Consider the following 62,358-nt stretch of genomic DNA (forward strand, 5'->3'; position numbering starts at 1 on the left):
TTGGGGACATTCAACAGCTACACTAAGGAGTCTAATGCTGCAATTTTAACTGTATTTCTACATTTTTCTGTCCTTCCCAAAGAAACCATTAGGTGCATACATTTTTATGATACTATCTGCTTGACCCATTTGCCATGGCTCTATAATAACCTTAACATCTTTCAGTTGTACTGTATTGATTCACTAATTTTCTCTCTTGCTTAAAAGATGTATTAATGGGTGTTAAAAAAGGGGGCTGGGTAAGGTTAGTAAAAAAAAAAACCAACAAAACACCTAGTTAACAATAGAAATCTATCCACTTATAACATTTAAGAAAGGCTAACAACTAGCACATATGTGCAGCTGTGTATAAAGCTAAATATATATATATATATATATATATATATATATATATATATATATATATATATATAAAATTCATTAGAAAAATGCTTTACCTGCTTCCATGAAGTTTATAGAGAGAAACACGTACATTTCACAGAAGATACACAGGGTAGAGCACTTTTCACACCGGTGCAACAGAATGATGGTGTCTGAAAATAGGAATGTTATGCCTGCCTGACCACAAAGGTTACATAAAGAAATACATGTATATATAATATTTGCCACTGTTTTTGCTACCCAACATGCAACATGGAATAGTGTAAATGCAGTATAATGTGAAAATAAGGGAAATATTGGATTTGTCAGGCTCTGCACTAGGACCCCGCGGCTTCCCCGCCCCCGACCCTCCCCTTCCCCAGCTGCAGTCGCTGCCCCCACCTCTCTCCATCCCTCTTCTCCACATCCCTCCCTCAGTCCGCTGCTTCGTTTCTCCATCCCCCGGCACACAGCAAACCTGCAGCCGGCATGGCCTCCGTTAGCTTCAAACCCCACCGCCTGGAGCTGCTGGCTGTCTATCAGGATGTCATCCAGGAACAGAGCCCTACAGACTGGTGAGTGGGAGCAGGCACTGGCATTAGTGCATGAGGGCTCATTGTGGGGCATATGACATGGTGTGGTGGGTCTATGTTTCAGCATGCACGTGTATGGGCACTGCATTGTGGTGCAGAATTAGGCTGCATAAAGCTTTTCCCCAATGATGGCTAAAGGAAGATGCTGGGGTGAGGGCATTGTTATGCACAACAGATTGTTTATTGCATTGCGTAGTAGTGTAAACTCCATATCAGGACTAATAGCACTTGGTAGTGTAAATGGGGTGCATAAGATAAGATGGTGCAGTACACCAGGTAATGTGGATGATCAGGGCTGAGGTAGGAGGTGCCAGAAGCAGAACAGTGCAGGGATTGGGGTGCTGAGTGACTGTATGGGCATATAGGGTACTGTATGAAGCAGGAAAACACGAACGGTGCAGGGGTGTGTTATAATGGGGGGAGGGTTTGTACAGAATCTATAACGTGATTGATGTCAGTGCTGGTATACTGTTAGTGATGCTTGGCACATAATGGCAGGGGTGGGGCACAGCGGTCGGGCACAACTAAATGCTACTTGGATGAATATAACACGTTTAGGATGCACATTAGATTTTTTTTTTTTTTTTAATGTTTTACTGGAAAAGCATAGAGACCGGTATTATGTTCATGTTATGTTCTATGTTAGTCATTAGAGAGGTTGGCAAATGGGTACTAAGGAATAAGGTCTCAGATACATGGCTGAAGGACATAGACTAATGGGGACACTGCAGCTGCTGCTGTATGGCTTTTACTGATTGCTTTGGAAAATGTACTGTTACTGCAGGTTGTCTGGTTCCAGATTTTTTTTTTTTTTAATGTCATTGTAACTAGCAACCAGAATTCTTGTATGTGCAGCTATACTAGCAGGAGGGTGCTGCATTGGCAGGCAGATAGGAGCATGCAGAATGCTCAACCTGGTTAGGATGCTGAGCTGTGCAGAGGGGCTGAGTGGGGGCTGCTTTATTAGATCTGCCTCTTTGTGTCTGGTAACAGCAGAAAGGGAATTGGAGGACATTACTGGTGAACAGGGAGGGTGGGTCACAGGATAGGAGGGAGCCCAGTTCTCTGGATTTTTTTTTTTCTGTCCCGTGTGTTATCTGAGATGACTTAGGGGGGTTCGTGTGGGAGGAGACCTTGGGGAGACATTGAGAACTTACATTTGGGTGGGTCTGTAAAGAATCTAGGAGAGGGGGGGGGGGGGGGGTAGTCTGTTATGGTGAGATCAGACAAGTGATTACAGCATGTGAAAAAAATGGTTGAGATCAGCTCTCAGGATTGCTTTAACTTCATATGGGATCAGAACACTTATGGGGTTAATTTACCTTTTTTGGAGGTAGTTCTCTCTTTCTTGGGAATAGGCAAGCTAGACATTGAATATATTAGCTCTCTGCAAGAAATATGTGGGTGTTAGCTGAGGGGATGATGCAGCTCCAGTTACTAAAGCACTCGGCCAGCTCTGTCCACTGAATTGTGTTCTTGGCTCACAATCCCCAATCTTACTGTGTATATTACCTCATCCTTTTTTTTCTCTCTCTCTTCCACCAAACCTTTTTCTTCACTTTTCCTTTGTTCTCCCATTTCTTTTCTTCTATACAGTCATTTTCTTTGCTCTTTACTATGCTCCTCCCACTGCTATCTCTTTTTTTTTACCCATTATCAACCATTATATTGTATATCTTTATAGTCTTAATGCCCAGACTATATCTCATGTTTTAGAGATGTGCTAGTTTTCATTGTGAATAACTTTTGTAGTCTCCTCTGGTGAAATGTTTGTATGTGTATATATAGAGATTGGGTTTTCATTTGATAGCTAATCCTAACGTTTAGACCATTTTTCCTCTTGAGCTAGGGACTCCCAAGTATGTGCACTTTATACAGGCTCTGAATGTTTAGGGCCAGTAACAAAAGTACATAATTTACATTTTTTAAAAAAGTTTAACTTATTAATATAACATATGTTTGCACACAACTCTTTTGTGGTGGGAATAAGAGAAACATTTGGGGCTTGCCTCCTTATTTATGGATTTGGGCAATATATGTTCATTACACCAATTCAAAATGTATGTCCATGGTGGGTGCTGTAGAATGAGTTGAAGTGAGATGGCCTTTTTTAACTAATTTTTTATTAAATTAAAGCAAATATTTTGTTGAAATGTGTGCAGTCTAATCATGTGACAAGACTAAAAATGTTGTGTGAAGCAATCGCTCATTCTACTAATCTAATCATTAAAAAATCTGATCATTTTTCATGTATGCCAAACTAAAAAAATAATCTGTGTCTATGGCTAGCTTAAATCTTCCTTGCTGGCATGTCAGCCAGCAGTAGATCACTATCACAAGTGATCTTATGTTGTTGCAGTGCAGGAGAGACACAGATCATGTCCCAGTTCCAATGACGTTGCCAGGATTCCCTTGCAAGTCCAAAAGTTGTGCTTCCACCATGGGGAAGACAGCAGTCACACTGAATGCTATGTTTTGCCAATTACATTTTGATTCTCTTACCATGAAAGTTACTGGGACCAGAGGCTCCCAGTGACCACCTGGTTTTGGTCTGTTGGGGAGCAGAAAAAAGTGACCTCTCGGCAGGTTTACCTGTTGCACTAGTGCCCAGTACAACATAATATAGACCTATTTCCTCTCTTTACATGCACACTGTACCGATCATATCTTCCTCGTATTTGTAAAATTGAATTCTATGGGTTGACAAAACTGGTGGCTGATTCTACCTACTGTAGGTGCACCAGGTATGTGTAGAATTAGTATACTACATTACCATGTTTATTTTGTTTGCTTCTTTTCTGTGCTCATGGTCCTTGTCATATTCATTTGCTTCTCACTCAGCTGCTCAATGTTTTATTGCCTTTGTCTTGTATCTCATGTCAACCTGTCATAGCATCCCTGCTCCACTGCACTGTTTCCACGCTATTCCTCATTTCCCTTTCCTAACTCCTACACTCATTCTCTTTTCCTTATCTCCCACTCTCTCCACGTGTTTAAAATTACTTGCCTGAACTACATTATTACCCTTATGTAAAAGTGAAATGATAATCCTTATTAAATAGGGTACATATGGTATGTACGGTGATTTATTTTTCTGTATAAATTATTTGTCTGTCTGCAGTTATTTATGTACTTGCCTTTAAAAACAAGTCTTTGTTCAAAAAAAAAAGAAAGGTCACCATTTTTCTTCCCCCAACCCCACATTTTTACTCAACACTTGTATTTCAATTTAAAGCCTGAGGAACCCAAATTAAAAGGACAAGGAAAGGGGACATAGTTTTTGTTTTTTTTTGTGGCTCAGCAAACTTCAAGCCACATCTGTGTGTGCCCTGTTGTTTTTTTGTTTTTTTTATGCTGAAATTATGGGAGCCAAGACAATATAACTTTTTTTGTAAGTCCTCCCATATCTTGTGTAAAACTCCCATTGTGCACCTGTTCTCCTGCCCCTGCCTTGTGTACCGCACTTCTACTCACCTCTCTCGTGCGCCTCACTTCTTCTCTCCCGTCTGAACCCTGCTTCTCTCTCCTTGTACCTCATGTTGGCATTTTCTTTCATTGACTGCCAACATCTCTAGTTCAGATCCTCTTTAGATTTTGATTATATACAGTTCCTAAATGCTCTTTTCCATCTCATAGTGTACATTACTTTTAATTTCTGCAAATAAACCATAATTTTAGTCATCTTTTAGCTACAAATTTTCCCTTTCCTCTTGCTTTACTACTGATATGAGACCTGCATCCAATGGATGCTGAGATTTGCTCAGAGCTTGGCTGCACTGTACAGAGAAAGGGATACATCTGTGTCTTGTACCTCGGCATTGTCTTGATATCTGATAATTGACAGGAGCAGCTGGCATCTGACCAGGAGTACTCTTGGCTACAGTATAATGTAGCTCTGTTTTGGGATGGCCCACAAACTCAATTATTCTCTCCTATAGGCCGAATGAAAAGTTTAAAACTACAGTCAATGCTTATGTCCTTATACATGTTGTTTAAAGCAGATTTATTTCATCCAGAGTCTCTGAGCAAATGTAAAATATTAGTACTGATGTATTTATTGGGTTAATTTCATTGACATTTGCCTGTAGATCTCACTTTAGCAGAAATAATGTTCTTCGGCTAAAACAAGGATGCCCTATGTATTAAAGATTTCTCACTGAAAAATGTTACCTTTTTAGAATGCTGAATCAATTAATGTGCTGTCATTTCTAAATTGTTCAGATGCTGTGATGATATTTACAGGCTTTGTCAAACTTAGGAAAACCCTATTCCCCGTGAGTTACGCATCTCCCAGAGATATTCTGGAAATCGGCAATTAACAGGTGTAGAACTGGGCCTTTGACTGCCCTAGGTATTCGAGCAGCCGGGGAATGAGCTGTGCATTGAATGTAGTTACTCTTTAGTATTACATTCAGCATGCATCTCCTTAACAGAGGAGTTACAGTGCTCTGTAGTGCCGAATGGTCTCTGCTCCTTCTAGCGGTATTGAGTAATATAGGGTAGTTGCACTTATCTGTTATGTTTTAAGCAATTCTGATCATATCTAAACCTGATGATTTATACCATTGTAAGTATGTAGTTGTGGCTTGCATCCTTTGGTGGTCAACCAAGTAGATATTTTGGTGTCTCACTTATGCCCCTGGGGTCTTCAAAAGGGTTGTTCATAACATATATTTTATTTATCTAAATTTTTTTTTAAAGAAAATCGTTGGATGAGCAAAATTAGGTTGTGTAACCTGCAGATGATTGAGGATGTCCACAGGGATGCAATAGATTTAATAATAATCATCGTCGCCATTTATTTATATAGCGCCACAAATTCCGCAGTGCTTTACAGAGAACTCATTCACATCAGTCCCTGCCCCATTGGAGCTTAGTCTAAATTCCCTAACATATACACACACACAGACAGAGAGAGAGAGAGACTATGGTCAATTTTGATAGCAGCCAATGAACCTATTCGTATGTTATTGGAGTGTGGGAGGAAACCTGAGCACCCGGAAGAAACCCACGCAAACATGGGGAGAACATACAAACTCCTCACAGATATTACTAAGACCACCAACAAAAATGGTGCCCAGAGACAACAAATGCCCAGTAGTAATGTTCAGTAATATGCCAGCGGCAGAAGTGCTCAAGCATGTGCCAAGAGTATGTGCCAAGCCCCACCGCATCTGCCACTGCTACAGTCTCCTTAATTAAATTGCCCGTAGGAGTGTAGCCCCAGCAATGTTTACTGTTGCACCTCACTTGCCATGATGTGACGGCTGTGATTCAGGCATCTGATTAGTCCACACCAGTGGCATATGTAACATTACAAATTACTTAAAACACTTGTCTCCACTTGGGCACTGCTACTACCAGCTCTTATGCCACAACCCCATTCTCCCACCAGGAAATCGGGGTCTCTGTTTTCGGTCACCTTGTCTTTCTTTCAGTTGGTGGATGGAGGGAAACCAGAAATAAACTGAAAAGAAAAATGTCTGACCAGAGGGGCAGCATTGGAGGGCAACTGTTGGACATAAGTGTGCTAGACAATGATATCTCCTATGCAGTGCATTAAAGCCTAGAAGTCCTCTTTCCCATTTTATTGGGTGTGGGCAATCTCTCTACTTATTACAAAAACATGGATAATCTTATAAAATGGCTAATTCTGCATAGTTGGCTCCTTAATGAGACCGGATAGCAGTGCTGCATAGAATTGTGTTGTGATTTGTGCCACCTGAGTGAGTGAAAGAGATGTTCAACTATGAGGCCATTGTACTGACATTTTTAGTCTGCAGGTAAAGTCCTATCATCATCATTTATTTATATAGCGCCACTAATTCCGCAGCGCTGTTCAGAGAACTCGCTCACATCAGTCCCTGTCCCATTGGAGCTTACAGTCTAAATTCCCTAATATAAACACACACTCACACAGACAGACAGAGACTAGGGTCAATTTCTGATAGCGGCCAATTAACCCACCAGTATGTTTTTGGAGTGTGGGAGGAAACCGGAGCACCCGGAGGAAACCCACACAAACACAGGGAGAACATACAAACTCCACACAGATAAGGCCATGGTCGGGAATTAAACTCTTGACCCCAGTGCTGTGAGGCAGAAGTGCTAACCACTAGGCCACTGTGCTGCCTATATTTTCTTGTTGGATAAAAGGGACACTCCTTTGCCTGAGAGATGCCTTTTTCAGTGTCCGTGTTTGACAAAGGCAGGAAAGTAGCATTTTCAATATTGTTCTATTCGTTTGATACAGTATTTCACTTTGGATTGGCTGTGCTAAACAGAAATATTATCTGAAAATATTAATTTGCACATGACTACACAAACCATTAAGGTAAAATATTCCCTACTCCTGGCTAAGGAAATGTGCCCTCTTTGGCATATTGAACTTGAAAACCAAAGGTGCCCAGTAGACTATTATTTGTTACATTACTTGAAATGACAAATGATCACAATATACTACATAGAGAGTTGAGTGTGAAATTTTGCATACTTTAGTCAATGTACTATCTAGATTAAATTGAATTTTTCTCTTGGAACACATTTCATGCTCTGTACAGAATGGTGGATCCATCAGTCATTAGATTTTCATTAAATTGTCCCTTCAGGACTAAACATTAGCTGAGGTGCCTCCTTTGCTTTTCAATGCATCCAAACAGCTGTTAAGTCATTGATTGCAGTCTGTGGGTTGTCTTTTACTGGAGGAAGAAGAGGATGTGCATTTCCTTTTACATTGTAGTTATCTTGTTACACCATCTGTTAAGTAACCCAGTCTGGTCCCCAATAATTATTAGAAGAAAGGAAGGGACTTCCATAGGATTTTGCTCTTCTGCCATGGTTTCACCATGAATATGGCAATGCATTGTATCAGTCTATGCCAATGGGTACATATGGAAAACCACAAATTGTTACAAAAGGCTGTATTTGTAAAAAAAATAAAGTAACTTTCGTTAGACAACTAGGTGTCACAAATTATGGGATACAAATTATGGAAGAGAGGTGATCCCCTGTTGTAAGATCCAATTTGGATACAGACTGAACGATTACATGGTGCCATGTTTTAGGCTCTGTACCTCACACCTACCTTCATTGTACAGATGGTCACTATTGAGACTTGAAGCATTAGAAGATTGAGGATGATGATCTATTGTGCTTCATAGGTTGGAAGGAGAATTGGCTTTTCAGCAAACATTACTCAAAAGTGCATCTTGATTAAACAAAACTTTAAAATGCCACCCGTTTATTTCTTCAGTAAAAATTGGAAAACTTTCAGATTTTTGGTACCCATCTGTACACATCACCTTGTTGGTGTCTAGTATGTCTCCTTATGTCCGCTAGTCATGTAACATATGTCTGGCTGTGGCTGACTGTCATATGTTGGCGTTACTAAGAAAATACTTTCTCCAGCAGGGTTTCTTGTTGAAATGTTGTCTAGTAGATCAAGGGTGGCAATGTGTATGTTTTATGATAGGATTAATAAATGCATATTTTGTTTGATATTTCTAGAGGTGATTTACTTTCACACACCAGCCAGTTTGTCTATGATGAGGTGATCTAGTCGATCCCGCTCCTTAGTTTTAAGAAATGGCTAACTACAGATTTGTCGTGGGATACCATTAAACTTGTATACACTTGTCAGATCTAGTAGTTCTGTTTCAGTCTCCATATGTAGAGCTATACATGTGTTTCACATGGGGATGATTTAAAAAAACAAAACGTACACTATGGAGTTTATCTGGGAAGCTGAGACCTGTGTTCTCGTCTGCTTACTGCCAATTTCATGAAGAGCTTGGGGCAACTGAAAAGGCTTTGGTTTGTGGGGCACCATTTAAATAACAGTGTGTCAAAGTAAACCGTATTAGACCCCAGCTTTTGCTTTGATAAATAACTTTAATTATCTTTTAATGCATTGATTTTAAGAGGCAACACACAGTATTGCTAAAGTTTATATCATGTTTGAAATGCCATGCTTGGTTCAATACTATTGAATTTTGCATTTATGTGGAGACATCATGTCTGAAATTATTGGACTTGCCAGAGTTTCCAAATGCCACTTAAATTTTAATTTTAGTGATTCTGGTAAAGGCCACCTGTATCTTGCTTCAAGTAACCCTTTATGTTGAATTGAATAATATGGTGATTTCTGCACAGAAGATGAATGGTAATTGTCCCACTATATGTGTTATTGGCCCTCCTACTATAATTAACATATTGGACTTTGGACATCTGCTGTCCTTCTGCCAGACATCTGACCCTACACATCAGGAAAAAAGTGACCTCTGTACATTTAATCAGGTTGATTTGCATAAGTGCATGTCTTTAAATTACACTTTTTTTTTATTTATTTTTGGTGAAATAATTAGGTGGTTTGTTTACTTTTTATCCTTTTCTTTCTGCTATAATATCCATTGATCTAGAGTCTCATTTTCTTCTACTGTTTCAAGCCACTCTAAAGTATGAGGTATAAGCCCCTGATCAGCTACTGACCTCTTACTCTTCCCGTTGCTCCAATAGGCAAACCAGAGATACATAACCGCAATAGCAGCCAGTGATAACTATTGCTATGCTTCCAACCCCCCATGATCACAGCCATTCAGAAATAACAGATGCTTGGTGACTTCCAATTGACTGCCAAAATTAATTGAAAGAAAACCAGTGCAACAGATGACTGAGCTGGTGGCTTGTAGTTAGCCATGCTCACTGCATGATTTTAGACCGGGATACTATATCCCACAATGTCCCAACCATAACTCACACAATAATATATACTTCACCAAGCAGTGGAGATAAAATAGACACAGCCTTTTATGTAGAATCACAGATTTTACCTATTTAAGGGAAGAGGAGTATCGGGGCAACTCATTGCCTGCCAGGCCACGTCTAATCCTTAAATAGTACCCACCCAACAGGGCACAGATGATTCCTATCCTGGTGACAAACCATACCAGGGTATAATAACCTAACTGTGCCAGAGGATACCTCCAAAACTACCACCTAGCCAATTTGGGGATTTCTGCTCCCCCCCCCCCCCCCCTTTCAAGTAACATGAATATATATAGATAGATATCTCCCCATCCAGTCCCATCTCAAACAGGGGCAACAATATAAGCCCCTTAATCACAATAAAGGCTGTGAAAACAAAAATCTCCAGTTGTTATAACCAAATATAAAAGAATTATAAGTAAAGTATAATCTTTTTATCATTTTTTTTTTTTTTAAATACGTTTTATTAATAACCTTATCTTGAACAGTATTACAAAATATAAAACTCTTGAAGGGTACATTAGTGAGATGATAAATGCACATACAAATTTGACAGTATGAATGACCCTTTCTCACATAGCTTTTGCAAAACAAATTCAGCTTCATATGCACATGGTACCATGGAGATGTTATTTTGTTTTAAATTATACAAGAAAGGGGGTAAGGAGGTGGTATAGGGCAAAATGGGGGGGGGGGGGGGGGGAGAACAGCAGGTTGGGAGGGGAAGGGGGGAGGGATTCACTCTTATGTCTTTAGCAGAAGGTAATAGTTCAATCTGGTATGTCCAATAACGGATCGGGTTTGACTAAAATTGGAGCAGAGGTTGGTTGTAATATGAAGCCCAGGGAGACCAGACTTTGTTGAAGGACACGGAGGAGCCCCTGAGCACGCTGGTGATGTGTTCCATCTGATGGGTGTGCCAGATCCGACCACAGACCATCTGGAGCATTGGAGGAATGGGGTTCTTCCAGTGGGTAGCTATTTGACAGGTAGCTGCACTGATTATATGCCGAAGAAGCTTATGGGTATGTGTTGGAAGGTCTGGAAGAGGTAGAGGCAGTAATACGTGCTTAGGATCGGAAGGCACAGGGGTATCGAGAACAGCTGTTGCTAATGCGAGAACTTCTGTCTAGAACGGGCGCAGTTTGGGACAGTCCCACCATGTGTGTATGAAGGTGCCAGTGTGGCCACAGTCTCTCCAACATGCTGGACTTGTTTGAGGGTATATGATATGAAGCTTAGAGGGGACAAAGTATCATCTAAGCTTTATTCATATTTTTAATAAATCATTCTTTTCTATTTAAATTTTTTTTTTCAAAGAATCAATGCTTACAGAATGTGATCCATAACATTACAATGTACATATGATCCTACACTTTGTTACCCTTCTGAGATTCACAAATTTGAGGGAGGTGGGATGTTATGTGCTCCCTGACTCCCAGGAGAGTAAGCCGCCATCCCTGATCCTGCCTGCAATTCAATATAGAGCAGGACCATCATGATACACTTTGCGTCAACGTGGGTCCTAATGTCGTGATGTGATTTGTGCATGGTGAAGTAAATTCGTTATTGAGATGCAGGGCCGTGGTGATGTGAAACACCCCACTTGCTTTCTTTTTGGACCTCCCCTCAATGTTGCCTAGATAGGAAGTCCAAAAAGTGGGTTATATCTAAGTGCCAGCCCTTGTTGGGCATGCGCTGCTCACCTTCTTGCCTCTTAGGTCATACTTGACCTCACTCTTGCGGTACCTGTCTACTCTTACTGATTTACCTTTGCGATGCACCATTACATTAAAAAAGCGGAACCTGTGAGCTACCTGCTGACCGATCCAGGGCTTTATACTGGCTTGGTTCGCCACTGATTCCTGTGCTCCTTATGCAAGCATGTGTTTTGTCAGAACTTTAGTTATTTAAATTTGTAAAAATCCTCTATATACAGTATATTTTTTATGAATTTTGAGCAAAGTCCAGTTAGTACAAAACTAAGGTAAGCCATCCCTTTCTGAGATTCTTGAGCACCATGGTGCTAGACCTGATACATTATGTTTGTTTTACAAATCCCTGGGTTTGTCATAATTACAGTGGATGCACATGGCATTACTGAAGGATTTATCCCATTCCACCCTCATACTTTTACATTACTGATCATGCTTGACATGAATACTTAAAGTGCTTCCATCACAAAGTGAAGGTAGCCATTTTGTGTACCGAACCACTTTTTATGAGACTTCAGTCTGTAATATCATTCGGAGCTAGTGATATTATAGAACTGTGAGGCACTGTGTCTCAGTGATGTTATTAATTTATAGTGCCGGATTCAGCACATGAAACAATTGCCTTCACTGAGTGTAGGTGACATGTAAACGTTAAAGAAGTCCTATTGACGACGGCTAATCCCAATTTCATCTAGCAGTTGTTTTGGTGGTGAGTACTAGTGTTTAGTTTTAGTATCGTCAGAGCTGCAATGATATAATGGGAAAATATATGTGTATGCCCTCAGCTGTGACTCTTTATATACAGCGTGTTTCCATTCACTTGCTATAACAAGGCTATGCTAACAAGACCATTGTGTTGTAATATCAGTGCTGTCAGCTCTTAAAAATTTCATCTTTGTTTATTTAAAAAAAATATTTTGCTTGCATAAATGAATGGAATCTGATTTCCAAGTAAGTCATGGTATGCAATTCATAGACTGATGCTGCTATAAATATCATCCTCAAGGTTGACAGGAGACAAAAAGGAGAGGTGAAATGTTCAGAGTCTGTAATCTGTGTAGGTAATTTGCTGCATAACCAAGGGCCAGTAAACTGGGAAAAATATTTTTTATAAGGATATGACACTGTGTAGTCTGATTTCTGTCACTGCTTGAATATGTTTTAAAGACACACGCAGCAAGGAGCTACAACACACCTATTAAGAGAGAAAAAAATATAGATGGATTTTGGTGTGACTGGTAAATGTGTGTCAAGGGGCAGTCTGTAGTCCTGTCGGGAATTGTTTTGATAACCATGGAGATTTATTTGAGATAAGGACAGTTAAAAAATTGTGGGATAAATGGGGATGTAGTTAAAGGCCATTGGGCTCCAGTGCGAAACCTTTTCTAGGGCTACCCTATGCACCCTCTCCACTGTGCAGTGTATAATGCAGCCTAAGCCTGAGACAGATCCCTTCTGTCCACTGAAACCCTCCTCCCTGGTTCACTCTTACCTACTGACAGCAGTACGATGCCGCCTCTTCTGTTCTTAAAACGTGGTCCATGCATAGCTACGAAGATGTCATTGACAAAGACACTCTATGATCAGCAAAGCTGCAATATGCCTGAACAGGCCCAGAAACACATGGTGGTTATTGTCTGATGAGGAGCACTATACTACTACCAAGGCACAGTTTTAAATAACTCACAATTTCTTCTAAGCATATGTTGACTTTAACAGTATTTGAGCTTCACAATTCTGCCTCTGTTCATATTGCATAAACTTTTGTTTTTGATTCTGTATTTAATATTTTATATAATTGAAAAGAAATGGCCTCTTCAGAACAGTCCAGCATCTTGTCTTGGACCATTCCTGGGTGCTTTCTGAAGTGTGTTTGGTGCACATGTTCAAGGCACCCAGTGCCAGATGCAACATCCCTGAACCTCCTCCATGTTTGACTGTAGAGAATGGTCGTCATTTCTTTGAAGGCTTCATTTTGCTTTCTGTAAATGTAAGGCTGATTTGCCTTATCAAAAAGCTCTAATTTCTAATATGGATCTATATCCATATATATTAACTTCAGCCTTCTCCAGCATTTGAACAATCTTTAATCAACTTTTCTCTTGCAGCCACGTCCACGGTAGTTGGCTACAGTGCAATGTGCCTTAAACTCCTAATTACATTACATACAGTGGAAATAGGAACATCAAGGTCTCTGGAGATTGATTTGTAGCCTTGAAATGGTCTATACTTGGCGATAATCTATCTGACCTTTTCTTTAGACAATGGCTTTCTTTCTTTTCTCCATGCTCAGTGCAGTACACACAGTGACACAAAACATGATATATTGAGTCCTTTTCAAAATCCAAGCTCGTTTAATGAGTGATTTTTATATATCGGTCATCTGGTACTCGCCACAGGTGAATTCAGCTCCTAAGTGAAAGATAATCACTTGCTTGAAATCTAATCATTTTGAACTAGTTGTTTTGTCTAGCCCATTTAAGGATTTTCTATGATTTTTATTATAGATATATAATAGTTTTATTCATTGCAAGCCCCAAAATTAGGGCGTCTAGCACCACCTTCTGTGATGGTGTAGACCATACATAAAAGGGTCTCTGATCCAGGCTCCCCTTGTTTTCATGTTTCCCAAGCGTAATTGTAAAGTCCTACTACTATACTGGTGGGGCTAAAAGGATTGTAGGACTCCTGTGGTTAATGTGGCAAGCATTGCACCACCTAGTTTAGGTTGAATCTGTCTTCTTTACAAGCAATTTTATACACAGGCTGCATAGGGTACTACAAACACTACTAGGCTCACATAACCCCAAAAGATGTGTAGCTCCTGCTCGCTGAATACTATTTTCTACTGCTCAATGATGCCATAAGCTGTCCTGTTCTTGGCATTTTATACTTGTCTTTCTGATGTCACAGGTTGTGATGACCAGAAAATTGTTAGAGATCTGAGCCATTATGTATATTGTTTGCGGTTGATTAACTTTACAATGGAGTCCAGAATGTCCTATTTATGCCGGTGATTATAAACTCGTCTATCTACTAAGTAACATAGATTTTTTTTTTTTTGGGAGATTTAAAAAGTTGGAGACAATTTTTTTTTTTTTTTTTACGGATGGGTGCTGCTTTTTCATGGCTATAACTATAAGGGTGGCACTGAAGCTAGTAATGTATATAAATTGTTTATTTACCGCTAACACAGGTATGGCAAATACTGTCCATTCTCTAAATAAGTCTGAATACAAATGATGGTGTTTTTTTGTATTTAACTGGAAATGTGTAATAGAACTATTCTAGGTTTGTAGCAGGCAATGACGATAGATTCAACAGTAAAGTTCTTTGTGACCTGTAATATTGTTGGATTGCAGTGTACTCACACTAGCTGATGTTCTTTTGTCTGTGCAGGAGTACATCTGCTACTAAGGTAACTGATTGATTTAACTAAGAGGATTTTGAAGATTAAGTTTTGTTTTTTTCATATCTCAATTTAATTTCCAGCCCAGTAGCGGATTGTATTGACCGTCCATTTTATGGTGTTTTGGGGTTAAGTCATGCTATCGTCAATACGTTTCTTACCAAGGTGCCTATTAATTTAGGGGAATGTCACCACCCAAAACTTGTATTTAGGGTTTATAAAACAAGGTAGAGATTTGATTTTGTTGTTGAAATTCTAACCTGATGTGAAACCCACACTGATCACTCAAACCGTGGAAACAATTACATTGATGAGATTTGTTTGGTAAGGCTGCTAAAGTGTATATTAAGCTTCTTACAGTCAAAATTTCACTGTACTGGACATGGACTCTTATGCCGTAAGACACCCCACCCTCCCCCTCACCAAAGGCCTGATTCTTGGGCATAATATTAGTTGACTAGTCTATTGAATTTTAAATACTCATTTTCAATTTGTCGAACACCTTAGGCACAGTTAATGTTTGGCTCAGAATGGTGGGTAGATATTTAAACATTCTTCTCGACCAAAATTTTACTCTTCAGAAATGTTGGTGAGACTCTAAAAATGGGTGTCCTCATCTACCATGCAATGAGCTTGGAATATATGAATTCCTTGACACTACTGGGGTGGTTTATAGCAATTGCTGGTCTATCAACTTACATTATTATCATTGTATGTCCATGCTAGGTGCTACAATATCTTTAAATTTCATTAAATAACCTAAGAAGGAAATTTTTTTTCATGTGCGTCATGGCTGCACCAGATTAAATCAGATATGGTTGAAACTTCTCCACACCACTTTCTAAGCTGGTAAACATTGTTTCCTAATATCTGTTAATAAATAACGTTTAGGTTGTTTTAGCTGTGGAAAGTACAGGCAATGCTGTAGGGCCTAATATCTAACTTTGAGCAAAGAGGAGCAGGGAACACATAGTGGTTATTTTGTTTAACCCCTTGTCGCATAGGTTATATTTTCATGGGTTTCAGAAACAATAGAATGCATTTATATACTTCAACTGTAATATTTATTAGCCATTTCGAATGATGCAATTGGTAAAATAAAGTGAGGATTTTAATTCCCCCCCCCCTTTTAAACAAAACCTGATATAGTACGATGTATCCTGTGCTCTTGTGATACATTTCTACACAGTTTGAAACGAAGTAGCTGAATATTTCATTTATATGAACATTTAAAAGTTGTTTTCCCCTATTGTTTGCAACAAACCTTTCCGTTTAGCAATGCTTATGCATTTTTTCCCATCCTCTTGGGTATTATATAACAGAAGAAGGAATAAATAATTGCTTTTGAGAAGCTAATATTGGGACACCAGTTGTATATGTTGGCGGATCAGCTGCTTTGTATTAAAGTAATCGCAGTGATATAACCTTTTTTTTTCTGAATAAAGCTACTGCTTGACGACTCCTCTGGTTGGAAGACAGAGGAGTCGTCAAGGCCCCTGGTAATGCTGGTGACCCTTTAATATCCTGAATAATATATGTAATAGGAAGGTGTATTTTAGTTTTTTGGTTATTTGAGGTTAGTGTGTGTATATTTGTATGTGTATATTGGAAGTGTGGCCTTCAGACTAAACGAAGTTAAAATCACGTGGGTGAGTGATTAGGTGTTTAGCCTATGGGCTTCTGCTATTTGTAACCAATGGGACAGAGGAGGGGAGTGGTTTAATTTTATATAGGTGAAGGTTCTCCTCCATTTGCCCCTCTCTGTTTCAGGATTTCCTCCCGCCCACCCGTCAGTTATTGGTTGTTCATTATGATATTGGTGGGAGAGCAGTGCAATCGGTAAGTTTGCATATGGTGCTTGGGTCATCTTGCCATAGGTCACTACTCCCCCTCTTGGATTGTGTTGTCATCACGTGTGTTGGGTCCAGTGAATGGGACTCTGTACCAGTATGTTGGATATTTTACTAGTGGATATAAGGGGGGTGTAGTCTTGCCGTTGGACAGATATTTCGCACCGGCCAATAGATAAGGCATGATCCTGGGTTGGTGGTACAATGGTCTGACCTTTCCACCGTTATTGGTTTTGTGTTTGCTGACTGCCCTGCTCTCGTCCGCCTTTCAGCCCCTTTAGTTTAAATATTAGCCATTCAATAAATATATTTTATTCCAACGTTAATCTGGTGTCCGTGTCTTTATTGGTTTATTAAGGTATTATGGTAAACACTAAGAACTTCCATACTGTGCATTTTAATATGTGTATATGATCAATTTTGTGGCAGGGTGTTTACAAACACTTGATTTGCTTACAACCAACCATTGATATGTCTCATGATTTATTAGTCATACCTTGGGGTCACAAAGAGACTAAATCTGAGATGCTAGTCCCCATCCTTGTGAAGTAGCTCACATGTTGAGCATTTGCCAATCGCCTCTTTTCTGTCTCTTTGGATGCGATAATTGCATGTGTTTGGTAATAGGAGGGGGCAGTATGGGCCTTTGTACTGCTTCATTGCAGAGAGCATTGAATGTGTGCCGATTGCTCTATAACCTTTGACAATCTGGCTGAGAATAACCCTGATATACAGAGCAGCTTGTTTTACTTTATATTTGTATTTTAGCCATTAGAGCTTGTTAGCCAGTACATAAAAGATATAGTGAGAGAGGAGTAAGCCTCCCACCTTTCCTTTGGCAAGGTTTGATGCTGACGGTTTGTCCAATTTACAGCGTTTGTGCCAAGCACTCTGACAATAGGATTGCTGGCAATGCAACATTTCTCTGTAGTGACAGTGCCAGTGTGGGTTGTCACAGCCAGGATTAAATGCAAGGTAAATGAAATGATGGCAGCATTTTTTTTTTTCAATATAAGGCAACATTATGTCCTGCCCCCATAAATAATTATTTTCTATATAAATACTTTCCTATAAAGCACTCAAACAGATTCTTTGTGACAAATATAACCTGACTACTTTGCTACTGTATACGTCATAAATGCCTATAACAAAACAACTGTGCCAGCAGGATTTAATGTTCAATATTCTTTTTCTTTGGATACTAAAGCTTCTACTGTTGGCTGTTTTATGCAGTGCAGGTTTATTGTACTATAAAATAACACACCTTTTTTGTTTGTTATATCGATCCAATGAAGTAAAAGACTGCATACCTTCCAAGTGTTGCACCAAAATCCTCCTGTTCCTCTTTCCTTTTCCAAATTGTCCCTTTTGGTGCTGACACATGGACCTGTGGGGGTAAACCACATACTGGACGCCAAGAAAGGTCTGCTTCCTAAATTTATAATACTTTTAGTGTGTTTTATCCTCTTAGTAAATATGTTTTTGTCCTAATTTGTTTTGTTTTGCTCTGCCCTATTTTAGACAATAAGTTATTAGACACCTGAGACAGCAACTGAAATAGTGCTCATCTCTTCAGATATCTCTACACATTTTTATTGGTGTAATATAAAATATATTTTATAATATACATGTGATATCACTAATTATTAACCCAACAATTCTATGGAGGAAAAAAAGGTGTGGGTTTGTTTGGGGGTGTTGTTAAAAAAAAAACCAAAACCAAACCACCTGTGGCGAGCTATAAGAAAAGCTTTAGAATTACTAGTTTTTCTGTTTCTTCACTCTACCAATAATAATCTATGACTCTGGACTAACATGGTAACCATAGTCACTTTTCACATTTTCACATGATGTTGGTGAGCAGACAGGCTTTGCTCAAAACTCAGATGGGCACTCCAGACTGTCTGGTAGTCATTTTTAAAAGGTGATATTGAATTGTACGAGGATAGCTAAAAAATTACATCAGATACATGCTTAAAAGATACTTAACTTGCTATTTAAAGAGAAAAAAAAAAATCTACTGCTGTTTTAATTTGCTATTTAGCGCATACTTGCCAACTTTAAAAACTAATGGCAAGTGCAGGAGGGACTTAACACTGCAAATTGCATTTATTTTGGCCACACCCCATAGTGAAATGTCGCAATCACATCATTGCACTTAGGTGCAATGCTTAAATACTGCTCTTCAAGGCAAATTGTGCAACAGAGGCCCCATTCCTGTCCACCTAACTAGGAATTGTGTGTGATCCATGAGAAAGGCCTGCTCTCTCGGCGGTCTGGGAGAACTGTTTGAAATTGTGAGCCCCTCGGATATTCCCGGAGGGTAGGCAAGTAAGATTTAAAGCACAAAAAAAAACAACTATGCGAGATTGCTGCTTGCAAACAAAGGGGAGCGACTCACTTATACCATGCAAATAAGAATTTCTAAAATCTGTACCCATTGCTGCCTACCAAAATCTGTTGCTGAGACGACTACTACTACCACCTCACTTGCCTCGTTAATTAAAACCCTGTCTGTATGGACTGGATGAATCGGAGGCAGCCCATGGTTTTGTGGGACCTTATATGGAAAATTAAAGGGGGACCCTACACTGCACTGTTCTCCCCCTAGTGATCTTCCCCTCTCGGTGCTGTGGAGACCACTCGCAAAGCCACCAATGACTGCGGACAACTACCTACAGATTCCTTAGCAGGAATTACTGTGAGTCTGTGCACAGACCCTGCACATGGTGGTCCTAGATGACTGCCTCTGGGACAAATAGCCCCAAACTGCTACTGATTCTCAAAATAGCACTCGCATAATGTGATGTTTGATTTTTATGTAATTATCTGAAATCACATAGCTAGTAGTAGCTGCCAGTTCCCAGCTGTGTTTGTTTCCTGTTGTGAGGTATCTCTTTATTTCCCATAAAGCATTGCTTCCACACTGTGTACTACTAGACTTGGGTATACTGTAAAGTGATGACTTCCTCCTTTCCTGTCGGTGACAGGATTGTAATGAGGTGAATACTTCCCTCATTGATTGTGTGAATTAGGGCAAACTAAAATTCCCAGACAACATGGAAAAGACATGGCAGGGAAGTGGGTATGTTAGTGAGTAATAAAAGTGAAGGCCTTTAAAATTACAAGTTACAAGTAGGGGGTAAATAAGGTCTGACTAGGTTACATTTAGACTACAGATATGTTCTCACAGCTTACACTTTGTTCTTTAATCTAAAAATCTTTTGCCATATTTATTTTTCCCTATTTTAAATCTATTGACTTGCAAAATACTTTAACATATCCCATTATTCTATAAATCTTGTTTCTTTCCTTATGGTAAAACGAGATGTATTTGTTTTTAGCTGCATCACTGATCTGCTTCATTGAATTTGCGGAAATGGCAAAACCAATTTGGCTGTATCATCATATGGAGAAAATTAAAAAATTAAATGCATATTACATAGTTACCATTTTTTTTTTTTATTTTTTTTTTAAGGAATCCATTTTTTAAATGCAAAACTTTATTGTTAAGTACCCTAAACATGATGTGATGGGTATTGTTGTGTTTCTGGGTCCGCTGAGACAGTATCGCGTGTGACATGTTTACATGCAATCGCTCCAAATCAATGTGTCCATGGAAATGATTTCCAAATGCTGCCAATGATTATAATATTAGGCCAGTTGGCCACTAAAAATGTGTTTTTACAACATTTGTAACACTTTGTAACACCAGTAAAAGCCTATTAATGTGGGTGGAGATGGAATAAATTGGTTCCAATGACCCCACTTCCACTTGTGCCTGTGATCAGGCACAATGCTTTTGGATAGTGTCTGCGTTTTATCGCTTACGTTTAAAGAATGCCCCCCCCCCCTTTTCTGTGGCAATGGTTACACACTGCATGCATTTGTCATGTGATACTGCTGCTTTTTTAACGCCAGTGGGTAACAAACCTAAAGGCTAATGAGGGAATATTACATTTCAAAGGTGGTTTACAGGTGATCATCTGCATCAGAACGTATTTTTAGGAAGGGTGGTCTTTTGTTACCAGCTGTTCCGCAATGGCTCCGATTTTGGAGGATGTCATGTGTTCTTATAGTATAACATCTTCTCTCATTCTCTGCTTTTAAGAGAAGTTCTTTGTCCTTTGTGGGATGGAAGGTCAGATTTCCTTCTTTCCCCTTCAGGATATGACCTCATTAGTCTATCACTCATTTCATGGTTTCTGTCTGCTCCCCCCTTCCTGGGCATTGCTTATATCCCAATCATACACAAATTGTCATATCTGCTTCCCCTATGAGTGTCTGATGACACATTAAGGCTGCTGCACTGGATAGATTCATTTCATGTCAGCCCCAATTCAGACAATAGAACTCCCTCCTTTCTCCCAGCTGCTCTGGATAGTCTGTAATTATTAGTGGGGGTGTCTTCAAGGCTTATATTTCTTGCAAGGAGAGTGGTGGGTCGAGGCGTTTTGTTCCTTCCATACTAAAGAAGCTGTCAGCTGCCCAGCTCAGCAGCCGCAGCATTGCCATGGTAACTGAGGGATGCTGCTCGCCTCATATGCTGCAGTTTTACAGAAACACATTTAAGTACCTAGCTAGAGACCAGTCCCTGTAACATTGATAGTACACTGGAGGCAATGTCTGTTTCTGCTAAGGGTGATGGCTACAAATTACACTAAGAATAATATTGTATTGATACAAACCTTAGTACTTTGCTATTTAAAATAGTTATTTGTAATTCCTATATAATATCATTTGTATATAAAGTTGTTGTTTTTTTTTATTGGTAGATGAATTACAACATTAAAATATAGTTTAACACAAAAGCATGGTAGAATTTTTGTTTATATATTTTTTAGACATGGACACTTAAAATATCTTTCCTTTTTGCCTCTTGTGCGTTGCGTGCCTTACGAGAATCTGTCCCATATGTTTTACATGTTCTACATGCTTGGGTGGATGTGTCTTCATGAGCCTATCATGCAAAAAATAAATATTTACTGAACCTGTCCAATATAAAATACAAAAACTATTGTATGAATGTAAATGGGTCTACCCGCTATTCTGTTAAACTCTGCATGCATAACATGCTAACCGGTCTATTTATGAAACAGAGGAGAGCCTAAAATTCTGTAAAGTGCCAGAAAAAAAGCTCTTTCACTGCTTCGTCACATTTAACAAAGGCTTTATCAGAGATTTCCCAGGTCTTAAGCAACCTTCAGCTGTTTAGCCACCACCCCCATAGAGCTATGATTTTTACAGCTAGCACTAAATACTTAACTCAGGATGGTGTTACTTGCCTCTACCAATGGCGTGTGTCCCCCATCCGTGCCTGCCCCATAATTTAACTATTTGCATTTTTTTCCTCTCGCCTCCCTGTGCTAAAATTTGCCATCCAGCCTCTGAGTAATTCTACTCTTCAATAGAACCTGTCCCCCTCTCAACGAAACAAAAGTTTTGTTGCAGAGAGGATTTTTCACTAAAGATTTTATGGCAGGTAAGTGGTCTTGATTCGCAGCCAGGGGCAAACACAGGATTTTTAAGGGGGGGGGGATTTTGCTTGATCGTGCAAATTCACATACAAGTGTATCCAGCTGTGGAGTTTTGTGGCACAATTTCCACTTTAAACTCTTGTTTTGTTACTTTCACCGAAGCTGTTTCCTCTGCAAGATTCCAAAATTAGTGATGCAACCAGCATACCTTCCAACATTTAGAATCCATTCTGCCCAAGTTCTACTCATAAATGCTTTGATTTGTGTAAGCCCCACCCCTTTTGCGGCCCACAAATCAGGGTATCCCACCAAAATAAATTAGTAGGTATAACAGGCAGTTTAGTGATGTCACTGGCAGAGAGTGTTTAATTCTGTTACAGGGTGAATGCAAGCAATGGCTGATGGGAGGAGGAGTTTATTGCCACATCATTGCACATAGTGCTGTGGTCACTGCAGGCTTTGCTTTTAGGGCACAGATGGACAAGAGAAAGAGGGCAGGGAAAAAGTACACAAATAAAAGCCAATCTTCTTGCACACCAGGATTTGTGGAAAGGGCACATCAGGGCAGTAGAATTACAAAGATGGTAGACTGCTCTTGGATTTTATCATCATCAGTTATTTATATAGCGCCACTAATTCCGCAGCGCTGTACAGAGAACTCGTTCATATCAGTCCCTGCCCCATTGGAGCTTCGTGTAAATTCCCCCACAAACACACAGACACAGACAGAGAGACTAGGGTCAATTTTGATAGCAGCTAATCAACCTACCAGTATGTTTTTGGAGTGTGGGAGGAAACCGGAGCACCCGGAGGAAACCCACACAAACATGGGGAGAACATACAAACTCCTCACAGATAAGGCTATGGTTGGGAATCAAACTCATGACCCCAGTGCTGTGTGGCAGAAGTGCTAACCACTAAGCCACTGCAGATTTTTTTTTCTTACATTTATATGTAAATTTGCTGGGAGTGAGCAGGTGTGTCAGTGCACACATACATACCAGCACAAAAAAGTAATGCATTTAGTTTTCTGTACATATCCATTCCATTTACTTAAAATGTGAATCTGGAGCCATGGACTCTATGTTGAGGATGGTCATACTTGTCTACTCTAGACCTCGCTTCCAGGGAATCCTAGAGGGGATGTCCAAAAGGCAAGTGTTTGTTTGGGGGGGTTATGACTTGAGTGTCCCTGCGCAATGAAGTTCACCCTTACAGTGTGAGTGGTTTGGCCAAGCTGCACCGATAGGAATTGTTAGTAACAGAAGGTAAGCAAACCCTACAAAACAAAATCTGGAAACCCCTAGACAGATTGCCAAAATAAGCCTGTCCCATCACTGTGGCAAGTTTAGAAATCTACATCTATATTTTGATGAATAATCTCTTGGCCATCTATTTTGCTCCCTTTTTTTAAATGCTAGTAGAGCCGGAACTGACACGAGGGATCTTTTTAACCAGACCATCAGTGCTCCAATGATGTACTCTGCTTCCTGGGACTCCCACAATACAATGTGCTTCCTGTATTCCTTTGACCACTGGACCACGAACATTTTAAAGTGCTGTGGGCCAAATTCAATCAACCTGATCCTCCTCATATGTCTAACAATTAGAATAGATCACCAAGCCAGTCTTTAATTTCTTCTTACCCAGTGCTGTTAAAACCTATGTTTTACTAGTGTTGTGGTTTTTTTTTACACTGGGAAAAACTTGTAATTGGGAATGGAACTCATTGGTGCCAATGAATTCCCCCCCCCCCCCCCCTTCCCCCAGCTCACTGGCATTTGCACGACATTAGGAGTGTTCATTTTTTCCACAGCGTTTTTCAAACGCTACCTGCTCTAGTTAGGGCAAGTGATCGTCAACTATCAAATCATACATGACATGCAGTTTTGCTGTCTTTTTATGTAACCATTGGGTAAAGGACCTTAAATAAAACTACATATTTTCAGATTTTTATTTTAATTTGGCAGGTGATCTTTATAATCTGGGGTTTTCTGTATGCCCAAAAAAAATGCGTACGTCCGTATGCAGCTTGTGCTGCATCTTGCACTTATGACTTACAGTTGGAGAGGCTCAGTGGGGACAGGGGTGGACAAGCATGGGCTGAGTACAGTGAGAGCACAGTAGACCTGGATGCATATGCTTATACACCTCAGCAGTGGCGTCTCTTGCAGGTGCTGGAGGGCTGGTGCGACGAGATGTGACAACGATCAGCAGCACTAGTTAGCCGCTTCTGATGGGCTGATTTTGTCTTTAACCCTCCCGCTGATCTGTATTTCAAATCATTAGTGTCCGTTCTATGAAGCCATGGCTGTCTATTCACATTACTTAACTGATATGTCCATGTGCACTGCGGGAGAAAGGGGATGTTTGTATTTAATTATACATTACATGGTAAATGTGATTTTCACATTTATTAATGACAATGTCCAGACGCTATCGTGTATATGACACTTCGATTACACTAATGTGGAAATGTGACTTTCACATTTACTGCTAACATGCATCCTACAGAATATATACATGTAAATATGCCTTTTCTTGCTTGCATATGGGACTGAAATGCGTCCAACTCTACACAGGCCCTTCATGTCTTATTTTAAAGGGATACATGTTGGTAAAGCCTTTCTATGACTTGGCTCTGCATGTCTCTAGTGCAAGGGTGGCATTTAAAGTGAAGCTGTCACCTACACATAGCGGAGGCTGCTAGTCTGTGTGTAGATCTTGTATTCCTGAAAACGTAGTCCACTAATACATGAAGAATGTCTGGTGTCATGAATACTAGTCTTGTAGAGCATCAGTAATATCTCCCAGAAAAGTCATGAGCTGCAGGCTGGTTCACTTTTCATTTTGCTACAAAGCATTCTGGTCATGTTATTTAATTTTGAATCCTGCTTCCCATAATAATATTGTGCCTCTGTGTCAGTAATTAAAACTCAGCTGCACATTGTACTGAAAGGTGTAGTGACTGTACTTGGGAAAGGCAGATCCTTGAATGTCTGCTGTTAGTAGAAATCCATAGTTGTTGGGTTATTTTGTTTGTTTTGTTTATTTATTTTTGTTAACATTGACCTTCTCCCAAGAAAGGTCACATAGTGATATCACAAAGGAAAATAGGATACAAGGTTTCAGAACACTCTGCATGTAAGGAGATGTTGTACTCCTGATGGATTGTAAGCCTGTTTCTTATGTTTTTGTTGAATATTATTAATAAAGCTTATCATTAACATTGTTTACTAATGTCATTTTCAAAATTTGGGTCTGTTTATCAAGGGAAGATGTGCCCTAAAATAGGCTTCATGCCGTTAAGGACTATTGTGACTGGGTCACTCATAAATAACTTATGGTATCAATTTATTTAAGGGAAATAGCGCAGGGTGCTGATTTATATAAATTGCCAATGCGCTTATTTTTAATATTGTATATATTCTGAGATGGGAAATCGTTATTTCTGAGACCAGGGTAGAAACTGTTTTTTCCTGTTTTTCACCTTACTAAAGGATATGCCTTATTTCTGATGCATATATCTGATACAATGAGCCTTTGTGGATGGAGGTCTTATGTGTATTGGGATGTATTTAGTATGGAAGTGTCATTGTTTAGGATTTGTAAGGTTGCTAGTGGAAACCTCCAATTAGGCATATGTGCAAGGGAGTCTGATAGCAGGAAGTGCTAACGAAGTTTTGTGATGAAGTGTTATGCCTGCTCTGGCCAAAGGCCCAGCAGGGGGTCGTTACTGTGTGGCCTTTTGCCCAGAGTGAATTTCATAGATAACTGTAAATTTTGTTAGCTTTGCAATGCATGTAAATCCATGTTTGTATAAATAGAATATATCCTGATGCTAAAAATAGCCGTGTCTGAAATGTATAAAAGGCACTAGCTTGTATGTGAAAAGTGTTCTTCTGATTTCAACTTGAACTGATCACTGGTACCACTAACCAGTGTGAGCAAATAAACTTCTTGCTTCAAGACCTGCTTGAAAACATCTTCAATATTACTGTATTCCTGTGATCTACAGATTAGACCCTAAATCTAATCCGTTCGCCGCCTGTTCTGAGGTTTGGACCCAAGCTTTCCAGTACCACTGCTCTGCCTGCTACCCAGCAGCCCTGGTCAGTGTGATAGGCCAGCGGGGGGATCCATCCACAGCAACCCTGATCTATCATGAGAGGTCAGGGGTACCAACCCAGGGACACCAGCAACGAGGTACGCTAGCAGCGTCAACTACCCAGAAGAAACTCTGTTCGGGATGCCGGTATAAGAGTCCAGTGGTGGCAGCTCCTGTAAGCCCCTCCTACTGCGACAAGAGGGTGCATTTAGGATAACGAAAGGGAACGGTAAAGTAAGCCCAGCCGGTTCCCAGCAACAACAGACGGTGGCATAGGCGGTCCATCCTGTCACAACTATCCACTAGCAATGCATGGGGAAGCCCATTTTCTGAGATAGGTAGCACTGTCCTCCTTTCTCTATTGATAGCTGTGGGTTGGGAATTGGAAAAATTATTTTTTAAAATAAAGCATTTTTTACTTTATCTTTTTCTTTCAAATGGTTTTTGTGTGTGTGTGTGTTTTTTTTTTATTTTGTTATCTTATTCATCAACTTTATATATTTTGTTGGAACTGTAAGCTGAAGTCCAGGGTTCCAGTTCACGTTGGCTCACCCATGTGCAGAAAGATCATGGATGAGCTGTCGGCCAATATGGCTGGGAATCTGTGTGCATCGCTCAGCTGGCCCAGCCACCTGTTGGCGTTTTTGGTCTGCCGAAGATATTCAATCTCTGCAATAGGAAATCCTCAAAACTACGAGGTCTTGGTAAATAGACAATATTGTTTATAAATTCTATTTATTCCAATTGAGATAGATCTTTAGGTTGACAGAGACTAGAATCTTCTGTTATAATCAAACATGCCTTTCCAAAAATGCAAGAGTTAGTGAAAGGGGGAAAAAACTAGATAGAAGAATCTAATACAGTATAAATATTTTTTTCATTTGAAACCCATATATGCTAAATACTATGGTTTTTATTGCCTTGATATTTGTCAACTAGATAAGATACTATCAAATCTTGTATAATTTACAGGTCTTTACCAACCTAATGGACATTTTTAGTTCTAGTGCCTTGCCACACTTGTACTGTGCTGCAATAATAGGTAGTTGTATTATCACAAATTAGCTGACAGTGTTGACTATAGCCTAGGTAGACTGAGCCGGGCTAAATGAGTAAATGGAGCAAAAATTTCACTGAGATACAGCTGCTGAATACAACGCTTGTAGAGAAGCAATGATTTAGCATAGCTGAGACTGGGAACACACTACCGGTTTTTTAGCCTACTATCGGGCCAATAACGTGATAAATGACTGTTCGGCCAGATATCGCATTAGTGTATATGCTCAAACAATCAATGATTATCTTTCCAAAGCACAAAGTATCATTTGATTTTTAAACCAAACTAAAATTCTCGATCAACGATGGAGCAGTAGCATTCTAATTCTGCATCGTGTATGCACTTGTGACACACTGCAGTGTCCATAGATCTCTATGGAGTGTGCAGTCATGTTCTTTTCAGCCGATGGTCATGACAGATGAAGAGCACAGATCTGAAGGGAGATCATGTAAAATGTGTTTAGTGTGTACACGTGAATTGGCAAGCTGATCAGGACTTTTTACCAATGGCTGAAAAAAAAAAAAGAAAAATCATACCTATATTGAGAATTTTCTGTAGTGTGTACAGGTTCACTAATTAGAGAGACATTGTTGACTACATTGCTGTATCCTATATTTTAAAATTGTAAAAAATATGAGGTTCTTGTATTTTCCACCAGTTCTTTAAATGCATCACTATGGAAGCCTGCAGTGAGTGCCTAACACTTCTATTTAGATGTCATATTCCACCTTCTCTGTTTCATCCCAACCTTCCAAAACAAGAATTTGACATGTTTATTAATGGGTAGCTCAGTGTCCTGTGTCATGTGGCTTCATGAATTTCATCATTGGGTTCCTCAGTCTGCTACCATGGCAACATCTGTAGCCCCATGTTTATCTGAGAGCTGTGGGGTCTGCTTTTGTCTGTGGAGGAGATGGAGAAGCGAGGTTCTCTGGGCACTACCTCAACCTCTAGCAACTCTTTCTGCATGTATTTATGTCACATCCGCCGTTTCTGTCTGTCCAGCCGTCATGTCACTGTAATCATCATACAATAGAGTAACAGAAAGATCTGCATGTCAATTGCTGACTAAATATGTATCGGTGTGTTATGTATTCGATTTCTTTAAGGGTTTGTACATACTGGCATTGAAAATGCTATTTTAAAACGTAGACAAAACCTTGTACTTTGCTTTAACAGAGCATTAGACGTGAGATCATTAACCCATCTGAAAGCTTCCCTGCAGTATCGTGTGTATACTATGTACTTAAGTCAGTGTTTCAATAAATATTCTCCATTACATTTTACAAACTGTTAACTCTTCAGAACACCGCAGACAACAATGAAATTAATGAGAAGCAAAGTAAATGCTGGTCAGAAATTCTATGTGCGGTTTCATTATTTTTTAAAATGTGCTTTAAGGACATGTTAAATGTCTAAAATTAGTGTCCCATGTGTGAGGCCAAAAGTAATAGACTGTTCTATTAAAATGCCATGTGTCTTGCAGTTATATGTAGCAATCCTCAGAAAGTTTGAGTTAATAGTGTGATACAATGTGAGATGCACCGTATGTTTGTCCTCTCTGCAGCAGCATGAATACACTGGGCTAGCAGATCACTTTACCATTATAGCCCCTGAGGGCAATAGCAGCATCGGCCAGTATGTAGGACATATGCTGGCTGTCAGTGCATTGCAGCAACTGTACTGATCTGCAAACAGATATGGGGAAAAATAACTCTTAAAATTTAACTCTAGACCAAGGGTCTTGTTTAATAACTCCACATATAAGGTTTTTGAACCCTCTAACCCATATTATTGCAACATATGGTGATAAAATTTTGTTTACTGAAATTAAGTAATTATTCTTTGTATGTAGTCTTGTTTTTGTTTGTTTCTTTGCAAACGTGGCAATATTCTTTATAGTTATTTACACCATCTGTTAGTCTTTCAACCCTTGTTTTAGGTGTGTGAGATTGTATTCTACCTCCCCAGCTGTCCTGATTTCAGCATTACAGTCCTGATTTCTGGGCTCTGTCCCGTCATCTCTACTGCGGACATGTCTGTCCCACAGTGGGAAGGTTGGAAGGTATCTTCCATTCACTGTTGCTCTGCATAGCAAGCTCTGCAATGGGACCCTGCACTGGTCTAGCGAGGGTAAGCGTTCTCTTACTGCTGCCAGCCAGTATCACCAGTCCAATGGATAACTGTACAAAGCGGGTGGTGGGGGCTCTCGTTGGTGAGCTTACCTTGGACGTCTGCGCTTGACAGGGGTTTGTTAGGGATTGGTGCTGCTGTTACGGATTCTTCGGATGTTCCGTTTGCCGATCTCGTTGTTTGTCTTTTTGTTTTTGCCGTGGCGCAGCCTGTGGAGAGAGAAGAGGGAAGGGGAGAGAAAAGGAGAGAGAGAGAGAGAGGGGGGGGGGGGGGGTCTGGAGTGGGGAGGATGGGGGGGGGGTGTGGAGGGGGGAGGATGGGGGGGGGGGTGTGGAGGGGGGGGTGTGGAGGGGGGAGGATGGGGGGGGGGGGGGTGTGGAGGGGGGAGGATGGGGGGGGGGGCAGATATTTGCGTGTGGAGAACACGGAATGGGCTGGTACCTTCAATATACTTTTGGGGCTTTAAGTGGTTTATAGCTCTTTTGCCGGTGTAAGTCTAAAGCGCTTTGCCCTGTTTACAGCCCTATTTGCACTGTATATTGTGGGGGTTAGGTACCTCCTTTGAGGGGTGTGGCTAATGGTATGAGTGGGGGGGTTAAAGAGCTCTTATATGGCTAGAGCTGAATATAGAGGCAGTATGTATTGTGATGGCCTCTAATTTATGTACTGTGATGCGTTTTAAGTGTTTGAATTGGGTGCTAAAATGGACTATGTGTGGGGGTGGTAATGTGTATTGTGCGGTTGTGTAACTTTTGCTTGGAAAGCTCTTATAAGAGCAGTTTGATCGTTGTCAGGCGGTCTCTCTGTCCTGGAGTGCGGGCGCTGCAGTCAGAGGGTTTCTGTAGCGTGTCCCGAGCGGTGTTGTGGCTGTAGTTGAAACGGGGATGCTGTTTCGCCTGGCAGACGCTTGTACCGGACTTCCGGTTTTGGTGGAGCGCACTCTGCGTTCCACTGCGGGCTCAGTTTTCTTCCTAGTTTCCCTGCTTACCCCTTCGGTCGTGGAGAGTTTGTGTGTAGTGTGGTTCTAGGGTAGAGGTGAGTATTCAGGGAGTCTCTTTGTGGGGTGTGTAGGGGGTCCAAAACGCGTTTCGTCCTTAGAAAAAGATAACCGTACGAAAGTTAAAAGCTTCATTAACAACTGACTTTGATACAGAGTGAGTGCTGGAGATTTATATAAACTATAAAATATTTTTATGACAAACTTATGTGGGCACCCCCCTTCTAATTAGTGTGTTTGGCCATTTCAGCCACACCCATTACTAACCGGTGCATAACACAAGCATACAGTCTCCCCTCATTGTCTGTCTGGGCCAGCTCTCCCCCTCCTACTGTTTCTGGTCATTGACCCCTTTCTCTCTCCCATCCCTGATGTATCATCTTGAAACCTGCTATACTGCCTCTGTGGTCATGACCTCCACGTCAGAAAATGCCATGTGACCAGCTTTTGTGGAGAAGAAATGCCGTACTTGCCACCTCTTTTTACATTCCCTCCAGGGGACCCAGGATGTGAGGTACAAGTTGCAGGGGGGAATCGGTGCGTGATTAGCATCATAAAGGCCTGCCCCCTGCAGTGCAATGCCATGATTCACAGGATACATCAGGTGGCCTTCCTCACGGAAGGACTGCTCCCATTCGAGAGTGTGATTTCATACAGTGGTGGTATGGAGATCATAAGTGAATGGAATTTGATAGTCTTGCAGTTGAAGTGATATACCACTATTTACACCCCCACTTCTACCACTGTATGTATGTGTATATAAACACAGATCAGCCACATCATTAAAACAAACTGCTTAATATTGTGTAGGTCCCCCTTCAATTCATGGACTCCACAAGACCTCTGAAGGTCTTGCGATTTGCAGTGAAGCACAAAGAGTGTAATGAGTGTTTGTAATTTTATACACTTTGCTGCCAGCATCTGCCCCTGCTTCCCTCATCATAGGCCCTACCTTTGATCTGAGTTAGCTATTTTCACCTGTAGCAAATTAATCCACTAATTGTATGCATGTTCCTATGGTAACCATTTTGAAGTGTCTATCGTGTTATTACTGGTTTGGTATGTATTTCTTATGGGCACGTATGCCCTATAGTGTATGGGACGTAGGTTAATGTAATGATTGGGCTTGTGTTGATCTTTGAAATTATGTAAAGTTAGAGCAATGCACCACAGAGAAGCATGGTGCAGTATTTTTTTATAGACAACCCTGAACATATTTTCAAAGTTGGCAAGTCTGGTAATATAATAGAAAGCTAGGCCTGAACTTCAGCCTTTTATTCATTATTCTAGTTTTACTGTGTGATGTGGACCAGAGGCGGAACTAGCGAGCTGTGGGCCGCTGAGCAGGGAAGTTTGGAGGAGGGAACCGGGTCCACAGCTCGCTAGTCCAGAATGCACCAGGCCCCATTATCTCCTTGGGCCCCGTTGGGCTGTACCAATGGCAATTCAATCACTGATGTGGACAGTATACCAACCATCCACTTAACCACTCACCCTTCTGTTTCTCCCCTGGCTCCTTTCCTCTCTCCCCGTTGCTTCACTGGCTCCCTTTTGTGCCTGACTTTGTTTACCCTCCCTTAGGATGTAAGCTCGAATGAGCAGGGCCCTCTTCCCTCCTGTCTCCATACCTGTTCTTCTGCTCCGTCTCTACTGTATCTGCCTGCTTGGAGTTTCTGAAGTACTGGTACTTTGTGTTTATTGTCCTGTACTGTTTTACCCTGTATAGTCTACTGTTTGTACCATGTTCGGCGCTGCGGAAACCTTGTGGCGCCTAACAAATAAACGATAATAATAATAATAATAATATGTCCTTACTTTGGATTATTTTAACTTGGATGGATTTGCTTTAAATTGCGTCATGTACACAGTCCCTGCTGAGTGATTATGCAAATTGTCATTGCCATGCCCCCCCACCACCCTTTCCTCCCAGGAATAAGCATGAGAGCAGCACTGCCACGGCTCTTAATACTATGCATACAGCTCTGCATCACTGAATGTGGGAAGCAGACGGCAGTGGGGGACCCAGGACAATAGATTTGGTTGTCCCGACCACAATCCGGCATGGTTACACGCTTATATTTTTGATGCTAGAAAGCACCCAGTACACTCCTGCACATTGTGTTGTATCTTCTACCACCACAACTTTCCCTGTGTCACAGAAATCTTGCACAACCTATGTTAAAGGATTTCTCTTCACCCCGGTACAGAACAATTTATTTTTAGCTCTGATGGGCTATAAACCACAGTACCATTATTTCTGTTGAACTCCAAAAATTGTCTTTTTAGCCTTTGTTCTATAGTTAGAATTAATACTTTCTCTCACGTCCCCACAGGTCCGGGCATATTCATGACCTTGAACCAGTGCAATGTGTTTTGGAACAGACAGACTTTCACATGCAGGAGTCCTAGAAAGTGAATTGACATAGATAATCAGTCCTCCATACCACCAAGGTTACAGTCTGAAGATCTACGTTATATTATATTATATTTTTTATGGAGAGCTGATGGTTTTATATAGCATGGCAAGTGACAATTCACATGAGGAATTGTAAAAATAAAATGCAAATTGCATTAAAAGATACATTGGATATTGTAAACTCCCACTGTCTCTACCCTTTACCCTCTACTTCTATTTATATATTTACAACAGTGTAAATATTTCATAGCACTGTGCAAACAGTGTAGTCTTTTTTTATTGGGGTGAGAAAAAACAGCTCCAAGTACATGTGCGTTCCCCTTTACCAGGCTCCTGCCGGCAATAGGAGTTTGTCAAGATAAACCTGTTGTAAAGGAATTGTGCCAACCATTCTATAGCTATAACCTAGGCAAGAGTTTCTGAAAAAAGTGGTGTCTGCTAGAGGGGGTATGTCTAGCTCCTAGTGGAAATATCTAGTGCTCCATCATTCATTTCATGTAATCGGTTACCCCAATATCAATAATCTCCTGCATATAATGCCCCAATATCATTATTGCTCCTATATTCCCTCCAATATTATAATTACCCCGATCAATGTCCCAATATCATAGGTCCCTTAACATCCACCCTGACCTCAAATATAACATGACCCCTATGAATTCCTTCCCTCACTTACCTTATCAGAACCCCCACCCCCACGGCCCCTTGCTGTATGCCACTCTACTGGATTTAAGTTTGGTGCCCGCAATGTCGTCTCGCAACATTCTGTGGCTTCAAATGCCTTACTGGGTCATTAAGCACCGTGTTGACTGCACACACTGCTCCATTCTCCTCAGTGTGCTGAGGATGTGACTGTGGAACAAGTCCCAGAGCAGCATAGATGGCAGCAAGATTGGGCCCCGCAGCTGCCACCTTGGAAGTTATCGCCCATGTTTGCAAATTTTGGGTATGCTAATAGTTATTGCTAGCTGAATGATTTGTGAAAAAAATTCATATCCGGAAATATATAGAGAATACCTCCCAAACACACATACCTTCTGCAAGGTACCTCAATAATCCCATTTATTTGATTAGCACTGTGTAATAATTTGACTTATTGCAGCAAAACCTTTGAAAGCCTTTTACATTATAAGACTGGAAACGTTTTGAGGGGAGCAAGTTAGACAACCCTAAAAATGACAGCAATTTCTATGTATTCTAGGATTATATAGCCAAAGTTAAAATGAATTCCTCTTAATATTTTTTCCTTGGTGTCTATATCGATGCATAGACTAAAGAGAATACTCATACTAGGTTGATAAGCTTTTACGTTTTGTTTAAAAGGACATTCTAGCCGCAATGTCAGGGGTCAGCTGTGTAGTTTATCACTATTATTACTCACTGCTTGTCTTCCAGACAGAACAGTGAATACTCTGAACCTTGAAGGGATTTAGATCTGCTAAACAATACAGAAGGAAATCTGACGTTATTTGTGTATGTAACTTGTAAAGGAATATGAAATAAAGGTGGTTGACTTTATGAAAGCCTCTAAAGTAGAATTGTGTGTTTTAAAATTATTTCTTGGCAAAGAAATTCAGCAATTTGCCTGCTAATATAGGTCATAAACTACTTGTTTAAGGTATTTTAATGTAGATATTGAGAGATTGTAAGCTTGCGAGCAGGATTCTCTTACCTCTCTGTCTGTATGTATTACCCAGTATTGTCTTATTAATGTTTGTTCCCAATTGTCAAGTGCTACGGAATTTGCTGGCGCTATATAAATAAATGTTGATGATGATGATGTCTTTCACGCATGGAGGCTAAAATAGCTTAAAAAAAAGTGTGTGTGAAATTGTCCAGCCCTATTACTTAGCACTTATTTAATCCTAATTTGTTCTCTCTTTATAGGGCATTGTACACATACGAGGATGGCACAGATAATCTCATGTTGGCAGCATCAGGGGGTAAGTGGTAAAGTCTAGATATGACTATAGTAAGAAGCACATACACCTCACAGTTCCTTATCTAATATGGTAGACAGAAATGTACAAATGTGAATGTTGCATGTGACACTATAGATTGGGCTTGGGTAACCTATGGCTCTTGAGTATTCTTTGAACTACATTGGAGCAAGCTGGGGTGATTAAACTAAGAGTCACTGGTTGTCCTGCAATTCAGTGACTACATGATGATGAATAATGGAAGCTGTGATTCTTTCTGACACATTCATTATAGAGATTCATTTCCCAGTACAAAGGGTTTAAAATGACCTGAGGGTGTGTCTCATAGAGGACTTCTACGGGGCAAGTGTAAGGTTTACCATGTGTTTAGTAGTGAATGGAACCTGTGTCTGGTGTTTAACCAAAACTCAAAAGAATATGACTAAAAAATGTCATTTTGTTATAGGATATTTCCAGGCTAAAACAAACAAGGAAAAATTAGATTTTGACCTGCATTTAAAAATCTCTGTTTGTGCCAATGGGAATGTAGAGTGGTTCTGATAATGGTTTTCAAAAACAGATTTAATTGATTCCCACTCCTCACTACTGATCATATTCCAGTTCCCATGGTGTCCAAGCTCCCAGGAAAGTGGGATAAATTGGATGAAAATATAAATGGACCTATCTACCATAACTGATCACTACATCTAGTGTACAGGTTGTCTTGCATAAAAGTACCACTAGTAACTCACAAATATACTTGCAAACGTTTCAAGATCTTTACAGAATTGGAAATGTTTAACTTCCAACTTCTTGAATTGAAGGTCTAACATGGCTGATAAGAGAAGGAATAGCTTAATATCATGACTACATTATACATAACTAGAGAATATAGAGTTTCAAATATCCAGTAGGAGAACCCTTCTCCCTATAAGGAAACATCGCTTCCATGGAGCAGTCTGATGTCATTGCCTGATACAGGGAAAATTTTAACGCTTTGAAAGCAGATCTACTGATGTACTGGCACCATCTTTATGCCACGGCTACCTTCAACAGCCATTTAAATGTTCTCCTGCCCTCTAGAATCTGGTGGCAGTATGAGGCCGCTGCTGGTGAAATGCACCTGGAGGAGAATGGTCTGTTTATTGCGAGTGCTTCAGACTTGCTAGCATTCCCAGAGGTTGAAATCTGGATTATCTATCATTTAGACTTGTGTTCCTCCTCTGCTGGGTTTCTTATAAAGTGCCTATTACCTGTCTCGCTCAAGGTAACTTTGTTCAATTTAAAAAAAAAAAATTTTTTTTCTTCCCATAGTCCACAAAAGGTGTACAGTGTTCTTGCTGAGATCTTCAGGTCTTGACCTCTCCTATGTTTCTTCCAGGTGGAGGTTTGCATGACCTCGCCAGCCACTTTGAGAACCAGAAAGTGATGTATGGATTTTGCAGTGTGAAGGAGCCCCATGCAATGCTAGCTCGATATGTGCTCATCAACTGGGTGAGGAGAAAGCATGACTCAAACAGAAATGGAACAACTGTCCAGATATTAACTGTATATAGAACTCTGCCTCAGTATTACTTTAAATATGTCCCCCCTCGTGGAAATTGCAATTTAAAGAAAAATCTATTAAGTGTCTATTTTATTTTTTGTTTAAGAGGAGCAGGTAAGTGACTGTATGTAAAAGTATAAGCAGTCTATCATGGTGTAGCAAACACACACGTGATGGTATATTTGTACAGAGCCATTGTTGACTTTATAATTCACTGTGACCTTCCTCCATTTTAATATAATAATCTTAATGTATTACTTAAAAATTAATGAACAAAGACATTAAAGTCAGAAAATAGCTTTGCTATAACACACTCTGGAAATGATGCTTTGTGTTTTTCATGATCATATGAACCTCAGCTGCCTCCTAGCTTGCAGAAATTTGCTTTAAATTCTGCATATGTCAGATACCATACAGCACAGGTGTGGTAGCCATAAATCGTGTACTGCTTAAAATGTGACATGTATCATGGAATCTTTTTGTTTACTTTATAGTCAGATATGTGGAAGGATTGCTTGATTGGATGAACAAAGCTGGATTGTGTTCCAGAAGTTGTAAGAAATTCACATCAGTTTGGCATTCATGGTACAAGATAATCCATAAGTGGTCTCTAAAACAGAATGACTCACATGTTCGTAATGAAGTGAAATGAAGAAACGGCACCTTTTTTTTAAACTTTGTTTTGTCCCACAAACCATTTAAATGCGTCTGTCTATCTATCCTCCCAACTGTGAAATAGTACTTTAGTCAGGTTCCCCCTCCCCAAGTTCACCACAATTTCTTGTACTGAGCAGGGTCCTGGTTTTGACCTTTGCCACTACTTATGTCTCCTTAGCATGATATCCAATGCAGCAGCTAGAAGTAAAAGCTTGCTGATGATTGGTGGATTGCATGAAGTTGAGGCATGGACACTGCTCAATATAAGTAAAGATGGGGATCACCCCCACCAAAGTTCTGTTTGAAGGGGGCAATAATTATAAAGTGAGTAGCCCCTTTTACCAATGATGTATATAGTATACCATTGGGTATGGTTTCTTAAACATTCTCCCCCTGGACCCAGATTGCCAGAGAATTATGTAGAAGCGTTTCTCAGTTAACACATTTCCTTTACACTTGACCACTTAGAATATAATGGTTATGATTTTGTAGGGGTAAAAAACTCAGTTGGATATGTCAGAGGATCTTGAACTGTATGGTCTTTCTTTGAATGTTGGAACGGCTTTGTGTACTTCGGCCATCATTCAGCAGTTGCTTACAGGACTTTTGATTTGGAACAAACTTCCAAACAAAGAGTCAGTCTCTAAACCACAGTTTATAAACCCCTGATTTATTATAAATAGCACAATTTTATACAAAGGTTACATAACAAGATTTCGGACTGCAGAATTATTTGTAACTGAATCTCCTCTGTATACTGTTCAGCATTGTAATAAATATAGAACTGGTGGCTGTAAGCATAGTCAATGATCATATATTTATATGTGTGGTCACATTGATGCCCCCTAGTGGCAATAGATTTAAAACGACTAGCTATTACTCACTGCAGTGTTTAACAGGGAAGGTAGCTTTTTTGGAGAGACCGTTGTGTTTAGCATACAGGCACAATTTGTCCACCAAATTAAATGCAGGATTGCAAGGTAATATATTGGTGTTTTGTTTTGAGGTCATTGTCAAATACACCAGTTGTAAACTGTTTTAAATCTTCTCTACTTGAGAACTTGTAACCTAATTATTGATTGTCTCACAATGCACAGACACCTATTTGCTGCTGTTCACGTCCATGTTACATGTTTGTATAGTGTTGTGTACAATGTGGAACCTCATTCCTCAAAGCTTGGCATTTAAGCATTTGCGTTGTTTTCTGACTTAGGTTGGTGAAGATGTACCCGATGCCAGGAAGTGTGCATGTGCCAGTCACGTAGCACAGGTGGCAGATTTTTTCCAGGTGAGGATTGTAACTAGTGAACAGTCTGGCGTTAGAGCTTATAGACTTAGCTTTGTGGTTACTGGTGTAATGTAAGTATCAAGAAGAAGAACTACCCACATTGGGGTTTGCTTCCCCATTTTCTTACACCAAGATGTCCAGTTAAACTGTGTAGCTCGCGTTTGTTTGACGCCAACCCCCCCTTAATTTTAAGAACATTTGAACAAATGAATTCAAGCAAACTAGAATTAATTTCAGCAGCACTGAATGTAAATAAAATTAGCTTTTGGATAGCAAATACCAATTAATGTATTATACTCTAGGTCTGACCGTAATGGTGACAGAATGTACTGTTTTAAAGATTATTTTTCTCTAATCAGATTAGACTGTCAGATCTAGAATTCCCTTCCCCTAGGGGGTATTCCTGGACATGTCACTGGGCATTCTCTTGGCTACATGAGCTTTTAACTTTCCCATCACTTTCCCTTTTTAAAACTTGGATTCTCTCCGAACCTTCTTATGCCTATCTGAGTTACTTTTGGGTTTGGTTTTATGTTTTGGAGTTTTCTTTTTTGTATATTTTCCTACTTCACCTCATGCTACCAAGTGATGAATTAATATTTTGTTCTGTTGGTGATCTCATTGTATAGGGTGTGGATGTCATAGTGAACGCAAGTAGTGTGGAGGACATAGATCCTTTGGCCATAAGTCAGCGTTTGTCTAATGGCTCTGGGCGACTGGCCAGTCCTGTCCTTCAGCGGCTGCAGGTCCGAGAAGAAGGAAATGGTGATCCTGTGGTAAGTAGAGACCAGTGTGGAGTACAGAATCATGGGTGTTATATCACTATAGGAAATCCAACATTTTATCTCTTCCGCAGGGAACCAATTATCAGAAGACAAATGCAGCTGTGGAAATGAAACGGCTCAATAGGGAACAGTTCTGGGAGCAAGCAAAAGTAAAACTTTTTTTTTTTTTTTTCTCCCTCCTCTTTCATTTGATCATATATGTTATGTTTAGATGTGATCTTCAATAATTCAATGTCTTCTAGGTCCTTTAACAAACGGGCACCAATTCAGACGAATTAATTTTGTCAACATATCAGCTGATGTCTTGGTATCGGACATTTAAATCCTAACTTATGTTTTTGTTTTTTTTTAAACCATGCATATTTCGTATTTTATCCCCCCCACCCCCCCCTTGTTCTGAAAACACCTGCTCTACACCATGACTTTATGGCTTCATGGCCTCAACGCTTGCTACATTCCTTCATCTTTGTGGCTTAGGGGTGTGACTCCATGATTTAGTGACATGAGTGGATTGGAGGCTAGGCCAAAAAATTTCCCAGTTACCAAATTTGGAAATGACTAGATAAATTAAATGTATTCTACCTGTATTTAAAATATTGCAGTGTCCTCTGTATGACTGCTTTGGATATGTTTTCTTGCCCACCTCTCTTGCTTGATTTATTTGTTTTTCCCTCCCTCACTTACACTGCTATTGCTTTGTTCCTATCAGAGAGAGGAAGAGGAGAGGAAACAGGAAGAGAGGCAAAAGGCACTGGATGAGAGGCTTCGCTTTGAGCAGGAACGCATGGAACAAGAGCGGAAAGAGCAAGAAGAACGTGAGAAACGTTACCAGGAAAGAGAGCAGCAAATAGAGGAACACAGGTACCTGCTTTCTTTAACCAAATCAGAGACTGTGTATAGACACGGACACGCTATATGAAAAAGTGTAGGGTATTATTCATGAACACAAGTACTGGAAAATTGGGCAAAACTAATGATTATAAAGTCATGGTTGGTTTTGTTTTATGACTGAACAAAGAGGCAAATGCGTAATGTATTTTTCATATTTTGTTAATCTTTTTCATATGCAAAAAAAAATATGGTGATATGGCTAGAACATATATATAGTTTTTTTAAATTGACTTGAAACTAACTGTGTATGTTTAAAAATCACTTTAGTGGTTGTGTTGTCTGGTTCAATGACAGAAGGAAGCTGCAAGACGAGGAGGAAGAGGAGACAAAAAAAAGGCTACAAGGCAACTCTATATTTGTGAGTGAATCTTTGAGATCTAGGCCATTTCCACCACCCGTAATAAACCAGCAGTGCTTTATTATTGTTAATAGAATTGTCTGTTTATACCCTGCCAGATGGATCAGAGAGATGACGACGAGGGGGCAGAGCAGAAGAGGACAGAAAGTGAAGTGGAGGTAAGGCTGGTGGTTTTTACAAGGGTAAGACGGAAAAGACACTTGCTTTTGAGTGCAGCAAGATTGCTTGGTGCCAGGGGCCCTCAGCTGATCGTGGAGGTCGGTAGCGGGTGTGTCCCCAAGACTACCACAAAAATTGTTTGGTATTCTGTTTTATGTATTCTTTTCCCTGGTGTTGCTATTGCTAACTGCTGCCACAAAGCTGCTTATGAGCCGGGGAATGGACTGAGTGCTGCTAGGACAACCAACCATCAATAAATACTGTCATTGTTAGTGCAATGTGCACTCTCATTCTCTGCTGGAGTTCACTGGAGAAGCAGCGAAGAGCAAAGGTGATTTTAATAAACCATTATGGTGAAGATTGTTCACATGTGGAATCTGTAACCTATTTAGACATTAGGGTGGCCATTCCCTGGAGACTTTACCAATCCTATAGTGATCCAAAAAGACAGGACTTGTTACTACTTTTTTTTAATTATTTTTTTTAAGCCACGTAATTTTGGTTCTCAGATGGCCGTCCAGCCGAATGTGTTTCATCATTCTGCAGCGCCTGCAGTGGTTACACAGTAGGACATATGTGCATGGCAGAAAGTTCCCAAATTCCCCAGGATATTGCCTTCAACATTACTATATATATATTAATAGGTTGAACATTATACAGGTGAAGGTAAGGTAAGTAAATTCAGAAAGCAACACACATTGCAATAGAACTATAAGCATCTGGCTGAAATGAATTTGATTCCTACAGTCATTATCTATTGCACATTGTAACATACTGTTCAGAAGGAAATGCCACACATGTAGACAATCTGTGCATTATATGCCTTGGGTGCTAAAGCTTCTTGGGCTAGTACTGGTTTGTATGATCGCATGTATTACACCTGTGCATACAGAGGATTGAACTTAATCGTTCTAGAGTTGTTTGGACATTCATAACGGCAGTTTCCACATGTTCCTTCCCGAAGAGGCAAAGTGTGCTTTCACTAATTGGTTTTTCTTGTTTCCACTCAACAGGAAGCTGCTGCCATTATTGCGCAGCGTACAGAGAATCCCCGGGAATTTTTCAAGCAGCAAGAGAGAGCCACATCTGATGGCAGTATTTCATTGTTAACCCCTCGGACGGGTATGTTCAGGCAGATGAGTGCATGTACCCAGTGATTGCAATTTCACGCGCAAACATTTACTCCATATTAAAGATAAATTTACATTGAAAATAAGATATTTAGTATATTTGATTCAAACATAATGCACACAAATTTGCCCATCTTTGCTCTGCTAAATAGACTCTTAAGTATTCACATGGCCCAAATACACAGCCAGCAATATGATTGTCTTGAGCGATCAAAATCATCATATTTGAAGGAAAATCATGATGGCCAATGACGCGATCGCCTTGTGTGCAGTCCCAGGCTTGAAGGAAATGTGGGGACCTCTACAGTCCATTCAGTCCGTCTGCCAAACATGTTCTGAACTTTGCAGCCTGCAGTGTGTGAGCAAATTGGGCACAGATATGGGCGTTTGGCACTAGGGCTCAATGTATGGCATCACAATGTATGTGGTTGGCCTGATGATAAATTATATTTTTATTAATGCTTGTGACGTCAGTGAGTGTCTGTCTCACAACTGCACTGTTTTGTATTTAAGGGGCCCCATGTGAGCTAGAAAGGCTATGTTTGTTTGCATTGTTCTGGAGTTGACATTTAACATTCACTCCCATAGAAAAAATGTACATGGGTTTTTTTTTTCACAATTACTTGCATTATAAGGTTTGTTTAAAGTAAATTCAGTGCAAAGATTTATGATAATTAATAAGTACACTGTAGATGACCTACAAACAAAACTGTATGGTTTTTATTTTTTGTGCGCTGCATATTTTTTGTTCTGTAAATGTGTCCATTATGCTCCTGCTATTAATGGGAAATAAACGGAAGCGCGAGTTTCCAAATGATGTATTTTCTATTGTATAAGGATGTTTTGTTGTATTATCTGGTGTTTTAGGCTTGGCACACTTGTAACAAGTGAAATGTCACTAATTTATATTAGTAATCTTATTGTCTTCCTTCACTTGAAGCGGTGAGAAGCTCCTCAGAAGCAGGACCACCTCATTCTCCTGAAAAAGAACGGCGTAGTAGTCTGGGTGAAGAGTGGAATAAGGCTCTGAGTTCAGAGCAACCTGTTCAAGATGGTGCATGGCAACCACAGGGGCTCACAGAAGATGTTTTTATGGAGACAAGAGATGAGGATGTGGGGTTCCCAGCTGCTCCTCAGTTGACTGGGAGTGAGGAGGAAGCTGTTATGGAGCTGGGAGAGGTTGACTTGATGTCCGATGAACATCCACCTCCAAAACAAGAAGCATCTAGTCTCCTGGATCTGTGGCAGAATGATGAACCCCAGGAATCTACGTGGACAGATGGCAATTTGATGACTTCTCATGAGATCATCCACACAGAACAAAAGGCTCTTGGGGAAACAGAGGTTTGTCCTCCTATCCCTGATGATAATCTTCTGAATTTTGAGGAGCTACCACAACCACCCCCTACGTTCTGTGACATGGAGGCAGAGGAAGATCCTCAGAGTATCATTCACATTGAGGGTCCTCATCAGATGACTTTGAGCTATCAGCATGCATTGCAGGAAGCTTCTTGTCACCAGCCAGAACTCACAGACTCTCTGACGAATGGGGAGACATCACAAAGAGAAGGAACTCAGGTGTGCTAAAAAATCTAATCTCCGTACTACATAAAAAAAAATGAATATCAATATTAAATAACTATTGCATTCCTTGCCACAAAAATGTTATATTTCTTCCTTTTTGAAAAGTAGCCAATGCTTATTGTTTAATTAAACCCTGACTATCTCCTTCAAAATATATTTTGCTTTAAATCCGCAAGCTACAACTAATCAAACATGCAAAGGTTGTATCTTGGTATTTTATTTTACCTTCCATCAGTTGTACACATAATATAGAAACCCTGAGGCATTTTACTGAAAAAAAGATGCATTTTTACTTGGTCCACTAAGTGGTATATTTACTAAACTGTGGGTTTGAAAAAGTGCAGATTCTTGCTGTCTTTTTAGAATTGGATCAGAATGTACTAAATAAATAACTAGAATTTGGTTGCTATAAGCAACATCTCTACTTTTTCAAACCCGCAGTTTAGTAAATGTACACCTAAGTCATTATTGCAAAGAAATTTTCTTCTCACTGATATTCGTTTATACACACAGGGAAGACCTTTCAAAGCCTATATAACAAGAATATGATTTTAATGCTGACTGATCTCCTACATGGCAGATGTATTCTATTGGTGGATGACCACAGGCAACTTTTTAAAAGTTATTAACACTCAGGAGAAAACCTCTTGTGTGACCCGATGAATCATTTTCCAAGAGTTCTGGTCACAACACTTCAGTAAATGATTGCAGGATGAGGCGCAGTGACACTAGTCGCCTTCTCCTTCCTTTTTGCAATCAATGCGTTTTTTCCTGAAATGAACAACTGCACGGTGAGGAATAGGTCGCTGGCTAGGAGCTAGAATGTGAGGAATGGCCTCTCAAACACTGCAATGTCATGTGATTTTATAGCAAAATTATCAGCTGTTCATAGTCTAGCTCAGGATTGAATTGAATGTTGCTGTATTTTACCTAAAACCTTCATGTCCTTTTTGGCCAGTATTTCAACCTATTAAATGTCATTTCTTTGTTATGTGTGGCATAGGGCCCTGACATAATGCAGCCAGTAATGATGGCCTAATTGATTGCATGACATGTCCAACATTAAAATTAAAGACTATTGGAATGAATAAATAGTATATTATTAGATATTGTGACCCATTTTATCAGACAAACCATTCACTGGTCCATTTTACTACATAAACGTGGGAGATAGATAATCGCTTCTGGATGTAAAATGATGTGTAAAAGAACATGGCTGGTATTCTCCGCAACACTAGGTGATAACATTTTTAGATGGTTGTCTATTGTTCTGCTACTTGTATAATAATTCATTTGTTAAGCGTGTTTATCTAATGCCCATCAAATAAAAATATATGTTAATCAAAAATGGTACCAAATGAAATCTCTCTTCTGAGGGGAATAACAACTCTCTAAAATTTTCTTTGACTTTTGAGTATAATTATTCCTGGTAAATGCCAAAATTGTCCTAGTAATTAAGGTACAAATGACTCTGGTCATGAGGAGATTAAGTATTTACATCAATTCTTGATGAGAATTTTTGCTCCATTTGTCAATTAACCAGGCTTAAGCTTCATAGCCTATAACAACTCTGAGTCAGGGGAATAACTAGAAATGAGTGAGCCCCATAGATGAATGTCAAAGGGGCCCCAAGGGTTCTGTGGTGGGACTTCTTCCCCTCAACTGCCTTGCAACTCCACACCTATCTGCACGTCCTGCTTAGAGGATGATGACCTTTCCTCGTAGCAGAATTTGGATCTCTAGAATACAGATTTACATGCACAACATTCTGGGGCTTCAAATGGCATTTAGTATCTGTGGTCACATAGGGAGCTTACTAAGCCAACTGCGCACACCATTCTATTTTCTGGATAGCACGTTCAGAGAAAAACAGGGCCCAGAATATTAAAGGTGGCAGCTATATAATTGTCCCGGCAGTTCAGGGGGACTGGATTGGGGCCTGTAACGGCTGCTATCTCAGTTGGTTATTATACAGCTACATATTTGCAGCATAGTGACAGGATATTGAAACAGTGGTAGAAAAGCTACAATGTATACTGCTGCATCTCCACATATCTAGTGATACTTTTTTGCTAGCACAAAATGGTAGACAAAGATGACAACTGTTCTCTTGATTAAAGATGGGCTTTAACATCAGCATAATTTTGCACAACTGTGTTGGTGTCCATTTAACTTTCGCATTGCATTTAATTTCATAGGATAGAGATGACTGCACTGATGTGACTGCTGATAAAAATAGGATTTAGTTGTTTGAGGGGACAAAACAGCAATATATAATATTCTAACATGTTATGTTCAGAGCTGTACTTTTGTTTTTTCTTCAGTCGTCCGTCTAATTAGGTGCTTAAACTGCATAATATTTGTGTTAAGGTTGAAAGAGAGAGTGTGTCTAATCGTGTTTAATGCATGTTTCTCCAGGCAAGTGAAGGGTATTTCAGCCAGTCACAAGATGAAGACTTCGCTCAGCCAGATGACATGTCTGCAAAAGCTCCACCTCCAGTGTTTTACAACAAACCACCAGGTAACCGCAGAGGTCATCTTGTCTTTCCTCGGCCAGACCTGGCTCATGTGGGGTTTTGTTTAATGTGGGAGATCTCTGTAGCTGGGGATAGTATTTATTCTTGATTGTCCCACAGGAATCTATAGCTTTTTTTTTTTTTTACTCTTCCTCTCTGCTGCTCATTGTAGTGTTAGTCTAACCTCCCTTTTTAAAGCTCCTTTTCTGTGCATTCTCATTGTTTCTTTGCCCATCCATTCTGCCTTTTCTGATACCCTCAACCCTTCTGTCATTTCTTCCGCTAACATACCTCATTTTATTAGTGTAGCTTTATCACCATGCCACCTTCACTAAACAACGTCTCACAAATGCTTATGGAAGCACTGCCTGGCTTGCTGCATTTCAATAGCGATTAGGCCTGGGAGGGAGGGGTCATACACCATTTCTCCCAGCACTGGAATTGGTTGCCCCTGGCAACCTTGGGAAAATAATGTGCCACCAGGCAGCCTTTTATATACTCTTGTGAAACACTACAGGTAGGAATATTTTTTATTTGCTAAAATGACCCTTTAACGTCTGCATTTTTAGAATCTTGTCGTTTAGTAAAGGTATTTTCAAATTTACTTTCTATAATCACACAATTTAACTTCTTTCTTGCAAAATGTAACCACTGCACTGCAAAGAGATTCGTTGCTCAGATGGTGATTTAAAGGGAAAAGTCAAAATCTAAAAAGCATTGTCCCTCAAGTGTCCCTCATTGTTATCACTCTGTCCATTTTTTCCTGGCATTTCTGCTATAGTATTAATGTTCAGGCAAATATACACCTGGTAGGGAGCAGTCAGCAGGATGGAGACTATGGAAGACAAATGAGGGTGGTAGAGCTCTCTGGACTGTAATAAAGCCCCCTCTTATATGTACTGCTGTTCAAAGAGTTCTCCATAGTAATATAATGGGGAAGAAAAGTAAGCAGGAACTATTTTCAGTTACCATAAAGGCTCCTTAATTGTTTAGTGAACAAGTAGGTGTGTTGTTAAAACATTGACTGATGAGTGTGTTTGTTGGCCCCCAGACTAGACAGTACTTGTTGTCTATTTCAGAGATTGACATTACATGTTGGGACTCTGACCCTGTGATGGAAGAAGAAGAAGATGACGAAGAGGGAAGAGGCTTTGGTGAAAGTGCTTAGTAAACCTGGTCTCCTATTATACGTGCCCAAAACGCGTGACAAAGAAAAAATGTGACACAGCCGTGTGACAGAAGTATTGTAGTAATGGCTGAGGCTTCTGCACCTGTTGGAGCCATGCTAGTAAGACCCTGTCTACTTCCCCCCCACTCTTTACCACCATGTGAGATTTTGGGGGGTGGGAGACAGACTGTCCCTTACTTTTCCCTCCTTTCAGTTTATTCTTTTCTATATATACTAATGAGCCAGTCGTAGTCTTACTGGCTTTTCTCTACTTTGTTTGACAGGATAACGGAGATTGCTATTACTCCTAGGTTGAACAGAACTCGTGCATCAGAGCCAGGAGCAGCAGCCTAGCGCCTGGTTCAGTCAGTGTTATTAGCTGGAATAATCACTATAATTTTTTTTTTTATTTTTTTTTGTTGACCAGCCTGAATCCCGACTGCCTTTTGCGTTCGGATTGAAGGATGCAGAGAGGATTTCTTGTTGTAGTTTTATCTTTGTAACTTGTTCCTGCAGCTTTTTTTGAGGAAACAAAATAGAAACTTATGGCAATAATTAACCCTTTAATACTCCTGCACAACCCTACAGGGCAGGGAGAGGCATATTTTCTGCTGTAGCACTCTCCTCCCTTCCATAGTATTAATTTGCTCTGTGTTCCTATTTATTCCCTGGATGTGGGGGTGCTATGCCTTGTACTCGGATCATTAGCTCCTGCTGGTAGGTTGGCGGGAAGGAGGGAAGTTGTGCACACAGAATTTATTTCCCCCCCCCCTCTTCTGTTGACCACCTCTTTGATTCATCATTTCATTACCTACAGCAAAGCTTTTTTTCTTTTTCATGTTTAGTACTGTTCTGAAAGCACAACACTGTACAGACTGTGCTCGTGTGTTAATAAAGGAGTCTGGATCCAACTATATAATGTTGTTGTTGTTTGTTATGTTCAGGATGTAAAATTGCCCAAATAAACTAAGAGTAATATGAATAGTATATGTTGACTTTTAACCAGGGGTGCCAAGGGGATGAGGGTGTCTGGTATATAAAGCGCCAGGCCTGGGCCTGCCTGTGTAGCGGGAGGAGACACCAACCTGGTGTAGTCACCCCTCCTTCTGTGGCTATGGAGTTGTACCAGGGCCTGAAATTCCTTTTTGCAGCCCTGCTCTTAACTTCGTAAAATGGATGAGATGCCTAAAGACAGTGGATGCAGTCATTGTGGGCTGCTCTAATGCTCATGCAAAATTCATTAAGAACCAGTAAAGTTGGGTCTATGGAATGTTAGTCGAGCAGAACCTCCGTTGCCGATGGTTCTTAGTAAAGTAGTCTGATACATAATGGTACAGCCCACAAATTATATGCCTATATGTAAGTGACTGTTTCAAAGTTAACTGAGAGACTAGAAGTGTCTCTAGAAAACATTTAGTGATGCTGGATATTTTACTGTCCACCCAAAAGTTAACGTTGGCTAATAAAAAATACATTTTCTAATTAGATGTCACAGCTTCAAAACATTTCGCTTTTGAAAATAACAGCCAAATTGGCTGCTTTTATTTTTTTTAGGATTCACCAACCAAGGCATCCACCAGAAATGGTGTTTGCATGACACCTTCCTATCTTTATGACTGTCAGTCCCAGCCGTTATCTGCAGATAGACCTACATCTAGTCATATTTCTGCCTATTACCCCAGAAAGCAGATCTTTATAACAAAAGAACTTGCACAATTCAGCTTGAGGAATTAGTGGCTAACCTTTCGGCTGTCATATTTGACAAAGATATTAATTGAGAATAGGGTTTTACTTTTATAGAAAAGGTTGCCTCTGGATTTTGTTTATACAGAACTACTGTAAATCTATCCACTTTTTTTTTTTTCTTTTTTTTTTTTTTTTTTTTTTTTTCTCACTAGTTTGCAGCAGGTTGCTATGTTAGGAGTATGAACGACAGACCTGCTGTGTAGATTTGTACACAAGGGCAGGGCCAGTGATGTCTGAGCAGCTTAACTGTCTAAAATGTCAAGTTACTGACCTGTATCAAATTCTCTGAGGACATGATGTGGTCTCTGATATCTGTAATCTATTGGAAAAGGCAATAATGTAACTTAACCAGAACTGCATTTAAGAGTAACTGTAATGCTGACCTCGTTGAAATTTTTGTGGTTCATGTGTCCTTTGTTTCATATATGCTGAAATGTGTTGTAGAGCTTGGTGCATTTTACAGTCTGTTAATTAATTTTAGTAAACTGGAGATGTTCATAGTATTTTCCATAAACATGAAAATAAACAGAGTGCATACTTTGTAGTTTAGGCCAATGGTGGGCAATTTGCTAGATTATGGGGGCCTCATTAGTTTTGTGTTTTTGTTTTTTAATTTTTTTTTTTTTTTCTTGCAAGGCCACATAAAAAATAAATTACAATTGACAGTGTAAAAACACAAATTGTAGATAACAAGATTAACACACAGAATCTACGAGCAGCTAGAAAATGGAATTCCACGTGTCAACCGAATAATTATACATGTAAAGAAAGAGTGACCAAAGTTTTCCGAACAGAGGGGAGAGAAGAAGGGGGAAAGGGAGAAAAAGTTGGAGGGGGGAAAAAGTAGCTAGATCCAATTTGAGGGAAAACAAAAGCTGTGAAGGGAAAAAACCGATAATACTTAGTTATGTGAAGGGTGGACAAGCCTGGAAAAAGGACATCCATGGCTCCCAGACCTTGGTGAAGGCTCTCAAGGAGTTGCCGCTAATACTGGTCATATACTCCATCTGCTGGGTCTGCCAAACTCTGTTAACTATTGACTGCAAGTAAGGAGGAGAATGCTGCCAATCTGCTGCTATTTGGCAAGTACCCGCCGAGAGAATGTGCCTAATTATTTTATTCTGATAACTTGCAAAGAGAGCTCCCAGAGGAAGAAAGAATTTGGGCTTTAGGGGAATATCCACCTGAAAAATTGATTGGATCAAATGTTTGATCTCGATCCAGAAGCTTCTCAGTTTTGGGCTTGGCCACCAAATATGGAGGAATGTGGGAGCACCCCCACCAGCACTGATCAGAAGAGTCAGGGAGGATTTTACGGAGTCACAAAGGCACATCGTACCATCGGTATAGCACCTTTATAGGTATTCTCTTTAATTCTAACACCGATAGAACTGGAGGCTGCATTCTGATGGATCTCAGACCATTCCTCATCTAACACCTCACCAAGGTCCCGTTCCCAAGCTAGCTCATGGGGGTCCCGAAGGTCCGAGGTAGAGGGAGCAAGCTCATAATACAGTGTGGAGATGAGACCTTTTGATGAAGATTGACATAAACAAAGATAGAGAGGGCGGGAGGAGAGGCAGTCTTTGACAGCATTATGAAAATGGCGTAATTGCAAAAACTGGTGGAAGTGTTTTGAAGGGATATGAAAGCGACACTGGATGACAGAAAATTGGGGAAAAGTTGTGGAAGACGTTGGGTGAGTGAGAAATCTGACTCCCTGAGAGTGCCATTGCTGAAATGAGTTTGGTTGAAGTTCTAGGGACAAATCTGGGGATTTAAATAATGGTGTTAGGGGAGGGATGAGGCGAAAGGCTGTATTTTTGAGAGGAGTCTTTCCAAATTGCTAGGGAATGTGAGATGACTGTTTCAAGTAAAAAAACGTTTAGGGCGACGAGACTTTGGGAGCCAAAGGAGAGAAAAGGGTGAGAGCAGTCCCAAACCCTCAGCCCTGAGTTTAGAACATACTCTGTCATCTGTCGAACAACACCATAGAACGCATCATCGACGGAGTTGGGCAAAGAGGTAGTATCGGCGGAAATCAGGAATCCCCAGGCCCCCTCCCCGCAGGAATCTCTGAAGAACTTTAAGTTGAACTTGGGGCCGTCTACCCGACCAAACAAATTTAGTAATTTGAAATTGGAGGCATTTAAAAACGTAGGGTGGGATACGAATTGGAAGAGTCTGGAAATAATGCAATCTGGGGAGGATATTCATTTTTACGGCATTAATGTGGCCAATCCAAGAAATGTACAGGTGTGACCAAATGGTGAGATCTAGCTTTATTTGGTTAAGAGGGCGGAGAAAGTTGGCTTAAAAAATGTGCCGGTAATGTTTAGTAATAAAGACTGCCAGATACTTTTTTTGGAGACGCCATTGAAATGGAAAGGAACCCTCCATTAGGAGGGGGGGGTGGGCTCACTAGTTTTTAAACTTCAATAAAAAAAATAATTCTATTTTATTTCACTTGCAATTTATCTATTAGTGTTACAGTACGCCACCAGCACTGGGGATCTCTCAGGATGTACCATCAGGCAGTATTGCTACCACTATAATGAATGCACAATACTATGTATGACTGCAGCTGTAAAGACCACAAATATGCCATTAATAACTATAAAGCTTCTTATTTGCTGCTGAAAGCATGCTGCCACTCAAAGGATTCCCAGGGCGCAAGATGTGAAGAAGTGTGTGAACAGAGGTACAGGATTTGCATAAGATGGTCTTTGCAGGAGAGAACCTCCTGCTTAAACTGTGGTGGTTACTAAAGACAATGAGAGGAAATACTTGTCTTATCAAGGAAATAAATCTAAATCTGTTGTTCGTGTGGTACATCCTGGTTAAGTCATTCTTCACATCGAAATAATGCATAAAACTCAATTTTATGACTCCCAAAGCACATTTACAAAACACTGTCAGAAGAAAATATATTCAAACATTTTGCTAATCGTTATCTGTTCAACAGTATCCAAAATTAAATACTTGCCAGAAATGGTTTGTCCTCCAATTAGAAATGGAAGAAATTAAATTTCTAATTGACAAGTCCAAAACGAAATGATCACAAATCTGTCGTTCTGTTCTTATAAAGGATACTAGGTTTCACTGGTATAAAAGCTCTGCCCCAATGGTTGTAAGTCCATGCTGTTTTTACTAAAGACCTATTTCACTCGCATCTTAATTGTAGATCCAATTTGTGCCAGGACCTCAATCCGTTAGAGAACACAGTTATTGTCAAAGTTCTCTTCCTTATTACAGAAAGGGGTATGTTTTTTCCTTATTGGTTTTATTCCCAGCTGTCCCCCAGTCCCCTTGCTTCCTTCTGTATCCCAAGCATACTGTTCATTCTCCTATACGTCTCTTCCCAGAGGTGGATGGGGTAGGTAAAAGCCTAAGCTGTAGCTACAGCCAACTTTGCTTTGTTGGTGGTGTTGTTTAATTCTCAGCCGTCACCAATACACATCCAGATGACTGTTTTAGTGAGGAGTGTTAAACACATATGGGCTTCATCAGGGATGTGTATGCAACTGTATTAGACTGGGTACACCATACATAATTTCTCCCGATTCAATATTAATGATTTTACCAATGACCTTCAGATCTGTGCTCTCCATCTGTCATAACCATCTGCTGAAAAGATCGTCACTCTGTAACCTCTAGGGAGATCTGGTGGTAAGTGCATACAAACTGCAAAATATGAACGATCGCGGCACCCCAGGGAGCCGCGGCGCACAGTTTGGGAACCGCCGCTGTAGGGTGTACCCAGCCTTACTCGTTTAAATAGAGATTCACTTGTAGGATTCCAATTATTGGTTCATTAAGTAATCCATCAAATGTTCTAATACAACCTCCTTAAGGGTTTTACTCAATCAAGTTCAATATTAATTACAACACAATAACAGGAAATACTATTTTAGCATGTTCTTGCTTGGTTAGAGGTGTTTTATAAAATATTTGGCTGGTTACTCAAAACATGATACTTGGATCTTTACTACACCATTTTCCCTGCCGTACCATGTACTAATCGTTACATTGTAACTAGGGTAGACATAATACAACGATCTACGTAAACCATAAATATCATATATACCATTCCCTTAGACTTTTTTTTTTTTTTCAGAGTCAGTGCTATCTGTCTGAAACTTAGGGGATATTCAATTGACGGCGGGATCGCCGCAAAGCCCGCGCTCGAAAATTATTTCTGTTAATACGGTAATCTACCCGCTGGATTTCAGCTCGCAGCTCCCTGAGCTGCGAGCTGAAATCCAGCAAGTAAATTAGCGGTATTAACGCGCAATATTACCGTATTAACGGTAATATTTTTTGAGCGCGGGCTTTGCAGCGATCCCGCCGTCGATTGAATACCCCCCCTTAGTGTCAAAGTAAATTCCCTTATGTAGCACAACGGACTTGATGTTGCATACTAATAGTACTAATAGTATTGTGACTTAATTGACCTTTTGGATTGACAATAGGTCTACAATGATGGGTGTGGAGATAAATCTTAAGCCATTTTCCCAGAGGATCTGGACCAGAACAAATTGGTAAGTTTGGACATATGTGGATAAATATGAAAATAGATAAGGGGAGGTGTGAGAGGGGTTGAGAAATCTCCCCCTAGTTGAAATCATTCTGTTAATAATGCCTGGCTCCAAGGACTACAGACCTTTTGTCTTTAGGTAGCCATCAGAGGAATGAAAGATTCCTCTGGCGATAAGGTTTTGAGATTAAACATACAATGTACCTCTTCTCTGGAAATGGACTTTGTATTGTCTCCCCCTCCATGTCCTAGGTCATTTCTAATCCCTATAAACATCAGTGATGGGGTCACACTTGTAATATCTCGATTAGTGCTCTTAACACACCGGGCTTCAAATTATTTCTTGATGTCTCATGTTCTTAGAGATCTTGTATGTAATATGTAATTTTTTGTTCTGTACAAAAGCTCTTTGCCTTCGAATCACCCTAGGCCATGTGAGATATGATTTCAAGGATCCTATGATCATTCTTATGCATTATTGGCTGATTTAAGGCAAGTGCCTAAGGACAGGAAGGGAAATGTCTCTGAAAAGGATATATTCCTATTACACCAAGGCCCTTATAGACCTTTTTATCTCATTCATTGATTGCCTATGCGGTCAGGAACGACTTGTGTGGTTAAACTGACATCATGTTGATGACGACCTTCTAGTTGTCTATCACTTCCTGCACTCTGAAGCTATATGTCTCCCCTCTTGGTTTTGTGAACTCTCCCTGGGCTCATCAGAAAACATTGCTGCTCCTTTGACAGCGATATTTCTCCAAGACTTCTCCCGAGCTGCTCCCCTCCACTGGAACGACCTCCCTCGCTCCATCCGTCTCTCACCCAGTCTGTGCTCCTTCAAACGGGCACTCAAAACTCACCTGTTCCTCAAAGCCTACCAACAATCCACTTAACCCTTACCTCGTTGCACCTTCGCAAACATCCTTCTCTTGTTCTCCCCTCTCTCCACCAGCCCCACCCTTCTCTCCCTTACTTTAATGGCTCCCTCCTGTACCTGTTTGTCCACCCTCCCTTAGGATGTGAGCTCGTATGAGCAGGGCCCCTCTCCCCTCCTGTCTCCATACCTGTTCTTCTACTCCATCTTCACTCATATGTCTGCCCGGAGTTCTGAAGTATTGGTACTTTGTGTTTATTGCTGTGTACTATGTCACCCTGTATGGTCTCCTGTTTGTATTATGTACGGCGCTGCGGAAACCTTGTGGCGCCTAACAAATAAATGATAATAATAATAATAATGATATCTATGAATTTTTTACTTTTTTTCTTTTTTTTTTTTTTTTAAATATCCTTGCAATGATGGAATACAAAAATAAAATAAATGGAAAGTCTTTAAAACAACATGTAGAGGCCAGAATAGACATTACATGCTATTAATTTTCCTCAAAGGTACAGAAAACCCCAAAATTGTATAAAAAAAAAAAATCAAGCCCTAAAGCGGAGAGAAGGTTAAAGGACCACCAAAAGCAATTGACCTTTTTATGTATGAATCATGAAGGTAAAATATATTTTTTTTTCATGGCAGCTCTGTGTGTAACTTGATGGGATCTGATACTGGCAAAAAAAGCTGAGATATGAGTTGCCGTGACCTCACTGGCCCTGCCCCTATGTATGACTCCACCAATCAACATTGCAGTTATGCCAAGCTGCCGCTCACTGTATGCACCTCTCTCCTAGCATAGAGTGCTGAAAACGACAACTCTATGGTTAACATAAATAAGCTAAAAATGTATTTAATAAAAGCTCAAATTCAGAAACAAGAAAGATGTACCAAACAATCTCCTTGACAAAACTATAGCTACAATTTTGGTGTGTGTTTTTTTTTTTTTTAATGAAACCGCACTGATAATTAAGTGGAGAAACTAAATGAGGTGCGCATTCCAGGGAAATCATTTGAGATATTTCTTCTATTAAAACTTTAGTAGATTATGATGTGATTTTTGTATGAATATTTTGTGCAGATAAAGTACAGTTCAATACAATAACTCTATGTGCTACAATACAGAATGATGGTTACCATGACCCGTTAGCCACCAATGAAAAATAGACCCCCTAGGGGTCTACGTATTAAAAATATGCTTGTCAATAAATATGCATAGCTGCAAATCGCAGCGATGCATCTTTAAGCACAAGGGCCCTGGGAGCCAAGGTGAAGTCCCCCCTCTAGTGTGAACTAGTTTTACTAGTTATCGACAGCCTAGCTGAAAGGGGGAACTGCTATGCGCACAGCACTTCCACAGTAAGGGATTCTGCAAAGCCAGCAAGGCTTCAGCAGAATCCCATACAAAATGACAGGTAATACCATCCCGAGTTAGCTTGCAAAAAGCCAGGCTTTTCAAAGCTTTTATACATTGCATAATTATGCAGTCCCCATATTAATCTATGGAAATCTTTGATTTCTCTTGTCACAAGCCCTCCATACATTTTTTGATGGCCATTTTACAGAGAAAACTGCTGTATTTTAATGGCTCACGCACTAAAATTCTTAGACCCCTAAATAAGAACTGGTGCTGCTAATTCATCAAACTTGTTCTTTTCCTACATTCAAAAACTGGTTTATATTGTGTCTGGACAGTAAAACGAACAGCTTGATATTGCTGCTTGCAATACCATTCCAGCCCTGAGCCGAACCGCGGCTCTATCATCACCATTTATTTATATATTTTATATTATATACAGAGAACTCATTCACATCAGTCCCTGTCTCATTGGTGCTTATGGTCTAAATTCCCTAACACACACACACAGAGAGAGACTAGGGTCAATTATAATGGCAGACAAACTACTATTATGTTTTTGGAGTGTGGGAGGAAACCCACGCAAACAAAGGGAGACCATACAAACTCCACACAGATAAGGCCATGGTTGGGAATTGAACTCAGGACCCCAGCACTATGAAGCAGAAGTGCTAACCACTGAGCCACCGTGCTGCTGATCTTGATGCTTAGGTAGACTTCTAATCCATGTATCTCCAAACTGCTGTCGACCTAGATTTCTGGCTACTGAATACTAATTTAGGGCCTTGACATTGAACTACGTGAACTGGACTATTCCTTAACTACATTTGGCATATACTGATATGTTAAAGAGCCAGCTGGCTCTTTAACACTTGCTATATATAGATGTCCAGGGTACAATAAGAGCCGAGTGTGCAGGGTAATGCATTTGCTTTGATTTGGCCATTTTGTTCCAACAAATTTGCCATGTCTGGTCCATATTACTTTTATCTGCCATTGTAGAGCTCTTTTATCGAAGTGCTTATGTTATTTCATGTTTAGCACCTTGATTATTATAGATTTTGGAGGTTTACAGTTTTTATAAAATTTTTAACTTCTTTTAGGTTAACCATAGTGTGCATTTTCAGAGCTGTGGTTTTTTTTTTCTTTGTACTACAGTGAACTGCAGGCATAGCTGTATACTAGAGTAAAGGGGGGTGGGCTACCGCGCTCCCTTTCAATGTGCAGGTAAGTAATGCTGCCTGCGGGACAAATGAAGGGTGGTCCCAACCCTTCAGAGTTCTAGATGTAAGATAAAAGGAGTCCTCTATGGCGCAAATGATAGGGCTGTCTGTAATGCTAAGTATGCCAAATATGATAATGGTAGTGGGCAAAACAGCGAGCAGGCAGCAAGCATAAAGGCCGTGGCAACGGCTAGCAAATAGTAAGTACAAAAATAGAACGAGGAAAAATTGCACAATAAATACAATTTAATCCTTGGACATATTCCAAAAAGTGGCAGAGATAGGTTGAGTGTAAAAAATATATATAAAAACAATGTACCTCACATGAAAACAGGGTAAATAGGCCAAATGGTACAGAGAGCACAGCCAGTAAACAGATAATAACCACATGAAAACCCGACTATTGCACTGGTAGAAAACAGGCCAAGTGGATAAGTCTATATATATATCCTTAGGAGATGGATCCGATAAACGACTGTGTCTCCCTCGGCATCCAGAGATAGTCCAATGCTTTGGGCAAGTACAATCCAGCTCAAAAAGTCAGTGGTAATAACTGTAGGATTTACCCCCGTCAGGGATGCTGTCTGCATCCTTTCAAAGGCTGTGCTGTGTCCAATGGAGTAAACAAGGAGTGTATCCGGTGGAAAGGTTGCGGCCGCGACTCATTCCGATGTGCATGCGATATAACGCCAAAGTCCTTCGTGCCGGTAAACGGGACGAAGGAATGGTAATGGTAAAGTCTGTCTGGTAAGCGTAGCCAACGCGTTTCACCTCAACGGCTTCATCAGGCATAACTTTAAAGGGAAGTATCTTAATGGGCGGTGAGCTGTACAAATGTTGCTGATAGGTATTGCAATGTGATTGATGTCCACGATAGCCAATCGCATGGAGATCCAAAGGAATATGCGTGGAGTCTGTGTTAATGCATAAACAACATACAACAAGTGTCCAAAAATTAAGCACTAATCGCAGGCATAAATTATGTCCCAATTGGACACAAATATTCAAGTGCAACCTGTATCTCCCTCACGGGAAAATATCAGGAATGGCTTTTAGTCATGTACATAATAACATCTGTCCCGGACAGATGGACAATAATAAATGTACATAATGAGATTTTGACAGAGCGCAATAACAATAAATAAATGTATCTCAATAAACAGGTGGGTCCAATCAAACGTTGGTAAGTATTATGCAGGACCCTCAAAGTGCATAACTGATTAGAGGAAATGGCCTAGCTCAAAATCAATATTCAAGCCCTGGGGTGCTAGGGATTTGATACAGTAGATCCATTCAGACTCTTTCTGAGAGATGATCTTGACATAATCCCCACCCCTCCATGGCTTGGCAATCTTCCTAATTGCCACAAATTGTAATAGGGAAGGATCTTTAGCATGTTGGGTTGAAAAGTGTGCTGAACGCTATGGGTTTCTAAACCCTTCTTGATATTCCTATGATGTTCAGAGATCCTGACAGTCCGTTTCCTAATCGTCCTTCCGATATACTGTAACCCACAGGGGCATTCCAAAAGATAGATCACCCCTGTGGTGTCACAAGTAAGTACCTTCGAATTTAAACTTCTCTCCAGAGACATTGGACTGGAATGTTACAATGGGTTTGGTGCTGGAGACTCGACTGGTTCTACATGCAGAACACCGATGACAATGGTAGAAGCCTTTCTCTGTTTCTTTTAACCAAGTCCCTACGGGAGGAGCTTTCTTAGGGGAAATGGTGCTGCTGACAAGTTGTCTTCTTAAATTGTTGGCTTTCGTAAAGATAAATTTGGGGGCTGCTGGAAGGATTTCTTTTAATATTGTGTCCCCCAAAAGTACATTCCAGTGTTTTTTTTATAATGTGTTCAATCTTTTTAGAATCTGAGCTAAACTTATTAATGAAGGGCAGGGACAATGAATCAGGGACTTTCCCATTGGTGGCAAGGAGATGTACCCTATCCGTGTCTCTGACAGATTCAAAGGCTTGTTCCACTAGTAGCGGTTGATAGTGTCTCTCAAGAAAACGATCCTTGAGAACATTGGCCTGTAGGGCAAATTGTTCTGGTTTTGAGCAGTTTCTCCTGATTCGGGGAAAACTGACCCTTTGGAATGTTGCATATCCAGTTGTTATGGTGATTGCTATTGAAAGGGATGAAGGAATTAGAATCGACTTCTTTTGAGAATGGACAGATCGAGACAAAAACCTTTTTCAATGTAGATTTCAAGATCGAGAAATTGAACCGAGTTTTTACTTGTGTGTGCAGTAAATTGTAAATTAAGGGCATTAAGATTAATGTAACCTAAAAATAAGTCTAGATCACTCTTAGTGCCAGTCCAAACAAAGAGGATGTAACAACGCCAAAAAAGGACATAAGGGGCATAGGGATTGTTCTCCCAAATGGTGGCATTTTCCCATTCAGCCACAAACGGGTTCGCGTAACGGTGCGAATTTCACGCCCATAGCAGTTCCGCGAACCTGTTTGTAAAAAATCCCCTCTGACCAAAAATGGTTGTGATGGAGAATGAAGGAAATACCTTCCATAATGAAATTTATTTGTGGACCTGATAGATCAGATTCTTTGATAAGAATGTTCCTAACATGGGTGCATCCTGCATGATGATCGATGACTGTATAAAGGGAGGTGACGTCACAGGTGGCTAGATAATAACCCTCTTCCCATTTAACATCATTAAGAAATTCCAGCACATGTCCCGTATCCCTAATGTAGCTTTTTTGTTTGATCACTAGAGGTTGCAAAAAGGAGTCGATGTAACTAGACAAGTTGGTAGTGAGGGACATGATGCCTGAGACGATAGGTCTACCTGGGGGCTTTTCCAAATTCTTGTGTATTTTGGGCAGGTGGTAAATAACGGGGGCCCTGGGAAATGCAATATATAGATGGTCGTACTCCGCTTTATTCAGGATTCCCCTTTCGAAAGGCCGGCTTTAGAAGGTTAGATAACTCTTCTTGATATTCAGCAGTTGGATCACTAGGGAGTACCTCATATGTACTGGTGTCTTTAGAGTTGTCTATTCAACTCTTCAAGATACATGTCTTTTATCTAAAATGGTGATCCCACCACCCTTGTCCGCTGGTTTGATAATGAGATCGGAATTGTTTTTCAGTTCTTTGATAGCGGTCCTCTCTTTCTGAGTAAGGTTGGAAGATTTAAATGTAATTTTTAGATCTTGGATATCATTCTCTACTAGTTTCTGGAATTAAGTTATAAAAGGCCCTTTTAGGTAACTCAGATAAAATTTAGATTTATCTTTTAGTGTAGTGTGCTGGAATTCTGTCTCAGCTACTTTAGGGGTGCTGGAAGGCATAATCTTATTGGATTGGCTGAAGAATTTTTTCAAGGTAAGTTTCCGAATAAATTTGTGTAGGTTGATATACGTCTCAAATTTATTCAAAGATTGGTCAGGGGCAAACTTTAGGCCTTTATTGAGAACCCTAAGTTGAGGTTCTGTAAGCGCGGTCTTGCTAAGATTGAAGATCCCTCTATTGTTACCAACTAATTCCTTACTTTTGATCTTGCTCCGAAGAGTCTTTCCTCCTCGCATTCCTCTGATGGTTTTCTCCTCTTTTTTGTGTTGGAAGTGTGTATTGATAAGTCTCTGGGATGTTGGGGATGGCCCAGGAGTGGGTGAATGGGGTCTGTGCAACAAAGGTCTTTTTGGGGAGTACCTTTCGATGCTAGCCCTAAAAAAATGTCAAGGTTCTCTTCTGCAGTGGAGGTAAGGTCGAAGGAGGGGTCCTTATGGAGTTTAGCTTGTTTTAATTTCTTAAGTCCTAGCTGTGAATTACTAACTTCTTTGTTATAGAACTCTTTCCCCTTTTGGAAACCTTACCGAACCTTTTTTGAATATTTAGCATTTATCTTTACTGGTGATTTATAGGGGCTATAGATATTCTTTGGGTTTAGTGGCTTATAGATCCTTTTTGTCGGACCCCTGTTGGGTAAGGCCTTAATCAGGGGTGATTTCTGAATAGGTTAAGTGGTATGGTGATTAGAAGGTTTTCCTCTATCCGAAGTGGAATATCTTTGTGGGACGGTGTGATCTTGGGAAACCCCGTTTAGGGACAGATGGTGGGGAATGAAATGTATCCTGTTTGTTTGTAATCCCTAATATCCCTTTGAAATTTCTTTTCTTTCCCTTTAATAATACCTTCCTCAATACCTTGAAGATTATAGAAATCTTGAATCATTGACTCTCAATAAAATTTAAAGATGTTCTTATAGGTTTAAGGGTGTTCTGGATAAGGCAAATCTTCTCCTCTATACCTTTTAGTGAAGACTCTCTATCTGCTATGATGAGTCTCTTGATTGTTGTTCCTTCTCCCTCATGAGTCTTATTCCATGCATTCATAAACTCGTTATTTTCCTTATTAAAGGTGTTTTTTTTTTTTTTTATAATCCTCAAACCCCTAGGGATAGCTGTATACTAAGAGCTCCTGATTTTGTTGTTGTCCCCATAACATGGCAGGTTGCTGCAGAGGAGTGAGAAAAGCACAATGGACTTATTTAGTTTAAAGTATAAACACTCCAGTTATTAGTGATACTAATGTGTAGACACTACTGTAATAATATCTTTAACAGTGGGTCTTTAGGAAAACCTCAGTACTAGAAGAAATAATGGACCCCGTATTGCAAATTATTGTGGAGATTTGAAGTAGTCCTGGAGATCAGTGACCGTTACGATCTATAATTTGTTCTCGTCTTAGACATATCTACTGTTTCATCAAGGTAGGAGAACATTTTGGCACAGAAAACTTCATAGCATAGCTGTACAATACATGCATGCCTCTCCTGACAGACACCTGGGAGATGTGTCCTCCTTACATCTGTGCAAATGGCGCATGTTGCAGTACGTAGGTGGTTTCAGGGTAGGGGAATTGTGGCATGCACCCAATTTAGCGTGGTTGCTCCCCTAGCATGATGAGACCATGCCTCACATTGTCCCAATTTGGAAATGGCAAATTTTGTGAGGTATGTATGTTTTTATGGAGGTCTGTGTACTCCATAATTTTCTGCCTTGTAGAATTATGTTGTGCTGTCAGAAATCATGAATATCAGGAACAAATTGAAATAAGACTACTCACCGATAAAGAGGTAACTTTTTATTGGGATCTGCTGAGTAAAGAAAGTAGACCTATTACAGTATGATCATGTATTCAATACTGTGTAGCAAGTGTCAAATAATTTGATATACTTAATTGTATGTTCCATTTCTGGAACATAGCTTATAGGGACAGCCCTTTCCTAATGCCCTGTCAACAGAACAATCATAGGGGTATGTGTAGGAGCGGTTTGTCACCAGAGTTACCACATCAGGTTTACACTTTGACTGCATAAAGTACTAGCACGGACTGCAAGATAGGGAAAGTTTTTTTATGTATTTTGATTGTCTGAGAACTTCCGCATACCTGTTTACACCGACACCTAGGCATGGAGGTTACGGTCCTGTTCAACCACTGCGCATCATGTAAACAAATTTGATCCCTCTTTAAAGCTGTTATGCGGTTCTTTATGTAGAATTTTACCCTCCACTAGTTCCGATCTTTAAGTATGGATGGTTCAGTCATGAGTCACGCAACACAGTCACGCTTTCTGGGCACCCAGTATGTCTTTATAAACTTCATTAGATGGTTCTCCACAGTTTGGAACTCCCCCCCCCCCCCACCCCCACCTCCCTTCCCAGGTTTTCCTCCGCCCTTCTTTGCAACCTGAAAGGAAGTAG

The 62,358-nt window shown here is 40.2% G+C and overlaps 1 protein-coding gene across 4 annotated transcripts; it reads left to right on the forward strand.

Moving 5' to 3' along the window:
* The first annotated feature begins 761 nt into the window (after nucleotides 1-761).
* DBN1 (drebrin 1) lies at nucleotides 762-47,798 on the forward strand. Of its 4 annotated transcripts, none has more exons than XM_075209170.1 (13): nucleotides 762-935; nucleotides 34,766-34,821; nucleotides 36,179-36,291; nucleotides 38,214-38,288; nucleotides 38,918-39,064; nucleotides 39,145-39,222; nucleotides 39,783-39,934; nucleotides 40,232-40,322; nucleotides 40,397-40,480; nucleotides 41,495-41,603; nucleotides 42,552-43,189; nucleotides 45,614-45,716; nucleotides 46,791-47,798. In XM_075209170.1, exons 1-13 carry the CDS (start codon nucleotides 850-852, stop codon nucleotides 46,877-46,879), a joined length of 1,821 nt encoding a protein of 606 aa, XP_075065271.1. In that variant the 5' UTR covers nucleotides 762-849; the 3' UTR covers nucleotides 46,880-47,798. The 4 variants fall into 4 exon arrangements, with proteins under 4 accessions (XP_075065271.1, XP_075065272.1, XP_075065273.1 ...); XM_075209171.1 differs by having other exon boundaries at nucleotides 40,259-40,322; XM_075209172.1 differs by having other exon boundaries at nucleotides 40,259-40,322; nucleotides 40,421-40,480.
* Nucleotides 47,799-62,358: the final 14,560 nt, after the last annotated feature.

The sequence above is a fragment of the Mixophyes fleayi genome, chromosome 4 (genome assembly GCF_038048845.1).
Source record: "Mixophyes fleayi isolate aMixFle1 chromosome 4, aMixFle1.hap1, whole genome shotgun sequence".
NCBI lineage: Eukaryota > Metazoa > Chordata > Amphibia > Anura > Limnodynastidae > Mixophyes > Mixophyes fleayi.

Coding starts and splice junctions, on each gene's coding strand:
- DBN1 (XM_075209170.1), top strand. CDS start 850: ATGGCCTCCGTTAGCTTCAAACCCCACCGCCTGGAGCTGCTGGCTGTC. Junction 34,822..36,178: donor CATGTTGGCAGCATCAGGGG/GTAAGTGGTAAA, acceptor TGTTTCTTCCAG/GTGGAGGTTTGCATGACCTC. Junction 45,717..46,790: donor GTTTTACAACAAACCACCAG/GTAACCGCAGAG, acceptor TGTCTATTTCAG/AGATTGACATTACATGTTGG.